Consider the following 57,500-nt stretch of genomic DNA (forward strand, 5'->3'; position numbering starts at 1 on the left):
TATATTTACATTGATCCTCTGATGTACAATTGCACATCAACATCCTGGAGTTTCTTCACTTAACATTGACATTTCAGATGTCAATGCTACAAGCCAGAGGAGACGCATTAAAGCAGCATATTTGGGAACTTTGTTATACTGTAGATCATTTACACTTAATTGACAGCCTATTTTTAGCAAATTATAATTAATGGGCTAGTACTGTCAACTAAATTACCATGCCTGTGTACCCTTATCATACCTCTTTTTTATTCACATATTCTATGAGAATATGTATTGAATAGGAGTTTAAATGGGAATGAATTACCAATGGACATGATCCATATAATGGTGAGAAATGCAATCAAGATAATTAGCTGCATTATTTTCGACTGCTTTTCTCCAGCAGATCTTTTTGCTGAAACCTGTGAAAGAGAAAAACAATATTAAGAGATATGTTACCTATTCAGCTTAATCATTGTGTTGTCTTAGGTGTCAAAATTGACCTGCCTCTATTTTAATAGAAAAGGGTTAGTTTTAGAATTTTCTTTACACTTGGTAAACATGCATAGGTATATCTATTGCATCCATCACATGTTGCCAGACACTTTTCATTTTAAGCCAATTAATAAATGGCAAAAGTAAGTGGATTGCCTTGACATCACTGGCCATGCCCTAGATATAAAGCTTTCATTGTATAGTTTTCTCACAGTTGCTGTAACATTCTAATGGCCCAGTTTTATTTTACTTGGGATATCAAAGCAAGTCGGTCCAGTATTGAATTAGAATACTACATGCAGACACTGTGATATATGGGCTGGTCTAGATATTAACAGACAGTTGTCATACTTACTGCGAAGGCATTTTATCAAGTTTTCTCCGGCGCCATTTTCTTCAGAGAGCAAGATGTCATGTTCATGGTCACCTTTAACCTAGGATCAAAGAGGACATGCTAAATTAAAACAAACTTTAAAGTCTCCTCTTGGATAGCCCATGATTGTAGGAAAATAGAAGTGAAAAATAGAATTGTATCTCGTCAGTGATTTCCCTCATAACCAACCTGTTATCAACCTGGTTCCTCCAGTTTCTTGAGTGCACGTGCCAAGTATCACATGTACAGTAATGACAACAATATTTATTTTGAAAACATACAAACATACACATGCTTACAGAACACTTTTTCAAATATGTGTTACACTATATTTCACAAATAAAGCAACATAAAACATAGTAAGCTTAGTACACTTAATTATTTCACATGGTGTTGTGAATCCTCGCAAGAGATGGCCTAATTTCGCTAACATAACATTTACAGGTTGATTAGAGGTGTCGGCTTCACTCAAGTATGTTTTTTTGTTAACACAGCTGTCAACATTTCCCACATCTGCTCAAAGTGCTACACATGCTAACTGATAGAGCCATTCCTCTTCATCAGCTAAAACAATAAAGGTTATCGACTGACTCCCTTTATGTCCCTTTCACCTCTTCTGGTATGTGCCATGACTCTAAAAAACATTGGGTTAAAAACAACCCAATTTCAACCCAACCACTGGGTAAATAGTGGTCGAGCCCAGCACTGAGTTATATTAGCCCCGAAAATTGGGTTGTTCGGTCAACCCAATGAGTTGGGTTGATAGTCTAACCCAAACATTGGGTTATCGTAACAAAACTGTTAGGTTAAACCTACATAATTGTTGGGTAGGCTATCTTATACAACCCAGGATTTATATTATTTTCACGGTCATTTCTGGGTTATGCTGACCTAATTTATGGGTTATTCTAAGTATCTTATTTTTTCTCCTTAATCCAATCACTATTAATTGATAATAATTCAAATAAATGTTTGCAAATCATTAATGTTACATATAATGTTTTAAAATCCATCCAATGGGCAACAATAGCCATGCAATGAAATAAAACAGTTCGACATTTATTTATTTGGCAGTTTATTTTTTGAACAGATAGCTAGAAAAAGCTTGTGATACTTCCATGAAGGCAGGCAGATTCCATCGTCCGTTTTGGGGATCACCCCTGTGAATCAAAGAAAAAAAAAGAGTGCATTAATCACTGTTATTTACAGAACTTTATATCAAGATTTTCATGAACCATTATCATTGAATGATGTTGACAAACATTAAAAATCCACCAGAAGACAAAATATTAGCGCAACACACTCGGAAACCATGACCACCTATGGAGTTGTTATAATAACTTGTAGTTACACAACAGTAGGAATGGTTTATTATGACCTGAGTGAAGTGATTAGTACTGTAGATGCAATAGTCTGGAAACACAAATATTTCTCCATACCCTTGTTTCTTTTTTCCATACTTATCCAGATCTGGAAATTACTAAAATCAAATTCCATACTTTTCCAGGTTTTCCATACTGCGTAGGAACCCTGAATACCAACAAATGAGACACACTAAATTCATGTAATTCAAGAATTATGTCATATATGAATCCAAAACAACTGGACCTGGTATAAATTATGTCTCATATGCAGTAAATTGTTCACCATTCAAGTCCTATACTTTTACATTGTGCCACACCTTGACAGATTATAATCTAGAGTAGATCATGCTCATAGTTTTTAAGGCTCAACTTCCGAAAAGCCATTTCAAAAGGTAATAGTTCAATAAATGTAGTCCTCTCTTACCGTTTTTGCAAGTCTGTGTTTTAAGTGTACTGGTTTAGAGGCCATGTTGTTGATTTGATCTCTTCTTTCTTACATTCTCTGGAGGAAACGGGGAAATACAAACAAGTCGAATGAGATTCCTGAAACATGTGTGTGTGTGTTGTGTGTGAGAGTGTCTACTGACCTGGGTTGGTGTGTGTGTGCTGTGTGCGTGTGTGTACTGACCCGGGTCAGTGTGTGAGAGTGTGTACTGACCCGGGTGTGTGTTTGTGCGCGTGTGTGTGTGCGTGCGTGCATGTGTCTGTGCGTGTAGTGTGTAGTCTGTAAACAAGGCTCTTCCCTGATCACTGTCTCATGATCTCATTCACACTTGTGAGGGCATCAGAGAGGGCCTAGCCTTCACAGGCTCTTGGAATCAACATCAGACAAACAATGTTTGAGCCTTCATGAGCTTGAGCAGGTAAAGAACTTGAAACATCATGCTCACCTGCCCTCCAACTGCGTATACAGTATATGCCCATCAACAACACCTGAATACTGAGTAAAACATACTGTGGGAGAATGTTACATTTGTGCAGCATACTGAAAACTATTAAATTCGATTTTTTTTCCTGAAAACTATACAATCAGATTTTGTTTTCTTAATACAAGATTGATAACGGCTTGGTTAGATTTTATCAGATATATTCCAATTCCAGTGGTCATATCTGTCATCATATGACCTGCATCATCATGCATGAGCATGAGTCATCACTTGACTCTTGAAGATCCATTATAGTTTTAGTCATTCTTTTTGTTTAAGATTCATTTTCCTTGCTTATAATGCCATTATGTATTATGGTTTCATTACATGTAAAATTATTTCTTATCTCTTTCTTTTTTCTCTTCTGATTTCGATTACTGTTTTATTCATTTTTTAGTTTACTATCTTGTATTGTATTTAGTATGATTAGTCATTGAGTTTTTCCCCAGCTATTATTTGTTCCAGAAAGTGGTAGAGAAGCAACAATAAAATTAAATGTATGATGGTCAACTGAATGTATTGAATAACATTAACATACACAACACAAACCTACACAGTCTCACCCCTAGTCGTCACATATTGAGGCTTGGTCACTGACCCTTGTCGTCAACTGTTGAAGTGGAAGGTACCCCCATTGCGTCGCTACTGGACGATGAAGGCCGCCCCATAGACCTGAACGTAAATCCCTCGTCGTTGTTTTTTTAACGCATAGGGCTGTCCAATTGACTTGAATGTAAAACCCTCACCGTCGCATTCTGCCGCTGCGGTAAACGAAGGAGAGATGTGCTTGCGATTGAGATTTACGGTTTTGAATCAGTCAACCAACGTGTGTTGGAAAATTTTGTTTTTCTTGGCGTTGATGACAAATAACTTGACTAGATACTGGCGCTATCTTGCAATGAAAATGCGTGAGGATTTAGCCTTCTTAGGATACAGGATTTTTATTTTCTTCTTAGTTTTTTTTTAGGCTACCAATTGGCCAGACCCTCAACTTCGGATGTTGACGCAGGGGGTCAACCAACAAGCGATTCGCGCTGTGGGCTTTGTAATACTACTACTACTACTACTACTACTACTACTACTAATAATAATAATAATAATAATAATAATAAATAAGCTACCGGTAGGCCTAGTAGTAGGCTTATGATTTTTACTGTAAAAATGGCATAATTCTTGACGTCGGCCAATCAACGTCAACAGTGATCATCTACATCATGTTGCAACGATCCCAAGCACCATTGCGTTTTTTGACTCCTTCACGTAAGTATTGCACTCAAGCTAAAATTGGACATGTAGCTTTTTGACGATAGGAAATAATCAAATCATGCCATTAAGTTGTCACTGGATGTTGTGTTGTTGTGCTTGGTAGTGTTTAAGCGCACTGCAGGGATTTTATGGTAGCCAGAGACTGGCATAAACCTTGTTGCACCATGTGCTCTTGGGGCTAGCTGAGGCTGGCATAAACCTTGTTGCACCATGTGCTCTTGGGGCTAGCGGAGGCCTATAGCTTGTGCACAGGCATTTCCCCTTTCCATTAGATGTAGGCATCATTTTGCGATAAAGAAAATAAATAAATAAACATAAAAACAAGAAAATAACATTTTTAGGTCAACAGAGCCATCCCTGTTCATTTAATATGGGAGTGTTGGACATAGATCAGTGTTTTTTTAACGGTCCAAGACTAATAATAGGGCATCTGAGAGCATTAGGCCTATATTAATTTAATTTTGTCATTGAATGTGTGTCGTAAAGGCTATTTCTGTGTGGATTGTGGTTTTAGGACAACCTTTATGACTTTTAAATGTGCTGCCTGTTAGAAATCATAATAATCTTTGTCTCTGTGTATTTATATGTATATTTCAGTATGACAAAGCGAAAATTCAGACCTTGTCCTGCTTGCCAGGTGATGAACCAGGCAAACAGGAAATGCTGCAGTGCCTGCTATGTAAGCCTGAGTAAGAGTAAAAAGATGACGGGTCTCAAAGAGCGGCTTAATGATGATTGGGCTGATGGGGTCAGGCAAAACCGCAATGCAGCAAGGGGGGTGTCCTCTGGCCAAATTGCAGTAAGTGAAAATGCTCACACTTCATGAATAGAGTGGTTGTCAAAATGAATTGCAAAGCACGTTTCATTAAAGGTAGGTTACAAGATCCTGGAAAAGTACATGTTTCTTCAGATTTTCCCCGTAGCCCCAACTCCAGAGTAGAGTAAAGACGAGCAGGAGGGATAAATGGCAGTTGAGTTTGATAGAAATATCACCATCCAATCATTTCGATGGGACACTCAAAATCATTGGATGGTGTTTTTCCAGTCCTGTACATTGCACAGGTGACTGCATTTTTTATTTTTGTGTTAGAGCATTTAATTACAGTAATTGCTTACAATTGTAGTGTGAAGAGGATTTTAAGCAATATAGTAAAAAGTGCTCCATGAAAACATCTTGGACCCTACCTTTAACATCCATATTATGGATGTCAATGTAATGTGCTTTGTCAAACTATCAACATCTAACTATCATTTCTAAGTATGTATGTGATTTCTCTAAATTTAAGGTTTGTCAAAGGTGCAGGCATGGACTTAATGCATACCTGTCAACACTCCCGTTTTTCCCGGGTTTCTCCCATATTTCAAGGTCATCTCCCAGCACCCTCCCGTTTTGATATTTCTCCCGGAAAACTCCTGTAATTTGCATGGCCATCAAACTTCATTTTAAAATCATTGATCCATTCAGGTTGGCAGATTGTGTATGAAATACACCCTACACATACACGATCACTTAGTTTCAATTTCAACCGTTTTGTCATAGGCTAAAACCTGGCAACCCAAAACCCAAATAAGGAAGCGGGTGCCGACTGCGCAGCCTGAGTCTCGTCGTAAGCAAGCGGGCTAGTTGAATGGCCTACTCCAGAACTAGCTTTTGTGAAATTGTTGGGAATTTAATTGATTAACACATCACATAAACTGTTATTGAGTGTTGTTGATACACTGAACTTGTGCCCTCGGAACCAAATCTGACAGCAAGCAGCTTTGGAGTTTTGGAAGTAGGCTGCAGGCAGGCAGCCGGTGGATACATAACTGGCATGCATAAGGTAATGGTAAGGTAAAAGCAACGACCGAAATGCAGTGTTGAAACACGTGTATGAAACGTATTAAATATGCAAACACAGATCTGGTATAAACACTGCCCCCCCCCCCAAAAAAAAAAAAAAAAAAAAAATCTCCCGTTTTTTATTTTCAGTCAGAACAAACATACTGGTCAAGAGAAAATCAACAATACATCAATCTTTGCCAGGGGTATGAATAATTTTGTTCTTAACTGTATCTTATGGTGGAAGGGTGCTTGTCATGAGTGGTATTCATGACAGTTAAAATCCAACTACCGTACTCCACAACTGCAGGGAAAGCTCCAAAGCAAAACAAATAAATCAATAAATGAAGTGAAACTGCATTTAATACCTTTACAATATATGTTTTTTTTTATAACATCCCTTTAATTTTATGACCATTTTAGTTGTTCTGATCTTGTTTAGGAATTTTCAACACACCAATGCATAATAACTGCTGTAGCACTGTAATTTCTGCTTGGGAATGAATAAATTACAGTAAGTCATCTATGTAATGGCTGAGATCATTCTGTCTTCGTTTTATTTATTTTTTTATTTTATTTATGAATCTGATCAAGCAATGTGGCATGAGTGAGACTGGGGTTGGTAAAGGATAGTCCCACATAACAGCTGCAGGTCGGCCGTATAGGCACCAGGCTGGAGTCGAGTAAAACGTATTTACCAATGGGTACAATCTTGAGCATAAGCCAATGAATGGCAGAGGACAATGATCGATCTTTTGACCACTTGAGAGAGTAAGGAGTTGAGCTCAGAAACAGAACATGTGTATGACAATGATGAGAAGCATTTATTTTAACCGATTTTAATTCTATATAAATCACATACATCTGTATTGTTTCTTGTTGTTTTCCCTGTTCACTGTTCCCTGTTCAACAGGACAGAACAGAGGATTGAGAAACCATTATTGTTCACCAGTGACACTTACGTACCACCAGGGGGCAGAAGAGCTAATTAGATAATGGACAAGATACAATATCTATAAAAATAGAAATACATAGAGTACATAAAAACAATGGATGAGTTAATTACTGAACAAACAAAGATAATTTAAAATCAAATGAAAATAAAATTAATAACTTTAGCTATTATCCATTAGGTGATAACAAAAAAAAATACCAGACATATTCCAAGTGCATAGGGTACAGTTGCAGTCATGTGACCTGTGTTACAAAGAGGTCTTCTATCCTTGTGTTTGAACATATTTATCTCATTTTGTAGTCTGTCATTTTCCATCTGTAGATCATGTCTCTTCTTCTCCTCATCTTTTCTGATATTATTTTCACTGTCATTTCTCTTCTTTTCCTCATCTTCTCTGATCTTCTTTTCAAGGTCAGTTCTCTTTAGCTCCTCCTCTTGTCGTATACCCTTCACTTTCTCACTCGAGGTATTTGCTGCCTCTTCCCTTATCTGTTTTACGGTTGTGTTTAGTCTTTTCTCTGCCATTACTGTGATGTTCTCAATCTGCTCTTTCATCTCTTGTATGGTTATATTTTGTGTTCTCTCTCTCTCCAAGGCTGCCTTCTCTCTTTCTGCAGACTTGCTCTTACAATCTGTTATATTTTTCTCTGCCTCAGCTGTTATGTTTTGTATGGCTTCAGTGAGGTTTTTCTGAGCCTCCTGCCGTAGTTTGTTCTCCCTCTCCAATGCCTTCATCTCCATTGCTGCAGACTCACGCATACAGACTGTGGAGGTGGAAAACCTTGTTAAAAACATTATTAATGACAATGGTGACACACACACACACACACACACACACACTGTTGACAATATATCAGTCACGCTTTGAGCCTTTTCTAAAACCTTCCACATGAAGAGCATCCTGACCTGTCATATCACAACAGGTTATTTCATGTTGCTAAGCTACCATACATGACCACTCCTGTTGTAGAACTCTGTTGAGTCTCTTGTTGATCAGATGGTGTATGTAAATTAACCCTGATGAGCAGTTCAAAAGGGAATAACTTACCAGTGAACTTGACCCATCCAATGATGAGGATCAAGAAGAGGCTGACAAAAACAACCAAAAATAATGCTTTCCATTTTGTGATGGATCCTAGTGAAGAAGCAACAACAGTATATTGTAAAATATCAACATATAATATAATGTATAGTAAGGCATTCACAACATGGTGAGAGTTAGTGAATTGATGAATTTCATTCAATAATCAGACATATCTACATTGGCTTGATGATCTAGATATGTTCACAGTAAAAGTGAAAAATGAGGAAAACTCACCTAGGTATTTCTTCAAGTTTTGCATGACACCCTTTGGTTCCAGGCGGTTGTATCCCATGTCATCATTCATGTTTACCTTTAGATCTATGAAAGAGGTAATGTTCAATAAAACCCATAATTTCAGGAGGGGCTAACCCCATCACAATGGAAAGGGGCAACAGCTATTCCTGTCCTGAACCGAAAGTCGAAAATTATACTGTATATCCTCAAACCTGGACCCTTCCCAGTTTGGTGGCAGGCCAGGAAGGTCCTCTACCCATTCCCTTGTGAGCATTCAAGACACACTTTAAAGCATCTGACAGGTCAGGCAGTGTCAGTACTAATTTTTCCAAAGCATTTGACAAAGTACACCTCACTGTAGCAATGGAGTGGCTCCCACAGCTAGGTGTCAGACCCGCTTGAATGCCACGGCTGTGCAGCTTTGTTTCCAGCAGAAGACATAGAGTGCCATACCAGGAGTGCCATTCAGACTGGTCAGAACTCAACGGAGGAGTACCTCAGGGTTCTCTTCTTGGCCCTCTGGTCTTCCTTGCCCTCATCAACTGTGCAGCCAGAGACTTCCCAAACAGGTGGAACTTTGTGGATGATTAAAACCTCATCTACAGTATATCTACCAAGCTAATAAGATAACATCCCCCCAAGTGACACTGGACAGTCTGGACTGTTGGGTTCAAAACAGCAAAATGACACTGAATCCAACAAAGTGTAACACTCAAACCTGTCCCTCTTTTCTTAGTCAACAACTACCAGTGACACAATTGAACTTCTTTAATTGAATAAATTGTCAAAAAGACCTGACTAAACTACTGTAAACTGCACTGTCTGAGGAGGCTGAGAAGATCTGGTGTGCCTACATCAGATTTGGGGACGATCTATGTTGGTTTTGTCCACCCCACTCAACAGAATGTCTCTTCAGCTTGGCATGGAAACCTGCATCAGTGTCCAAAAACGAGCCTGCCAGATTATCATTGGTAGAGCATACATCAGTTACAAACATGCACTCTAAGTCCTCTCACTACCAACCCTTAATTATGTAGAGACTTTGACTTCGGTCTGCCAGACAATCAGCACAATTGCAGTCTCTCCAAGACAGAACAAAGAGATATAAAAAGTCTCCCATCCCATTCCTGAAAAAATATTACACCTTGTAACTCATCTTAAACTTCTGTATGTATTCTAAGTTATATAACTAATTTATTTTTCTCTTTTGCTTAAACTGTAAATACTCATGTATTTCAGTTTTCTTGGTAGAACCATGCAAGTATTACATACAATTCAGTGGCGGCTGGTGGTATTTTTTTCTAGTGAAGCAGTTATGAAATTATGAGTGTATGTATTGTAGCCACAGGCTAGAGCAGGTTTTCTTTATTTCCCAGTTCATGAGGCTGCAGATTGTTCTGAATTGTCTTTGACAAAGTTGAGGTTTTAAAATGGGAAGCCAAGACGTTACACATCCATAACATAGGCTAATGTTATCATAACACATCAATGAACTTACAGGATGGCTACGTTGAGAAGCTGCACTTTCTAATGCATAGCCTACTGTAGCCTACAGTTTATCAAGTTTATCCTTACCGTAGCCAAAGTAGCACCCACGAACTGTGTTAATTTCACAGGAAGTCTCTTGGTCTCCCCTCTGCATTCACTCATAGGTCCTCATTTCAAAAAACTGTAAAGAATCCTGTACGTTGCGGTCAGCGATGTTCATCGCCTGAAACTTCCGTCGAAACCATCTTGCTAGGACTTAGCTTCTAGCGAGTCACTAACGTTAGCTGACTGGTGGGGGAGACCCCTAGCTGATGTTAGAAAACACAGAGCTACACACAATAATCCTAAATAAAACGTTCTCTCCTACACAGAAAAAAATCCGATGTATCTTACAAAATGAATGTAAAACAAACTATGCGAATGAATTACACAATTTATAATGAAACTCTAGTAAGGTCACTGAAGGCAACTGAAAAGTGATGGCAAGCTAATGGAGACAGTAATTGGCCAGAGTGTTGCGTCAATCACATTCAACGGCAGGAAGTGTGAAATTCTGTCCAATCGGTCACTGCTTCACGGGTGGGACTTATCTGCCATAAGGATCAATTGAAACTGAAAAAAACCACGAGCCGCCTGGGTTTTCACTCGATTTACATTGAAGTCAATGGGGAAAGATATCTATGGTAGTGAAGCAAAACGAAAAGTTGGTGAAGCAGTCTGATTCACTGTAATTCTCTGTTTCACCGCGGGTGCGATGGCGCTGTTGTCACTCACAGAACTGATTTCAGGAAAACAGCTCGTGTTAGTAACTGTATTTCTGTTTCAAAGGAGTAAAATTGTGATAATTGTAAGATTTTTTTTGTGTTTTGTTTTTTACTTTTTTTTGGTGAAGCAGTGCTTCACCTGTAGTCTTATAGAAGCCTCCTCTGATACAATTTGAAGATGTGAAGACTTAAATCTGCATATGATTGTGATAAAAAATTCCATTTGGTGATTTCCACATAACCAATCTCTAGTCTGGTTCTTCCAGTTTCTAGGGTGTGCCGTGTTGTCAAGTGTCACACGTAACAGGAATGTGTTTGAAATGAAGTGGCGGGAATCAAATCGATTGTTGATGTTACCACTGTTCCACCGTGTCCAGTGTAGAGTAAACATATACATCTATTTATTTTAATATTATTATGTGTTTTGTAATCTTCCATTTTTTCATAATTGTAACCTTTCCACTTTTTTCATGTATCCATTATGTATTATCAAACTTGGATTAAATAAGCTTTCTAATAAAATTCTATGTGTAGGTTAAGTTATCTTTCTAAGGTTAGATAGTTATCTCACACCAAAATACATGTTTTGAATTTTTAGAATGTACAGTGCCTATTTCTCACTAACTTTCACAAAATCCAAGCATAACAAAGGAAAACAAATTATGTTTATCTGCAAATCGGCCGTCTCCGACCATATACTGAGCCAAATAACCTATACTCGCAGAATTATATGAAAGACATAAATCAGTGCCACAAAACCCATTTTCCTTGACAGCAGTCTGTACATAGCAATGGTCTGTTTTACAAAATGATCAGACCTCCATAGGTTGGGAAGGCCCATTCAAGTGAATGGAGCATTCTAAAGCATTACAAAGAGCTGTGTAATAACATACAGTATCATATTTCACTTAGAAGATATGGATCAGTTATGCCACACTTACAACCTTTGTATCTCTTGTTTTGTAAACTATAGATAAAGTTTAAATTGACTCTCAGCCAACTATCGCTATAATTGTACTGTGGTCTCTCCACATACAGTACAGGTAATTGTGATGATGAGAAATTCTGAAACTAATCAGTTTCAAATGTTATGGCACATGATATAATTTTTTAAATTAAGGTACATGGTTTTAAAGACAACAGATGAGAAAAACGTAACTGTTTTTCATAACTGTTTACATAACCCTGTGATCTACTCTGTTAGACACGCCATAATACCATAAAATAATCACCACTGAACTCCTGCACATTAATATTGCCAAATAGTTGACAGTTTATACTGTAAACCAGACAACACAGTATTCAGGGACCATCAACAATAATCTATATATTTAATCCCATCCATTTGCAAACTAATATGTAGAAAAATATGTCATCATCATAAAATCTATTTGCAAAATAATATTTCAATTAACAGAATCCGTATAAAAAAAGCTGTTGACAAACAAAAAAAACCCCAGAATATTATCTTACCTTACTCATCTGTGTCTCAAACAAACTGATTCAGACTCTGTGTTGTGGATTATTTATCTTCAAGTTTCGATTCCTACCTTTCTGGTCGAGGAAACTGGGAACCACAAACAAGATTTGTGGGATTCCTTCTGTGGGTGTGACAGAGGCCGTATCCTTCATATCGGCTCTTCATTTCAAATTGATTTTCAAATCAGATGACAATCTTTGACCTACATAAAACTCCAAACTCCAAAAATGACTCGCAATAAATGTAAAATACATGAGACCTAAATACCCACAAGTCATTCAACTCTGGGACCAATGTTTTGTTTATTTTGTTTTTTGATAATGCTAATGTCTGTGTTTATGATTTATTTATACATTCATTTGTATTCATTATAAATCTGATACAGATCATCTGATAGGTGCAATGGTGTAATGTTGTCAGAAGACAATGAACTCTATCAGCTCTACGGGGAGTGGGCGTTTAGTTCAGTTATGACTACTGATTACCAGTAAGGGGCATACAGTACGTGTAGTATTCAAGTATTGAATCAGATGCAGTGAATCCCTCAGCTAACTTCATGAAGGCGTAGGCCTGTCCCACTGTGAAATTGAGAAGTGTGTGAGGGCTCACTCTCAACCCTGTCTGTGCCCTCTCCATAAGTTGGTTACTATGCAGGACTCAAGGAAATCACCAACACTCCATAGTGTTGTGATGTGACGTCCTAAGGGAGACTGGATACTAGAAAAGAAAAAAACAGTCAGTAAACAGCTTCCACAAACTGAAACAGAAATGTGTTGGCAACATTTTTTTAGTGATGTCAATTTAATGATAGGTCACATAAGGATCACTTTCATTTCCTCAGAAGTCTGGAGAATGTCAGGATGAATGTCAGAATGAAGAGTCTGGAACAGTGGCGGCTGGTGGTATTTTTTTCTATTGAAGCAGTTATGAAATTATGAGTGTATGTATTGTAGCCACAGGCTAGAGCAGGTTTTCTTTATTTCCCAGTTCATGAGGTGTGTTTCCCTTTTGCAGTGGTCTGAGATGGCTGATTTCAGATGCTCTGCCTTTTCTTTTATTGCACGGGTGTGCACTCCAGATGTTTCCTTTTCACTCTTTTTTGTGTTTGTTTTTACTAAAGGGTCTGCCTGTTTCCCATTTCACTTTATTTTAATTATTTTGACAATGTATGTGTGGTTTAGTGACTGCTGTAGCACTACAATTTCCCTTTAGGAATGAATAAAGTAGGCCATATTTCTATTGGCTCAGTTGATTTTGTCTTATTTTTCATTTTTTTATTCATTGCACTCCATAACAAACAAGAGGGAGGAGGCATGACATTATAAATTAAAGGTGCTGTAAGTGATGCTGGGCAACGTCACTTCTGTTGACTTTCAAACAAAACAGAGAGCTAGCTCGCTACTTCCTCCCCCTCCCTCCCGTGCTTCTCCCGTGCAATTGAAACTCTCCTAAACGCGTATCTCGTCTGTGATTTGCTGGAACAGTTTATGTTTTTATGGGCTAGGTTTGCCCTGGTTGTTTTTGTCGCCGTTCTTGGAGCCTGGGCTGTCCACAGAGATCGTGTTTTTTTTACAGTGTATTCAGGACACAGTCAGCTAGCGGATGGTGAGGTGATGTTTGCAGTAAGTGACATAAAATGTTTTAGCCTAAACAAACGTGTGGCATCGCTTAGAGCACCTTTAATGGTAGATTAATGGAGTTTATTTCCTCAAAAAAAAAAAAAAAACTGAGAGATAATCGTGGGGTGAGGGACGAGTAATACCGATAGCCGGATACCCCGAGAGGCTAGAAAATGGGGGTATTTTTCAAATGGTATTTCAGTAAACAAAATACTATTAAATGTTTACTTTTTCATATAACCAGTAATTTATTGAAAATACAACTGTTAACACAGTGGAAAATGTAAAATACCCATGCAATCTTAACTCCTGGTTGGAAATAGGTTTAATTAAGTATGTGCGGTAGATGCATACAGACATTCTCACGCATACCCCCCCCCCCCCCTACACACACACCCCTTCTCATTATTCATTAATGATAAAACATTAAAAAGAGCTTAACACACATTCCTGGATGGGATGCATAGACTCTTCTCCTGGCAACAATGCTTGTCCTTTTGATATTCCTGGCTCCAGGTATTTCCTGTCTCTTGCTTCCCTCTCTCTCTCAAAGTTACACGTGTTTTCACATACCTCATGACACATCTAACACCTGAAGTGTAGAGGTGTACGCACATCTATATTGATTCTACAGGTGCTGGATACTACGGAGCCCCGGATATGTCATGGGGGAAAAAATAATAAGTTGTGGCCACGAAATAGCAATTCGTTCCCACAAAATAATAAGTTGTGGCCACAAAATAGCAATTCGTTCCCACAAAGCACTAATTTCTGGCCACGAAATATTAATTCGTTCCCACGAAATAGTAATTCGTTCCCACGAAATAGGTAATTTGTGGCCACGAAATATTAATTCGTTCCCACGAAATAGTAATTTGTGGCCACGAAATATGTAGGCTATAGTCTAACGTGCACTGGACAGCTGGGTGAGCAAATCGAGCGCCAGTAGAAGCCTGTCCTGTCTTTTCTCATCACTCCCCACCAGCTCTCAATTCTCTGGTTTGCAGTAGGGTAACCGGGACGATTGAAACGGGGGACGAATGAAACATTCCGGTTTTCATTCCGAGTGCAACGATGATAGACAGACATCATTTGGACAAAACATAGAGCATATTAACCTCCGTTGCTCAGCCAAATGCCATCCTGTTAAGTCCTGTTATCACGGAGTTACAGGCGATAAACGATTTCTGATGGACACAAGTTTACTTCATTAGCGTTTTTTTAAATTATTATTAAAGAGTGTTTTTCATTTAAAGGTTTGACTCCATGCTTATTCAGTAGAGCATTTAGTGCTCTCCCCAATCCCAGACGTTCACATTGCATGTTTGTTTGTAATGGATGCAAAACAGCCTATAATGTCTATGGGGGGACGATTGAAACACCTATTTGTCCCGACCAGGCAGTAAACCCCATTTATTCTAAGTCAATGCACACGTATCTGTGTTTATACTATATTATATTCAGGTGAGACATGGAAAAGCAGTTTTAGAAAGATGCAAATATATTTGGGGCTATAGGGGGTCGAGTTTTGCCATGTGGAGACTGACGGCCTGTGGGTCATGAAGGGCACTTATTTGGATGTGTGGTGGCTTTAACCACATAAAAACAGAGTGAAATAACATTTTGTACTATAGAAACATTATATAATTCGAAACATGCATTATTCTAGCTATATTAATGGCATAGTGCATGCTATTTCCATAACCGCGAAATACGCGCATCACCATGACGGCAATTAGTTGTTAACAGACATAAACCAAGACATATAGCCCAGCAGCAATCTATCTAAAATAACACATACTTGAAGTACCATTCATGGTATGTTGCCATATATTGAAGTTGTGGGAAGTGTACATAATTTAAGCTGTATGTTTCATTCATCCCCCATGCTGTTTCATTTGTCCCAGCCAGGAGGGACGAATGAAACATAATGCACGTTCGACTTCTCCTTAAATAACTCTTGAACGGTTTTGTTCAGAGCTGTAAATGCAACTGTATTTGACAGAGGACAGATGTAGGTTGCTAGTGACAAAATATTAACTTTCAGTGTTTTACAATGTCTTTGTAAATTACGTTTCATTAAAAAGTGCTTCATTTGTCCCGGTTCTCCATTAGCCTCGGCGTTGCTCCTGACCGTCCATCTATCTCGGCACAGGTCCTCGGGTCAGCGCACCAAGTATATCAAGTGCCCGATATATGATTTCATCAGCGCGCGGCGTATGCAAATAATAACAAAGAAATGGAACAGTGATGGGTGTGTGGGTAGAAGGCGTGAGATGAGATGAGGATGGGGAAAAAGTGAGAGTGGGGAGGGGGGGGGGGAATGAAGATTCACCTCCAGCTATCTGATGCATGTTTTAATGGAAATGTTGACAGCCGCCTTAAAAAAACGCAAACGAGAGAGACACGTTCAAGTCGTACCTACGCCGGTGCAGCGACCTGGCTCTTAATAGTTGGAGATGCCTCTCGCTAATAATGAATCCCTCCAATGCCAGGCTTTTAAAAATGTCTTTGTATTTCATTCCCAGCCTAAAATAGCACTCTACCATACTATCCCTGTCCATTGTGTGAGCAGCGACTGTTCCTGTTTGAGGAGTTGCGCTTGATTTGCTCATCCAGCTGTCCAGTGCACAGCCTACCTATTTCGTGGCCACAAATTACTATTTCGTGGGAACGAATTAATATTTCGTGGCCACAAATTACCTATTTCGTGGGAACGAATTACTATTTCGTGGGAACGAATTAATATTTCGTGGCCACAAATTAGTACTTTGTGGGAACGAATTGCTATTTTGTGGCCACAACTTATTATTTTGTGGGAACGAATTGCTATTTCGTGGCCACAACTTATTATTTTTTTTCCCCATGACATATCCGGGGCTCCGTAGGATACTATACTAAGTAAAATAAAAGAAGAGATATCCGCACACTGTGTCTAAAGCTCCCAGTTTAATGGTGGGTGATACACAACGTTTCGACCACTCAGGTCTTCGTCAGGTGTAAACCAGGGGGTCGTTTCTAGAAAGCATCGTTTGCTAACTTGCGTCGCAACCTTAGTACGCTCCATCGTTCTTGGATTTGGTGTTTCTAGAAAGGGTAGTTCGAACTCTCAATCGCAAACAAGGACGCAAAGTTTGGTCGTTTGAACTACTGCCCCTAGGCAGTCGCACTTGTGTCGTTCCTTGGTAGTTCCTGTTGGTGTCCGGAGCGCCTAACCAAAAATCACAACCGCCTAACCAAAATTTGCGAAGTGGATGTTTATCTCGTGACTCAATGATTGATCTATCCTGTAGCTTAATTTTGATTAAGACACTGACTCCCCTACTTGGCTCATTCTTGCTATTTATGTTAATTCAAGTATTGCCTTGCTTTTAGTATTATAATCTTCACAGTCCCTTACATCAGCAGTGATAAATAGTGTAGTGGCTAAAGCAGATGACTTATTATCCCAACGTTGTAGGTTCGATTTTCTTATGATGTGAGATTGTCCTCTTGCTTCTCGCTACCTGCAGGTGAACTAGTGTGACATTCAATTGTTTTTGACTGATGTATTGTAGGCCTACCTATGGTCTCTCGATGTAGAGTAAATATATACATAAATATGTATGGTCAAAACCTATTGTTGTGTCTCGTAGGCCTACTCTTAGTCAGAGATGAAAAGAAGACATAGGACGCGAACTCCGGCCGAGCGCTCAGTGCACTGACGCGATGCCGTTAAGCCACGAGACAGTTTATATGCTATGGGATACCCAGACATTTGTCCAGGCTATATATTTTTTCCAACATAGATATTTAACACAAATAATGACTCATATTGGTCTGCTTAAATTAACTGTTTTATATGCTTGCAATAGGTTTAGGTTTTGGCTGATGGCAATGACAATGCCAGCATTAATCACTCGGTTTAGATTAGAAACGTGTCGACATAGGCCGTGACAGAACATTTCTAGGGGGTGGGGTATTATACGTTGCCACTGTTTCCACCAATGATATGTATCGCTGCATCATCAACAACGTTGTTGGAACTACGGTGTTCGAACGTCGGAGGTAGTGAATTGCGACACAGGTACGATGCTTTCTGGAAACAGGTGTAACAGTGTCGTTGTTTGGTCGCAAGTTGCGTCGTACCATGGTGGTTGAGCAACGTCGTTGCTAACTTTTCTAGAAACGACCCCCTGAACAGATGCAGGGTAAGGGTATATATAGCCATTGTAGGGGGCTGGGTGGAGTCCAATTATTCTAACATCCCATCTGAACGTCATACAAAGAAGTGGGTCAGGTCACATAGAAAACGAGTCACACTGATACATATTTAAACAGTTAAAGAACCCTCTCTGTTAGATCAATGCTGCCGCTTCATGGCTCATAGCTAACAGATCTAAAGCCTATAAAACACCTAATTTGCACAGAGAGTAGAGGGATATAAACGTATACATATTCGGTTACCCACATCTGTTTACAAGGGTCATCCCCACACCATCAACAAATCAACCCGTTCTCATCTCAGGGCGTCATATAAGGCCGTTTTTGTCACGTCCTTCGGCGTTTTCTATCCACGCATATAGCACCCTTTCGCGTGTAGGTGCACGCTCATGGCTTTCAACCAACTTCAGCGTAAAACCACCCGTGATGTTATTAGACGCTCTGGGCTTCACTCGTCATTAATTCACCACAATGTTGAACGACTGCACAGACGTAGGTTTTGAGCAACAACGAGTTATGTTTCCTCCATGATGATTGGCTAAAACAGGAGGTCATTAATCGTTTTTGATATAGGAGTTTATTGGCCGTTTTAACACATTTATTGTGCGAGAGAGACGCTCATGGCTTTCTCCAATGCAACCCACGGGCGTTTCACAGGACGCATTCGGATTTGGCCAAATTGCAATACAAGGGCGACATATCCGACGCTTTCAGCAACAGTGCGGACAATTTGGTTTTGTTTTAAATTATCCAGTAGCCTAACCTTAATTTAAACCTGGACGTGTGCTTGGTAGGTCTAACAAAAAAACCCACAATAACAGGTGAAATGCTCGTGCCATCTATTGCCCGCATAGAGGAGTATATTGGCCGTTTTCAATACCTTTACCGTGCGAGAGAGAGATGGCTTTCTCCAATGCAACCCACGTTTCACAGGACGCTTTCGGATTTGGCCTTCAATCCAAGGGCGACATATCTTACGCTTTCAGTAAATGCGCGGACAATTTGCTTTTGTTTCAAATGATCCAGTAACCTTAATTTAAACATGAATGTGTGCTTGTTAGGCTTGGCCAAAAAACACAATAATATGTGACATGCCCATGCCATCTATTGCCTGCATAGAGGATTTGATTGGTAATTTTCAAAACCCTTATCGTGCGAGAGAGACGCTCATGGCTTTCTTCAATGCAACCCACGGGCGTTTCACAGAACGCATTTGGATTTGGCCAAATTGCAATACAAGGGCGACATATCCAACGCTTTCAGCAACAGTGTGGACAATTTGGTTTTGTTTTAAATTATCCTGTAGCCTAACCTTAATTTAAACATGGACGTGTGCTTGGTAGGTCTAACAAAAAAAAAAACACAATAACAGGTGACATGCCCGTGCCATCTATTGCCCGCATAGAGGAGTATATTGGCCGTTTCCAACACCTTTACCGTGCGAGAGAGAGATGGCTTTCTCCAATGCAACCCACGTTTCACAGGACGCTTTCGGATTTGGCCTTCAATCCAAGGGCGACATATCTGACGCTTTCAGTAAAAGCGCGGACAATTTGGTCTTGTTTCAAATTATCCAGTAACCTTAATTTAAACATGAAAGTGTGCTTGTTAGACTTAGCCAAAAAACACAATAATATGTGACATGCCCATGCCATATTGCCTGCATAGAGGATTTGATTGGCCGTTTTCAACACATTATTGTGCGAGAGAGACGCTCATGGCTTTCTTCAATAAAACCCACATATGCGTTTCACAGGACGCATTCGGATTTGGCCTTTCTAAGAGCGACATATCGGACGCTTTCAGTAACAGTGCGGGCAATTTGCTTTTATTTTAAATGATCCATAATCTTAATTCAAATATAAATGTGCGCTTGGTAGGCCTAACCAAAAAAGTCAATAATATGTGACATGCCCATCTAATGCCAGCTTAGAGGAGTTGCCGTTTTTAACACCTGTATCGTGCGAGAGGGACAATGCAACCCACACAGGCGTTTCACATGACGCATTGGGTACGCATTCGCGGCAAAGCCCACCGCGCCGCACATAGCCCATTGGTTTCCTATGGAGAGCGCAAGGTGTAGTTAACGCGTCCGCTATGCATCTCGGGAAGGCGGTGCGGCGGTGCGTCGAGAGGTTATCGCTAGGCGGTTAGCCAATGAAAGTACATCTTCGGTACACAAGTTCTCTCTTTTGCTCTAGTCTTCCGGTCCGCCTGCCAGAAATATTTGTTCCGCCTGCTCCGCGTGTTAGTTTAGTGAAAATATATTAAGCTATGGTGGCGAAGCCATTAAGTTTAGAACAAGTTCGCCACTGCACCCTATCAAAAATACCTTGTTTGCGACTTGAACCAAGACAGAAGGTGCTTTGGAGGAACATGTCAGTGATATGTGTGAGTGTTTCAATAAAAGATGTTAAAATTCCTTGCATTGGTTAACAGTATTACGTACAGCTGCAGGCCAGTTTCATATTATTTTAGGGTCTTCGTGTAGCCAGTACAATTACATTTCTCTGTCCATAATATTGCATTTCTGTAGTAAAGTGCAGTAGTAAGTGCAACGTCCCAGGTAGGCTACTGTATTTTCCTGCATATGATCTGTAAATAATGGAGTTACATTTTGTATTTGAATGTTTACCTAATTTTTTAGACAAACTGAAAAATGACAGCTGTCATCTCACATAGTTTACATTAGTCATAACTTCTCACAAACAGATAGGTTTATGGATGGATTTGATCTATCTATCTATCTATCTATCTATCTATCTATCTATGCGTGTGTGTGTTATCCCTCTCTCAGTCCTTCTGTAAAGCACTGGAGTACCTGAGCTACATTTCTCAAAGTGAACCCTCATACAGAGACCCTACTGAGTACTACGCAGAGGCGCCTGGCGGTATAGCTACAAGGTCAACCTCAGCATAGATGAGTCCAGAATCCACGCCCCTCAGGTGAGTTAGAGTCCACCAGACCATGTTTTTGTAGGCCTACCAACATTGGTCATAACTTCTCACAAACATATATTTTTATGGATGGATTTGATCTATCTATCTATCTGTGTGTGTGTGTCTATCTGTGTGTGTGTGTGTGTGTGTGTGTGTGTGTGTGTGTGTTATCCCTCTCTCAGTCCTTCTGTAAAGCACTGGAGTACCTGAGCTACATTTCTCAAAGTGAATCCTCATACAGAGACCCTACTGAGTACTACGCAGAGGCGCCTGGCGGTACAGCTACTAGGTCAACCTCAGCATAGATGAGTCCAGAATCCACGCCCCTCAGGTGAGTTAGAGTCCACCAGCCTCATGTAGGCCTACCAACATTGTCTTAATTTAAACCCTAGGAAGCCTGTTGTGGTGTGTGTGTGTGTGTGTGTTTGTGTGTGTGTGTGTGTATCTGTCTATGTGTGTGTGTGTGTGTGTGTGTGTGTGTGTGTGTGTGTGTGTGTGTGTGTGTCTGTGTGTGTGTGTTTATATGTGTGTGTGTGTGTGTGTGTGTGTCTATCTGTGTGTGTGTGTGTGTGTGTGTGTGTGTGTGTGTCTATGTATGTGTGGGTGTGTGTGTGTGTGTGTGTGTGTGTGTGTGTGTGTGTGTGTCTGTGTGTGTGTGTTTATATGTGTGTGTGTGTGTGTGTGTGTGTGTCTATCTATCTGTGTGTGTGTCTGTGTGTGTGTGTCTATCTACCTATCTGTGTGTGTGTGTGTGTGTCTGTGTCTGTATGTATCTATCTATCTATCTGTGTGTGTGTGTGTGTGTTTCTGTGTGTGTGTCTGTCTCTCTATCTGTGTGTGTATGTGTGTGTGTTTGTGTGTGTGTGTGTCTGTGTGTGTGAACGTGTGTGTGTATCTATCGATCTGTGTGTGTCTGTGTGTGTGTGTCTGTCTATCTATCTGTGTCTTTCTGTGTCTGTCTGTGTGTGTGTATCTGTATCTATCTATCTGTGTGTGAGTGTGTGTGTCTGTATCTATCTATCTGTGTGTGTGTGTGTGTATCTATCTATCTGTGTGTGTGTGTTTGTCATTATGGTTTAAGCAGACATGTCACCTGAATACATACCAACATTACACAGACATTTTCGATTATGAGGACAGGGTCAGAGTCCTCATTATTCTAACAGCGAAGAAGTGTTTCTAGGACCCAAATATTGCTTTTCCCCAAAATGTCTGTATAGTTCAGAATTATCAATTTGTGTCTCATAGTTCTAACAGCGCAGAAATGTTTCTATAGGTAGAGACAACCCAAAAATTGCCTTTTCCCAAAATGTCTGTATAGTTCACAATTATCGATTTTTGTGTATAATCAGTGTATAAAAGTGCGCTACTGGTGGTGAAAAGTGGTACTATACACCTCATGAATAATTCACACAGCGGAGCTTCTGATTGGCTGACAACCCTCCCCTCAGCATCGGATCAACTCTCACACGCTCGGTTCACACTGACTTGGAGGAAGAGACATGTGCAGGTAACACTGATGATTTAACTAAAATGTAAAGGTTAACTAAAAGACTAGGAGGTGATTTACCAACTTTATTATTATAGCGACGAATGATTAAAGCAATAAAGCATTCGAAAAGTTATTTTATTGTTGTCAAACTGGTTAACCTTAAGGCTAACTAATGATACACAGGGCAACTTTTTGAGCAACGATGTTGTTTGAGCACTTTCCCATTGATATTCATCAACAAAGTTGTATACAGATATCTTAAATCTTCACGCAACTTGTTGTGATCGATCATCTAATCAGCATGTTAGGATCCTGTCATATCATTGCCCGGCAACGTTGCTCAAAAAGCATTAACTTTAGAAATACTAGCAGGATTAGCTATTACCCAGGTGGAGCCAAATGCTAGATACATGCTCAAGTGTTGAGCTAGCACCAGCATTAATTCGCTTATTAGCTCGTGGCCTTGGCTTTATCGTTTATCCAGTGTTTGGGTAACGTTAAGGAACAAACAGTTTATTTTACTTGAATACAATATTATTTGAATCCATATAAAGCACATGAGTGACTGAGATTCAGCACGAGTTGTCATTTAGCAAATGTAGAATCTTGTTAGCTAGTTAGCATACTGTTTAGCAAAAAATAAAATATTAATATGATTACTAGCTTTTTACAAAATGGCCAGACATGTGGTTATTTGAGGTTGATAGACTTGTGACTGATGGATTAACTACCTGACTGTGGACATATTATTGTCAGATTGAATTGTTAGTGTGAAAGGAGGCTAGTGAGTGATAGCAGTGAATTTGATAATTTCGTGGGCACCGTGTTCTTATAACTAGAGATGTACCCCGGAATCCGACGGTTTTCACGTAATTGGCCATGGTAAACAGTGAGTGTGTAGGCGGCCTAAATGTATAGCACTCGAGATAAATGTTCATTCAGGAGTCAAACATCAAACAAAATCTCTCTTCCTGCTGCAGTTATGCTACTTCAATTTCGTTCTTGTTGTGAAGCTACACTAGCCTACTCTACTCCTCATAGCCAAATACCGTGAACTGTCTAGGTGCGTCTGTTTGGCAGACAACATTGATGAGCTCCGCGATTTTAATTCTGTTTCACACTATGCACACCGTCAGCATATATGCAGTCTTTAGACACACCTAATTCACCGGTGTTCATAACTGTAAGCAAAACAGTCTGTGTAGGCGGCCTAATGTCTAGCACTCGCGATTCATTGCGGTAGCGGTAGTGACAGCGGTAGTGACAGATATAATATTGCTTTGTCTGGCATGCTGCAGCTAGCCTCCATGTGCTTGGATGATCCATTAATCGGTATCGGCTCAGAAAATTGAAATTGCAATCGGTGCAACCGCTTATGTTCTGAAGTCGTCATTATCGTAGATGCATATGTGTATATCGAAATCCTCACAAATGTAAATTAGCATCTTATGATGGTTGGAATTTCTCACTTGATGAAAGCTACAGTGTGATTGAGAGAGTGAAAACGTAGCACATCAAAAGTGCATTAGACAACACTGAACTGTCTAAATAATGTGTGTTGTAAACATTATCTTTGGGTTGTTGTAGGAGATGGCAACTCTAAGGTCCCGGAGGAGAGTGGTAAAACCCATCGATGAGGCGAAGTATTTCTCGTCCTTGTCGAAAGATGTGAAATACATCAACTCATACAAAGGTGAGTAATACAGGCTTAAGATATGATCTCATAGGAAATTCAGCATGCACAAAGAGACATACACATGATCTACATACACACACTTGCTTATTCTGGTAAAATCTTCAGGTTGTGTGAGTTCACGGCCAGATGGGCAGATCTTTATACACATTTACTATCCAGTAGCATTGCAAGACTAAACAATAGGACCCATTGACCATGTAAATCTAGTATTAAAACAACAAGAACAATGTAATGGCCCAACTCGAGGGGCGGCAACAAGCATGCATTTAAAAATCTCACTGCACGCAATTGGATAACACTAGACCATGTTCACTCTGAATGATTTCGGACTTCGACACAATCTGATAACACTACGACCAATGTGTACTGTCCTCCAATGCTGCAGTGCTGTCTTCATCAGTTTAGCTGGTTCCCCGAAATGTTGGGGTAAAAGTAACATGCATCATTGCTCTTTGCCAGAGTGTCTCGCAGAGACAATTCCATTGTGCTCTCGCGAGAACTCTGGATTTCCAGTGTAGGGCAAGGTAGCTACACAGTAAAAAAAATAACACAAACAATAAACCACTATTGTGATACAAGAAGATATATAAAAAGGCACAATGCTTAATTCAATCTTAAAGGAACACACCACCATTTTTCTTATCTTAAACGAGTTGATGCATAAATATCTCGTCTTTGCACTCATCAAGTATGGTTACACAAAATAAAACGTAGCGATTTTCTAGGTGGATAAAAAGGATTATTATAATGTACGGCGGAATTGCGCTTGGGAGAACTTCAAGGTCAGCGCAATGATGTCATCACTCCTGAATCATGACGGCACCGTATAGCTAGCAGCAAACAGAAGTTATAGACACTATCTAAATAACACCTTCACCTGACTGCTACACACTGACTGCTATACCTGACTGCTTGACACTAACTGCTATACTGGACTGTTACACACACTGATGACTGTCAATATGTGTTGTACAGTATCTATACGTTGTCCACACAGCACCTACACCTTACTGTTACACACACTGTGGACTGTCAATGTGTGTTGTGAAGACAGCGTCTAGATACTTTACAGCACACAGTGACAGTCATCAGTGTATGAAACAGTCAGGTGTAGGTTTTGTGAGGACAGTGTCTGGATACTTTACAACACACATTGACAGTCATCAGTGTATGTAACAGTCAGGTGTAGGTTTTGTGAGGACAGCGTCTAGATACTTTACAACACACATTGACAGTCATCAGTGTATGTAACAGTCAGGTGTAGGTTTTGTGAGGACAGCGTCTAGATACTTTACAACTGATGACTGTCAATGTGTGTTATAAGGTCCTGTGTCCACCAAATGCGTTTTTTTTGCGCTGGCAGCACCTATTTTTAAATAGAAATCCTCTGAGTTTCACAGTTTACAGCGATGAGCGCCTTCAGAGGAAAAAAAGCCGTTGGTGTAAATGTCTTTTTACTGCAGCGCTCAGAACGCTACAAGTTGAAATCGTTCAATTTTTAGAACAGTGCTGGGCTTGTCAATGTCACTTCTGTCTTCCTAGCCAATTAAAATCGAGGAAGGGGCAGGACATACATTGTCAACACTGTCTGGTGAGTTGCAGGGGAAAACTTCCTTCAGCCCAGTCAAATATAAAAATAAATATAAAAAGTCCACATTAAACAAAGTGTAAACTGTAATTTCCTAGAGGGATGGACTTCACTGAAATCCCACGTGAACTTGTTTTGTCTGTCGAGGTCATTTGATCAGCTGAGTCCTGAATGATTGCTGCCTTTTCCGTTAGCTAGGTGCAACATTCTAGAAATGACGTGCTGACAGACAGTTTTGGCAACCTAGCAACAGTAAAGACTAGAACGAAGTGCTCAGAAAATGAGTTTTTGAGCGCTCTCTGTATAAATAGCTTCTTTAGTGGACACGGACCCTAAAGTATCTACACGCTGTCTTCCTAACAACTTCACCTGACTGCTACACACTGACTACTATACTTGACTGCTACACCTGACTGCTACACACACTGATTACTAGGGGTGGGCGATATATATCGTCTGCGATAATATTGTGATTGCTGTTTTAACAATGTGCAAATTGACATTGTCAAGTATTTAATTGACTTAGGGGGAAAACACTCGAAATCACGCATTGAACCCCCATACATTCACTAAGCCAGGAGGTGTATGCGAGAGAAGCCCTTGGCTGCAGCAGAGCAAGTCACGTGATTGCTAGTGGTCCACGTTGTCATACGCAGGCCTAATGTTTATTTTGTGCTGCTACTTTGTTCAAGTGGCATTGATGAGTTAAAGTCACGGTATTATATGTAAACATTAGGCTAGCCTTTGAGTATTTTAATAGTCAGTTGCAATAGAAATCTTCTTATGTTACCTTTTTGTAAATGGACTAAAGTTCGCTCTTTTAGCAATTATGCTAACCGTTAGCATCTCTATGGGATTTGTCATATACATTAGCCTTAAGCTAATGCATTAGTTTCTATTCTGAAAGGTCTGCTTAGTTTTACAGTGAAACCTAAGTAAAAGTTTGAAAGGAACTTCAGCTTCAGACTTTCTCTTGGGAAACGGTCAGGCCTATCTATCCTCTGTAATGTAGCTGGCTAGACCATGTCATTGCCACACACACAAGTGGGGGCAGAATTGGAAATGTGTCATAGAGTGACAATGCATTGGTTTGGTTAGAAAAGTCACAGGTTAGGTTATTGGTTATTATTCTAATGATGCTATTCATAAATAATGAGCTGTAAAGTAACTTGGACTTTTAAAAACAGTTTTTTAAAGGATATCGACTAATTATCGTTATCGTCAAAATCACCAAAATATCGAGATATTATTTTTTGTCCATATCACCCACCCCTACTGATTACTGTGAATGTGTTTTGTAAAGTATCTACACACAGATACATCCATAGGCGTATGTACACACTAGATCCTATCAGACTTGTAGGTTGGATGTGAACTCAACATGGGCATCATTGTCTTCTCTTCTCTTTCTTGTACTGCAGTACAGAACCCCTTTCACAAAGCTATGTTAATTCATACAGACATTATATTGTAACACACCCATCATTAAATTATTCCTCATAAAAATGCTTGCTTCATGTTTTGCAGATGACTCCAGACACTGAGCAGCAACAAACCTCTTTGGCCAATCTTGCATTAGAGGATTCAACAGAGAAGGTAAATGTCTGTAGGGTGTGTCTGTAGTAAGCACCTACACCTTACTGTTACACACACTGTGGACTGTCAATGTGTGTTGTGAAGACAGCGTCTAGATACTTTACAATACACAGTGACAGTCATCAGTGTATGAAACAGTCAGGTGTAGGTTTTGTGAGGACAGCGTCTAGATACTTTACAACACACATTGACAGACATCAGTGTATATAACAGTCAGGTGTTGGTGCTACATACCTGACTGCTACATTGCTACCCGACTGCTATATTATCCTCAAACACACGTATGCGTAGCTGTCGTGCCACAAACAGCGATTTATGGATGCTAGTTTAATTCGTCAAAAAGGATTTTTTTGCAGACACAACGCTTTACTTTACAGCTAGAGAGATTAAACTTGGCACTCTCCATGTAGGCCATGTGCAAAAGGTCTGACTTGAATTTCAGCCTCCTAGCTCGATGCTACCACCCACAACTCTACCTCTGAAGTGGGAGAGGTCAATTTTTTTGAAGTTTTTCCATTGTGTTTTTTTGTGGGGGTGTCTCAGAGATCCCTCCTTTGGAACATTTCTCGGGGGCCTCAAGGCGGTGCCGTGCATCTTGTTCCTGTCCCTGTAGCATGCAGCATTATCGCACCAGAACGGGGAAACCCTGTACGTTTCAAACCATTTACCTCCTACTGGGAATAATCCACCGACTCCAAACTGAGCCCGGATTGTTTGTAATCTCGCGTTGTTCAACATAGTCTGATTTCATGCTGATCGGAACAACATAAGTGTGTTTTTTGGCTAAAAATTGAAAAATGGCTAAATGTTAATCCGTAGGTTTTGTGAGGACAGCGTCTAGATACTTTACAACACACATTGACAGTCATCAGTGACTGTAACAGTCAGGTGTAGGTTTTGTGAGGACAGCGTTTAGATACTTTACAACACACATTGACAGTCATCAGTGACTGTAACAGTCAGGTGTAGGTTTTGTGAGGACAGCGTCTAGATACTTTACAACACACATTGACAGTCATCAGTGTATATAACAGTCAGGTGTAGGTTTTGTGAGGACAGCGTCTAGATACTTTACAACACACATTGACAGTCATCAGTGTATGTAACAGTCAGGTGTAGGTTTTGTGAGGACAGCGTTTAGATACTTTACAACACACATTGACAGTCATCAGTGACTGTAACAGTCAGGTGTAGGTTTTGTGAGGACAGCGTCTAGATACTTTACAACACACATTGACAGTCATCAGTGTATATAACAGTCATCTACACGCTGTCTTCCTAACAACTTCACCTGACTGCTACACACTGACTGCTATACTTGACTGCTACACCTGACTGCTACACACACTGATTACTAGGGGTGGGCGATATATATCGTCTGCGATAATATCGTGATTGCTGTTTTAACGATGTGCAAATTGACATTATCAAGTATTTAAATTACTTAGGGGGAAAACACTCGAAATCACGCATTGAACCCCCATACATTCACTAAGCCAGGAGGTGTATGCGAGAGAAGCCCTTGGCTGCAGGAGAGCAAGTCACGTGATTGCTAGTGGTCCACGTTGTCATACGCAGGCCTAATGTTTATTTTGTGCTGCTACTTTGTTCAAGTGGCATTGATGAGTTAATGTCACGGTATTATATGTAAACATTAGGCTAGCCTTTGAGTATTTTAATAGTCAGTTGCAAAAGAAATCTTCTTATGTTACCTTTTTGTAAATGGACTAAAGTTCGCTCTAAATATCAACTTTTAGCGATTATGCTAACCGTTAGCATCTCTATGGGATTTGTCATATACATTAGCCTTAAGCTAATGCATTAGTTTCTATTCTGAAAGGTCTGCTTAGTTTTACAGTGAAACCTAAGTAAAAGTTTGAAAGGAACTTCAGCTTCAGACTTTCTCTTGGGAAACGGTCAGGCCTATCTATCCTCTGTAATGTAGCTGGCTAGACCATGTCATTGCCACACACACAAGTGGGGGCAGAATTGGAAATGTGTCATAGAGTGACAATGCATTGGTTTGGTTAGAAAAGTCACAGGTTAGGTTATTGGTTATTATTCTAATGATGCTATTCATAAATAATGAGCTGTAAAGTAACTTGGACTTTTAAAAACAGTTTTTTAAAGGATATCGACTAATTATCGTTATCGTCAAAATCACCAAAATATCGAGATATTATTTTTTGTCCATATCACCCACCCCTACTGATTACTGTGAATGTGTTTTGTAAAGTATCTACACACAGATACATCCATAGGCGTATGTACACACTAGATCCTATCAGACTTGTAGGTTGGATGTGAACTCAACATGGGCATCATTGTCTTCTCTTCTCTTTCTTGTACTGCAGTACAGAACCCCTTTCACAAAGCTATGTTAATTCATACAGACATTATATTGTAACACACCCATCATTAAATTATTCCTCATAAAAATGCTTGCTTCATGTTTTGCAGATGACTCCAGACACTGAGCAGCAACAAACCTCTTTGGCCAATCTTGCATTAGAGGATTCAACAGAGAAGGTAAATGTCTGTAGGGTGTGTCTGTAGTAAGCACCTACACCTTACTGTTACACACACTGTGGACTGTCAATGTGTGTTGTGAAGACAGCGTCTAGATACTTTACAATACACAGTGACAGTCATCAGTGTATGAAACAGTCAGGTGTAGGTTTTGTGAGGACAGCGTCTAGATACTTTACAACACACATTGACAGACATCAGTGTATATAACAGTCAGGTGTTGGTGCTACATACCTGACTGCTACATTGCTACCCGACTGCTATATTATCCTCAAACACACGTATGCGTAGCTGTCGTGCCACAAACAGCGATTTATGGATGCTAGTTTAATTCGTCAAAAAGGATTTTTTTGCAGACACAACGCTTTACTTTACAGCTAGAGAGATTAAACTTGGCACTCTCCATGTAGGCCATGTGCAAAAGGTCTGACTTGAATTTCAGCCTCCTAGCTCGATGCTACCACCCACAACTCTACCTCTGAAGTGGGAGAGGTCAATTTTTTTGAAGTTTTTCCATTGTGTTTTTTTGTGGGGGTGTCTCAGAGATCCCTCCTTTGGAACATTTCTCGGGGGCCTCAAGGCGGTGCCGTGCATCTTGTTCCTGTCCCTGTAGCATGCAGCATTATCGCACCAGAACGGGGAAACCCTGTACGTTTCAAACCATTTACCTCCTACTGGGAATAATCCACCGACTCCAAACTGAGCCCGGATTGTTTGTAATCTCGCGTTGTTCAACATAGTCTGATTTCATGCTGATCGGAACAACATAAGTGTGTTTTTTGGCTAAAAATTGAAAAATGGCTAAATGTTAATCCGTAGGTTTTGTGAGGACAGCGTCTAGATACTTTACAACACACATTGACAGTCATCAGTGACTGTAACAGTCAGGTGTAGGTTTTGTGAGGACAGCGTTTAGATACTTTACAACACACATTGACAGTCATCAGTGACTGTAACAGTCAGGTGTAGGTTTTGTGAGGACAGCGTCTAGATACTTTACAACACACATTGACAGTCATCAGTGTATATAACAGTCAGGTGTAGGTTTTGTGAGGACAGCGTCTAGATACTTTACAACACACATTGACAGTCATCAGTGTATGTAACAGTCAGGTGTAGGTTTTGTGAGGACAGCGTTTAGATACTTTACAACACACATTGACAGTCATCAGTGACTGTAACAGTCAGGTGTAGGTTTTGTGAGGACAGCGTCTAGATACTTTACAACACACATTGACAGTCATCAGTGTATATAACAGTCATCTACACGCTGTCTTCCTAACAACTTCACCTGACTGCTACACACTGACTGCTATACTTGACTGCTACACCTGACTGCTACACACACTGATTACTAGGGGTGGGCGATATATATCGTCTGCGATAATATCGTGATTGCTGTTTTAACGATGTGCAAATTGACATTATCAAGTATTTAAATTACTTAGGGGGAAAACACTCGAAATCACGCATTGAACCCCCATACATTCACTAAGCCAGGAGGTGTATGCGAGAGAAGCCCTTGGCTGCAGCAGAGCAAGTCACGTGATTGCTAGTGGTCCACGTTGTCATACGCAGGCCTAATGTTTATTTTGTGCTGCTACTTTGTTCAAGTGGCATTGATGAGTTAATGTCACGGTATTATATGTAAACATTAGGCTAGCCTTTGAGTATTTTAATAGTCAGTTGCAAAAGAAATCTTCTTATGTTACCTTTTTGTAAATGGACTAAAGTTCGCTCTAAATATCAACTTTTAGCGATTATGCTAACCGTTAGCATCTCTATGGGATTTGTCATATACATTAGCCTTAAGCTAATGCATTAGTTTCTATTCTGAAAGGTCTGCTTAGTTTTACAGTGAAACCTAAGTAAAAGTTTGAAAGGAACTTCAGCTTCAGACTTTCTCTTGGGAAACGGTCAGGCCTATCTATCCTCTGTAATGTAGCTGGCTAGACCATGTCATTGCCACACACACAAGTGGGGGCAGAATTGGAAATGTGTCATAGAGTGACAATGCATTGGTTTGGTTAGAAAAGTCACAGGTTAGGTTATTGGTTATTATTCTAATGATGCTATTCATAAATAATGAGCTGTAAAGTAACTTGGACTTTTAAAAACAGTTTTTTAAAGGATATCGACTAATTATCGTTATCGTCAAAATCACCAAAATATCGAGATATTATTTTTTGTCCATATCACCCACCCCTACTGATTACTGTGAATGTGTTTTGTAAAGTATCTACACACAGATACATCCATAGGCGTATGTACACACTAGATCCTATCAGACTTGTAGGTTGGATGTGAACTCAACATGGGCATCATTGTCTTCTCTTCTCTTTCTTGTACTGCAGTACAGAACCCCTTTCACAAAGCTATGTTAATTCATACAGACATTATATTGTAACACACCCATCATTAAATTATTCCTCATAAAAATGCTTGCTTCATGTTTTGCAGATGACTCCAGACACTGAGCAGCAACAAACCTCTTTGGCCAATCTTGCATTAGAGGATTCAACAGAGAAGGTAAATGTCTGTAGGGTGTGTCTGTAGTAAGCACCTACACCTTACTGTTACACACACTGTGGACTGTCAATGTGTGTTGTGAAGACAGCGTCTAGATACTTTACAACACACATTGACAGTCATCAGTGTATGTAACAGTCAGGTGTTGGTGCTACATACCTGACTGCTACATTGCTACCCGACTGCTATATTATCCTCAAACACACGTATGCGTAGCTGTCGTGCCACAAACAGCGATTTATGGATGCTAGTTTAATTCGTCAAAAAGGAATTTTTTGCAGACACAACGCTTTGCTTTACAGCTAGAGAGATTAAACTTGGCACTCTCCATGTAGGCCATGTGCAAAAGGTCTGACTTGAATTTCAGCCTCCTAGCTCGATGCTACCACCCACAACTCTACCTCTGAAGTGGGAGAGGTCAATTTTTTTGAAGTTTTTCCATTGTGTTTTTTTTTGTGGGTGTCTCAGAGATCCCTCCTTTGGAACATTTCTCGGGGGCCTCAAGGCGGCATCTTGTTCCTGTCCCTCTAGCATGCAGCATTATCGCACCAGAACGGGGAAACCCTGTACGTTTCAAACCATTTACCTCCTACTGGGAATAATCCACCGAATCCAAACTGAGCCCGGATTGTTTGTAATCTCGCGTTGTTCAACATAGTCTGATTTCATGCTGATCGGAACAACATAAGTGTGTTTTTTGGCTAAAAATTGAAAAATGGCTAAATGTTAATCCGTAGGTTTTGTGAGGACAGCGTCTAGATACTTTACAACACACATTGACAGTCATCAGTGACTGTAACAGTCAGGTGTAGGTTTTGTGAGGACAGCGTCTAGATACTTTACAACACACATTGACAGTCATCAGTGTATATAACAGTCAGGTGTAGGTTTTGTGAGGACAGCGTCTAGATACTTTACAACACACATTGACAGTCATCAGTGTATGTAACAGTCAGGTGTAGGTTTTGTGAGGACAGCGTTTAGATACTTTACAACACACATTGACAGTCATCAGTGACTGTAACAGTCAGGTGTAGGTTTTGTGAGGACAGCGTCTAGATACTTTACAACACACATTGACAGTCATCAGTGTATATAACAGTCATCTACACGCTGTCTTCCTAACAACTTCACCTGACTGCTACACACTGACTGCTATACTTGACTGCTACACCTGACTGCTACACACACTGATTACTAGGGGTGGGCGATATATATCGTCTGCGATAATATCGTGATTGCTGTTTTAACGATGTGCAAATTGACATTATCAAGTATTTAAATTACTTAGGGGGAAAACACTCGAAATCACGCATTGAACCCCCATACATTCACTAAGCCAGGAGGTGTATGCGAGAGAAGCCCTTGGCTGCAGCAGAGCAAGTCACGTGATTGCTAGTGGTCCACGTTGTCATACGCAGGCCTAATGTTTATTTTGTGCTGCTACTTTGTTCAAGTGGCATTGATGAGTTAATGTCACGGTATTATATGTAAACATTAGGCTAGCCTTTGAGTATTTTAATAGTCAGTTGCAAAAGAAATCTTCTTATGTTACCTTTTTGTAAATGGACTAAAGTTCGCTCTAAATATCAACTTTTAGCGATTATGCTAACCGTTAGCATCTCTATGGGATTTGTCATATACATTAGCCTTAAGCTAATGCATTAGTTTCTATTCTGAAAGGTCTGCTTAGTTTTACAGTGAAACCTAAGTAAAAGTTTGAAAGGAACTTCAGCTTCAGACTTTCTCTTGGGAAACGGTCAGGCCTATCTATCCTCTGTAATGTAGCTGGCTAGACCATGTAATTGCCACACACACAAGTGGGGGCAGAATTGGAAATGTGTCATAGAGTGACAATGCATTGGTTTGGTTAGAAAAGTCACAGGTTAGGTTATTGGTTATTATTCTAATGATGCTATTCATAAATAATGAGCTGTAAAGTAACTTGGACTTTTAAAAACAGTTTTTTAAAGGATATCGACTAATTATCGTTATCGTCAAAATCACCAAAATATCGAGATATTATTTTTTGTCCATATCACCCACCCCTACTGATTACTGTGAATGTGTTTTGTAAAGTATCTACACACAGATACATCCATAGGCGTATGTACACACTAGATCCTATCAGACTTGTAGGTTGGATGTGAACTCAACATGGGCATCATTGTCTTCTCTTCTCTTTCTTGTACTGCAGTACAGAACCCCTTTCACAAAGCTATGTTAATTCATACAGACATTATATTGTAACACACCCATCATTAAATTATTCCTCATAAAAATGCTTGCTTCATGTTTTGCAGATGACTCCAGACACTGAGCAGCAACAAACCTCTTTGGCCAATCTTGCATTAGAGGATTCAACAGAGAAGGTAAATGTCTGTAGGGTGTGTCTGTAGTAAGCACCTACACCTTACTGTTACACACACTGTGGACTGTCAATGTGTGTTGTGAAGACAGCGTCTAGATACTTTACAACACACATTGACAGTCATCAGTGTATGTAACAGTCAGGTGTTGGTGCTACATACCTGACTGCTACATTGCTACCCGACTGCTATATTATCCTCAAACACACGTATGCGTAGCTGTCGTGCCACAAACAGCGATTTATGGATGCTAGTTTAATTCGTCAAAAAGGAATTTTTTGCAGACACAACGCTTTGCTTTACAGCTAGAGAGATTAAACTTGGCACTCTCCATGTAGGCCATGTGCAAAAGGTCTGACTTGAATTTCAGCCTCCTAGCTCGATGCTACCACCCACAACTCTACCTCTGAAGTGGGAGAGGTCAATTTTTTTGAAGTTTTTCCATTGTGTTTTTTTTTGTGGGTGTCTCAGAGATCCCTCCTTTGGAACATTTCTCGGGGGCCTCAAGGCGGTGCCGTGCATCTTGTTCCTGTCCCTCTAGCATGCAGCATTATCGCACCAGAACGGGGAAACCCTGTACGTTTCAAACCATTTACCTCCTACTGGGAATAATCCACCGACTCCAAACTGAGCCCGGATTGTTTGTAATCTCGCGTTGTTCAACATAGTCTGATTTCATGCTGATCGGAACAACATAAGTGTGTTTTTTGGCTAAAAATTGAAAAATGGCTAAATGTTAATTCGTAGGTTTTGTGAGGACAGCGTCTAGATACTTTACAACACACATTGACAGTCATCAGTGTATGTAACATTCAGGTTTAGGTTTTGTGAGGACAGCGTTTAGATACTTTACAACACACATTGACAGTCATCAGTGACTGTAACAGTCAGGTGTAGGTTTTGTGAGGACAGCGTCTAGATACTTTACAACACACATTGACAGTCATCAGTGTATATAACAGTCAGGTGTAGGTTTTGTGAGGACAGCGTCTAGATACTTTACAACACACATTGACAGTCATCAGTGTATATAACAGTCAGGTGTAGGTTTTGTGAGGACAGCGTCTAGATACTTTACAACACACATTGACAGTCATCAGTGTATGTAACAGTCAGGTGTTGGTGCTACATACCTGACTGCTACATTGCTACCCGACTGCTATATTATCCTCAAACACACGTATGCGTAGCTGTCGTGCCACAAACAGCGAGATATGGATGCTAGTTTAATTCGTCAAAAAGGAATTTTTTGCAGACACGCTTTGCTTTACAGCTAGAGAGATTAAACTTGGCACTCTCCATGTAGGCCATGTGCAAAAGGTCTGACTTGAATTTCAGCCTCCTAGCTCGATGCTACCACCCACAACTCTACCTCTGAAGTGGGAGAGGTCAATTTTTTTGAAGTTTTTCCATTGTGTTTTTTTTTGTGGGTGTCTCAGAGATCCCTCCTTTGGAACATTTCTCGGGGGCCTCAAGGCGGTGCCGTGCATCTTGTTCCTGTCCCTCTAGCATGCAGCATTATCGCACCAGAACGGGGAAACCCTGTACGTTTCAAACCATTTACCTCCTACTGGGAATAATCCACCGACTCCAAACTGAGCCCGGATTGTTTGTAATCTCGCGTTGTTCAACATAGTCTGATTTTATGCTGATCGGAACAACATAAGTGTGTTTTTTGGCTAAAAATTGAAAAATGGCTAAATGTTAATCCGTAGGTTTTGTGAGGACAGCGTCTAGATACTTTACAACACACATTGACAGTCATCAGTGTATGTAACATTCAGGTGTAGGTTTTGTGAGGACAGCGTTTAGATACTTTACAACACACATTGACAGTCATCAGTGACTGTAACAGTCAGGTGTAGGTTTTGTGAGGACAGCGTCTAGATACTTTACAACACACATTGACAGTCATCAGTGACTGTAACAGTCAGGTGTAGGTTTTGTGAGGACAGCGTCTAGATACTTTACAACACACATTGACAGTCATCAGTGTATATAACAGTCATCTACACGCTGTCTTCCTAACAACTTCACCTGACTGCTACACACTGACTGCTATACTTGACTGCTACACCTGACTGCTACACACACTGATTACTAGGGGTGGGCGATATATATCGTCTGCGATAATATCGTGATTGCTGTTTTAACGATGTGCAAATTGACATTATCAAGTATTTAAATTACTTAGGGGGAAAACACTCGAAATCACGCATTGAACCCCCATACATTCACTAAGCCAGGAGGTGTATGCGAGAGAAGCCCTTGGCTGCAGCAGAGCAAGTCACGTGATTGCTAGTGGTCCACGTTGTCATACGCAGGCCTAATGTTTATTTTGTGCTGCTACTTTGTTCAAGTGGCATTGATGAGTTAATGTCACGGTATTATATGTAAACATTAGGCTAGCCTTTGAGTATTTTAATAGTCAGTTGCAAAAGAAATCTTCTTATGTTACCTTTTTGTAAATGGACTAAAGTTCGCTCTAAATATCAACTTTTAGCGATTATGCTAACCGTTAGCATCTCTATGGGATTTGTCATATACATTAGCCTTAAGCTAATGCATTAGTTTCTATTCTGAAAGGTCTGCTTAGTTTTACAGTGAAACCTAAGTAAAAGTTTGAAAGGAACTTCAGCTTCAGACTTTCTCTTGGGAAACGGTCAGGCCTATCTATCCTCTGTAATGTAGCTGGCTAGACCATGTCATTGCCACACACACAAGTGGGGGCAGAATTGGAAATGTGTCATAGAGTGACAATGCATTGGTTTGGTTAGAAAAGTCACAGGTTAGGTTATTGGTTATTATTCTAATGATGCTATTCATAAATAATGAGCTGTAAAGTAACTTGGACTTTTAAAAACAGTTTTTTAAAGGATATCGACTAATTATCGTTATCGTCAAAATCACCAAAATATCGAGATATTATTTTTTGTCCATATCACCCACCCCTACTGATTACTGTGAATGTGTTTTGTAAAGTATCTACACACAGATACATCCATAGGCGTATGTACACACTAAATCCTATCAGACTTGTAGGTTGGATGTGAACTCAACATGGGCATCATTGTCTTCTCTTCTCTTTCTTGTACTGCAGTACAGAACCCCTTTCACAAAGCTATGTTAATTCATACAGACATTATATTGTAACACACCCATCATTAAATTATTCCTCATAAAAATGCTTGCTTCATGTTTTGCAGATGACTCCAGACACTGAGCAGCAACAAACCTCTTTGGCCAATCTTGCATTAGAGGATTCAACAGAGAAGGTAAATGTCTGTAGGGTGTGTCTGTAGTAAGCACCTACACCTTACTGTTACACACACTGTGGACTGTCAATGTGTGTTGTGAAGACAGCGTCTAGATACTTTACAACACACATTGACAGTCATCAGTGTATGTAACAGTCAGGTGTTGGTGCTACATACCTGACTGCTACATTGCTACCCGACTGCTATATTATCCTCAAACACACGTATGCGTAGCTGTCGTGCCACAAACAGCGAGATATGGATGCTAGTTTAATTCGTCAAAAAGGAATTTTTTGCAGACACAACGCTTTGCTTTACAGCTAGAGAGATTAAACTTGGCACTCTCCATGTAGGCCATGTGCAAAAGGTCTGACTTGAATTTCAGCCTCCTAGCTCGATGCTACCACCCACAACTCTACCTCTGAAGTGGGAGAGGTCAATTTTTTTGAAGTTTTTCCATTGTGTTTTTTTTTGTGGGTGTCTCAGAGATCCCTCCTTTGGAACATTTCTCGGGGGCCTGAAGGCGGTGCCGTGCATCTTGTTCCTGTCCCTCTAGCATGCAGCATTATCGCACCAGAACGGGGAAACCCTGTACGTTTCAAACCATTTACCTCCTACTGGAAATAATCCACCGACTCCAAACTGAGCCCGGATTGTTTGTAATCTCGCGTTGTTCAACATAGTCTGATTTCATGCTGATCGGAACAACATAAGTGTGTTTTTTGGCTAAAAATTGAAAAATGGCTAAATGTTAATCCGTAGGTTTTGTGAGGACAGCGTCTAGATACTTTACAACACACATTGACAGTCATCAGTGTATGTAACAGTCAGGTGTAGGTTTTGTGAGGACAGCGTCTAGATACTTTACAACACACATTGACAGTCATCAGTGACTGTAACAGTCAGGTGTAGGTTTTGTGAGGACAGCGTCTAGATACTTTACAACACACATTGACAGTCATCAGTGTATATAACAGTCAGGTGTAGGTTTTGTGAGGACAGCGTCTAGATACTTTACAACACACATTGACAGTCATCAGTGTATGTAACAGTCAGGTGTTGGTGCTACATACCTGACTGCTACATTGCTACCCGACTGCTATATTATCCTCAAACACACGTATGCGTAGCTGTCGTGCCACAAACAGCGATTTATGGATGCTAGTTTAATTCGTCAAAAAGGAATTTTTTGCAGACACAACGCTTTGCTTTACAGCTAGAGAGATTAAACTTGGCACTCTCCATGTAGGCCATGTGCAAAAGGTCTGACTTGAATTTCAGCCTCCTAGCTCGATGCTACCACCCACAACTCTACCTCTGAAGTGGGAGAGGTCAATTTTTTTGAAGTTTTTCCATTGTGTTTTTTTTTGTGGGTGTCTCAGAGATCCCTCCTTTGGAACATTTCTCGGGGGCCTCAAGGCGGTGCCGTGCATCTTGTTCCTGTCCCTCTAGCATGCAGCATTATCGCACCAGAACGGGGAAACCCTGTACGTTTCAAACCATTTACCTCCTACTGGGAATAATCCACCGACTCCAAACTGAGCCCGGATTGTTTGTAATCTCGCGTTGTTCAACATAGTCTGATTTCATGCTGATCGGAACAACATAAGTGTGTTTTTTGGCTAAAAATTGAAAAATGGCTAAATGTTAATCCGTAGGTTTTGTGAGGACAGCGTCTAGATACTTTACAACACACATTGACAGTCATCAGTGTATGTAACATTCAGGTGTAGGTTTTGTGAGGACAGCGTTTAGATACTTTACAACACACATTGACAGTCATCAGTGACTGTAACAGTCAGGTGTAGGTTTTGTGAGGACAGCGTCTAGATACTTTACAACACACATTGACAGTCATCAGTGACTGTAACAGTCAGGTGTAGGTTTTGTGAGGACAGCGTCTAGATACTTTACAACACACATTGACAGTCATCAGTGTATATAACAGTCATCTACACGCTGTCTTCCTAACAACTTCACCTGACTGCTACACACTGACTGCTATACTTGACTGCTACACCTGACTGCTACACACACTGATTACTAGGGGTGGGCGATATATATCGTCTGCGATAATATCGTGATTGCTGTTTTAACGATGTGCAAATTGACATTATCAAGTATTTAAATTACTTAGGGGGAAAACACTCGAAATCACGCATTGAACCCCCATACATTCACTAAGCCAGGAGGTGTATGCGAGAGAAGCCCTTGGCTGCAGCAGAGCAAGTCACGTGATTGCTAGTGGTCCACGTTGTCATACGCAGGCCTAATGTTTATTTTGTGCTGCTACTTTGTTCAAGTGGCATTGATGAGTTAATGTCACGGTATTATATGTAAACATTAGGCTAGCCTTTGAGTATTTTAATAGTCAGTTGCAAAAGAAATCTTCTTATGTTACCTTTTTGTAAATGGACTAAAGTTCGCTCTAAATATCAACTTTTAGCGATTATGCTAACCGTTAGCATCTCTATGGGATTTGTCATATACATTAGCCTTAAGCTAATGCATTAGTTTCTATTCTGAAAGGTCTGCTTAGTTTTACAGTGAAACCTAAGTAAAAGTTTGAAAGGAACTTCAGCTTCAGACTTTCTCTTGGGAAACGGTCAGGCCTATCTATCCTCTGTAATGTAGCTGGCTAGACCATGTCATTGCCACACACACAAGTGGGGGCAGAATTGGAAATGTGTCATAGAGTGACAATGCATTGGTTTGGTTAGAAAAGTCACAGGTTAGGTTATTGGTTATTATTCTAATGATGCTATTCATAAATAATGAGCTGTAAAGTAACTTGGACTTTTAAAAACAGTTTTTTAAAGGATATCGACTAATTATCGTTATCGTCAAAATCACCAAAATATCGAGATATTATTTTTTGTCCATATCACCCACCCCTACTGATTACTGTGAATGTGTTTTGTAAAGTATCTACACACAGATACATCCATAGGCGTATGTACACACTAAATCCTATCAGACTTGTAGGTTGGATGTGAACTCAACATGGGCATCATTGTCTTCTCTTCTCTTTCTTGTACTGCAGTACAGAACCCCTTTCACAAAGCTATGTTAATTCATACAGACATTATATTGTAACACACCCATCATTAAATTATTCCTCATAAAAATGCTTGCTTCATGTTTTGCAGATGACTCCAGACACTGAGCAGCAACAAACCTCTTTGGCCAATCTTGCATTAGAGGATTCAACAGAGAAGGTAAATGTCTGTAGGGTGTGTCTGTAGTAAGCACCTACACTTTACTGTTACACACACTGTGGACTGTCAATGTGTGTTGTGAAGACAGCGTCTAGATACTTTACAACACACATTGACAGTCATCAGTGTATGTAACAGTCAGGTGTTGGTGCTACATACCTGACTGCTACATTGCTACCCGACTGCTATATTATCCTCAAACACACGTATGCGTAGCTGTCGTGCCACAAACAGCGAGATATGGATGCTAGTTTAATTCGTCAAAAAGGAATTTTTTGCAGACACAACGCTTTGCTTTACAGCTAGAGAGATTAAACTTGGCACTCTCCATGTAGGCCATGTGCAAAAGGTCTGACTTGAATTTCAGCCTCCTAGCTCGATGCTACCACCCACAACTCTACCTCTGAAGTGGGAGAGGTCAATTTTTTTGAAGTTTTTCCATTGTGTTTTTTTTTGTGGGTGTCTCAGAGATCCCTCCTTTGGAACATTTCTCGGGGGCCTCAAGGCGGTGCCGTGCATCTTGTTCCTGTCCCTCTAGCATGCAGCATTATCGCACCAGAACGGGGAAACCCTGTACGTTTCAAACCATTTACCTCCTACTGGAAATAATCCACCGACTCCAAACTGAGCCCGGATTGTTTGTAATCTCGCGTTGTTCAACATAGTCTGATTTCATGCTGATCGGAACAACATAAGTGTGTTTTTTGGCTAAAAATTGAAAAATGGCTAAATGTTAATCCGTAGGTTTTGTGAGGACAGCGTCTAGATACTTTACAACACACATTGACAGTCATCAGTGTATGTAACAGTCAGGTGTAGGTTTTGTGAGGACAGCGTCTAGATACTTTACAACACACATTGACAGTCATCAGTGACTGTAACAGTCAGGTGTAGGTTTTGTGAGGACAGCGTCTAGATACTTTACAACACACATTGACAGTCATCAGTGTATATAACAGTCAGGTGTAGGTTTTGTGAGGACAGCGTCTAGATACTTTACAACACACATTGACAGTCATCAGTGTATGTAACAGTCAGGTGTTGGTGCTACATACCTGACTGCTACATTGCTACCCGACTGCTATATTATCCTCAAACACACGTATGCGTAGCTGTCGTGCCACAAACAGCGATTTATGGATGCTAGTTTAATTCGTCAAAAAGGAATTTTTTGCAGACACAACGCTTTGCTTTACAGCTAGAGAGATTAAACTTGGCACTCCCCATGTAGGCCATGTGCAAAAGGTCTGACTTGAATTTCAGCCTCCTAGCTCGATGCTACCACCCACAACTCTACCTCTGAAGTGGGAGAGGTCAATTTTTTTGAAGTTTTTCCATTGTGTTTTTTTTTGTGGGTGTCTCAGAGATCCCTCCTTTGGAACATTTCTCGGGGGCCTCAAGGCGGTGCCGTGCATCTTGTTCCTGTCCCTCTAGCATGCAGCATTATCGCACCAGAACGGGGAAACCCTGTACGTTTCAAACCATTTACCTCCTACTGGGAATAATCCACCGACTCCAAACTGAGCCCGGATTGTTTGTAATCTCGCGTTGTTCAACATAGTCTGATTTCATGCTGATCGGAACAACATAAGTGTGTTTTTTGGCTAAAAATTGAAAAATGGCTAAATGTTAATTCGTAGGTTTTGTGAGGACAGCGTCTAGATACTTTACAACACACATTGACAGTCATCAGTGTATGTAACATTCAGGTTTAGGTTTTGTGAGGACAGCGTTTAGATACTTTACAACACACATTGACAGTCATCAGTGACTGTAACAGTCAGGTGTAGGTTTTGTGAGGACAGCGTCTAGATACTTTACAACACACATTGACAGTCATCAGTGTATATAACAGTCAGGTGTTGGTGCTACATACCTGACTGCTACATTGCTACCCGACTGCTATATTATCCTCAAACACACGTATGCGTAGCTGTCGTGCCACAAACAGCGATTTATGGATGCTAGTTTAATTCGTCAAAAAGGAATTTTTTGCAGACACAACGCTTTGCTTTACAGCTAGAGAGATTAAACTTGGCACTCTCCATGTAGGCCATGTGCAAAAGGTCTGACTTGAATTTCAGCCTCCTAGCTCGATGCTACCACCCACAACTCTACCTCTGAAGTGGGAGAGGTCAATTTTTTTGAAGTTTTTCCATTGTGTTTTTTTTTGTGGGTGTCTCAGAGATCCCTCCTTTGGAACATTTCTCGGGGGCCTCAAGGCGGTGCCGTGCATCTTGTTCCTGTCCCTCTAGCATGCAGCATTATCGCACCAGAACGGGGAAACCCTGTACGTTTCAAACCATTTACCTCCTACTGGAAATAATCCACCGACTCCAAACTGAGCCCGGATTGTTTGTAATCTCACGTTGTTCAACATAGTCTGATTTCATGCTGATCGGAACAACATAAGTGTGTTTTTTGGCTAAAAATTGAAAAATGGCTAAATGTTAATCCGTAGGTTTTGTGAGGACAGCGTCTAGATACTTTACAACACACATTGACAGTCATCAGTGTATGTAACAGTCAGGTGTAGGATTTGTGAGGACAGCGTCTAGATACTTTACAACACACATTGACAGTCATCAGTGACTGTAACAGTCAGGTGTAGTTTTTGTGAGGACAGCGTCTAGATACTTTACAACACACATTGACAGTCATCAGTGTATATAACAGTCAGGTGTAGGTTTTGTGAGGACAGCGTCTAGATACTTTACAACACACATTGACAGTCATCAGTGTATGTAACAGTCAGGTGTTGGTGCTACATACCTGACTGCTACATTGCTACCCGACTGCTATATTATCCTCAAACACACGTATGCGTAGCTGTCGTGCCACAAACAGCGAGATATGGATGCTAGTTTAATTCGTCAAAAAGGAATTTTTTGCAGACACAACGCTTTGCTTTACAGCTAGAGAGATTAAACTTGGCACTCTCCATGTAGGCCATGTGCAAAAGGTCTGACTTGAATTTCAGCCTCCTAGCTCGATGCTACCACCCACAACTCTACCTCTGAAGTGGGAGAGGTCAATTTTTTTGAAGTTTTTCCATTGTGTTTTTTTTTGTGGGTGTCTCAGAGATCCCTCCTTTGGAACATTTCTCGGGGGCCTCAAGGCGGTGCCGTGCATCTTGTTCCTGTCCCTCTAGCATGCAGCATTATCGCACCAGAACGGGGAAACCCTGTACGTTTCAAACCATTTACCTCCTACTGGGAATAATCCACCGACTCCAAACTGAGCCCGGATTGTTTGTAATCTCGCGTTGTTCAACATAGTCTGATTTCATGCTGATCGGAACAACATAAGTGTGTTTTTTGGCTAAAAATTGAAAAATGGCTAAATGTTAATCCGTAGGTTTTGTGAGGACAGCGTCTAGATACTTTACAACACACATTGACAGTCATCAGTGTATGTAACATTCAGGTGTAGGTTTTGTGAGGACAGCGTTTAGATACTTTACAACACACATTGACAGTCATCAGTGACTGTAACAGTCAGGTGTAGGTTTTGTGAGGACAGCGTCTAGATACTTTACAACACACATTGACAGTCATCAGTGACTGTAACAGTCAGGTGTAGGTTTTGTGAGGACAGCGTCTAGATACTTTACAACACACATTGACAGTCATCAGTGTATATAACAGTCATCTACACGCTGTCTTCCTAACAACTTCACCTGACTGCTACACACTGACTGCTATACTTGACTGCTACACCTGACTGCTACACACACTGATTACTAGGGGTGGGCGATATATATCGTCTGCGATAATATCGTGATTGCTGTTTTAACGATGTGCAAATTGACATTATCAAGTATTTAAATTACTTAGGGGGAAAACACTCGAAATCACGCATTGAACCCCCATACATTCACTAAGCCAGGAGGTGTATGCGAGAGAAGCCCTTGGCTGCAGCAGAGCAAGTCACGTGATTGCTAGTGGTCCACGTTGTCATACGCAGGCCTAATGTTTATTTTGTGCTGCTACTTTGTTCAAGTGGCATTGATGAGTTAATGTCACGGTATTATATGTAAACATTAGGCTAGCCTTTGAGTATTTTAATAGTCAGTTGCAAAAGAAATCTTCTTATGTTACCTTTTTGTAAATGGACTAAAGTTCGCTCTAAATATCAACTTTTAGCGATTATGCTAACCGTTAGCATCTCTATGGGATTTGTCATATACATTAGCCTTAAGCTAATGCATTAGTTTCTATTCTGAAAGGTCTGCTTAGTTTTACAGTGAAACCTAAGTAAAAGTTTGAAAGGAACTTCAGCTTCAGACTTTCTCTTGGGAAACGGTCAGGCCTATCTATCCTCTGTAATGTAGCTGGCTAGACCATGTCATTGCCACACACACAAGTGGGGGCAGAATTGGAAATGTGTCATAGAGTGACAATGCATTGGTTTGGTTAGAAAAGTCACAGGTTAGGTTATTGGTTATTATTCTAATGATGCTATTCATAAATAATGAGCTGTAAAGTAACTTGGACTTTTAAAAACAGTTTTTTAAAGGATATCGACTAATTATCGTTATCGTCAAAATCACCAAAATATCGAGATATTATTTTTTGTCCATATCACCCACCCCTACTGATTACTGTGAATGTGTTTTGTAAAGTATCTACACACAGATACATCCATAGGCGTATGTACACACTAAATCCTATCAGACTTGTAGGTTGGATGTGAACTCAACATGGGCATCATTGTCTTCTCTTCTCTTTCTTGTACTGCAGTACAGAACCCCTTTCACAAAGCTATGTTAATTCATACAGACATTATATTGTAACACACCCATCATTAAATTATTCCTCATAAAAATGCTTGCTTCATGTTTTGCAGATGACTCCAGACACTGAGCAGCAACAAACCTCTTTGGCCAATCTTGCATTAGAGGATTCAACAGAGAAGGTAAATGTCTGTAGGGTGTGTCTGTAGTAAGCACCTACACCTTACTGTTACACACACTGTGGACTGTCAATGTGTGTTGTGAAGACAGCGTCTAGATACTTTACAACACACATTGACAGTCATCAGTGTATGTAACAGTCAGGTGTTGGTGCTACATACCTGACTGCTACATTGCTACCCGACTGCTATATTATCCTCAAACACACGTATGCGTAGCTGTCGTGCCACAAACAGCGATTTATGGATGCTAGTTTAATTCGTCAAAAAGGAATTTTTTGCAGACACAACGCTTTGCTTTACAGCTAGAGAGATTAAACTTGGCACTCTCCATGTAGGCCATGTGCAAAAGGTCTGACTTGAATTTCAGCCTCCTAGCTCGATGCTACCACCCACAACTCTACCTCTGAAGTGGGAGAGGTCAATTTTTTTGAAGTTTTTCCATTGTGTTTTTTTTTGTGGGTGTCTCAGAGATCCCTCCTTTGGAACATTTCTCGGGGGCCTCAAGGCGGTGCCGTGCATCTTGTTCCTGTCCCTCTAGCATGCAGCATTATCGCACCAGAACGGGGAAACCCTGTACGTTTCAAACCATTTACCTCCTACTGGGAATAATCCACCGACTCCAAACTGAGCCCGGATTGTTTGTAATCTCGCGTTGTTCAACATAGTCTGATTTCATGCTGATCGGAACAACATAAGTGTGTTTTTTGGCTAAAAATTGAAAAATGGCTAAATGTTAATCCGTAGGTTTTGTGAGGACAGCGTCTAGATACTTTACAACACACATTGACAGTCATCAGTGTATGTAACATTCAGGTGTAGGTTTTGTGAGGACAGCGTTTAGATACTTTACAACACACATTGACAGTCATCAGTGACTGTAACAGTCAGGTGTAGGTTTTGTGAGGACAGCGTCTAGATACTTTACAACACACATTGACAGTCATCAGTGACTGTAACAGTCAGGTGTAGGTTTTGTGAGGACAGCGTCTAGATACTTTACAACACACATTGACAGTCATCAGTGTATATAACAGTCATCTACACGCTGTCTTCCTAACAACTTCACCTGACTGCTACACACTGACTGCTATACTTGACTGCTACACCTGACTGCTACACACACTGATTACTAGGGGTGGGCGATATATATCGTCTGCGATAATATCGTGATTGCTGTTTTAACGATGTGCAAATTGACATTATCAAGTATTTAAATTACTTAGGGGGAAAACACTCGAAATCACGCATTGAACCCCCATACATTCACTAAGCCAGGAGGTGTATGCGAGAGAAGCCCTTGGCTGCAGCAGAGCAAGTCACGTGATTGCTAGTGGTCCACGTTGTCATACGCAGGCCTAATGTTTATTTTGTGCTGCTACTTTGTTCAAGTGGCATTGATGAGTTAATGTCACGGTATTATATGTAAACATTAGGCTAGCCTTTGAGTATTTTAATAGTCAGTTGCAAAAGAAATCTTCTTATGTTACCTTTTTGTAAATGGACTAAAGTTCGCTCTAAATATCAACTTTTAGCGATTATGCTAACCGTTAGCATCTCTATGGGATTTGTCATATACATTAGCCTTAAGCTAATGCATTAGTTTCTATTCTGAAAGGTCTGCTTAGTTTTACAGTGAAACCTAAGTAAAAGTTTGAAAGGAACTTCAGCTTCAGACTTTCTCTTGGGAAACGGTCAGGCCTATCTATCCTCTGTAATGTAGCTGGCTAGACCATGTCATTGCCACACACACAAGTGGGGGCAGAATTGGAAATGTGTCATAGAGTGACAATGCATTGGTTTGGTTAGAAAAGTCACAGGTTAGGTTATTGGTTATTATTCTAATGATGCTATTCATAAATAATGAGCTGTAAAGTAACTTGGACTTTTAAAAACAGTTTTTTAAAGGATATCGACTAATTATCGTTATCGTCAAAATCACCAAAATATCGAGATATTATTTTTTGTCCATATCACCCACCCCTACTGATTACTGTGAATGTGTTTTGTAAAGTATCTACACACAGATACATCCATAGGCGTATGTACACACTAAATCCTATCAGACTTGTAGGTTGGATGTGAACTCAACATGGGCATCATTGTCTTCTCTTCTCTTTCTTGTACTGCAGTACAGAACCCCTTTCACAAAGCTATGTTAATTCATACAGACATTATATTGTAACACACCCATCATTAAATTATTCCTCATAAAAATGCTTGCTTCATGTTTTGCAGATGACTCCAGACACTGAGCAGCAACAAACCTCTTTGGCCAATCTTGCATTAGAGGATTCAACAGAGAAGGTAAATGTCTGTAGGGTGTGTCTGTAGTAAGCACCTACACCTTACTGTTACACACACTGTGGACTGTCAATGTGTGTTGTGAAGACAGCGTCTAGATACTTTACAACACACATTGACAGTCATCAGTGTATGTAACAGTCAGGTGTTGGTGCTACATACCTGACTGCTACATTGCTACCCGACTGCTATATTATCCTCAAACACACGTATGCGTAGCTGTCGTGCCACAAACAGCGATTTATGGATGCTAGTTTAATTCGTCAAAAAGGAATTTTTTGCAGACACAACGCTTTGCTTTACAGCTAGAGAGATTAAACTTGGCACTCTCCATGTAGGCCATGTGCAAAAGGTCTGACTTGAATTTCAGCCTCCTAGCTCGATGCTACCACCCACAACTCTACCTCTGAAGTGGGAGAGGTCAATTTTTTTGAAGTTTTTCCATTGTGTTTTTTTTTGTGGGTGTCTCAGAGATCCCTCCTTTGGAACATTTCTCGGGGGCCTCAAGGCGGTGCCGTGCATCTTGTTCCTGTCCCTCTAGCATGCAGCATTATCGCACCAGAACGGGGAAACCCTGTACGTTTCAAACCATTTACCTCCTACTGGGAATAATCCACCGACTCCAAACTGAGCCCGGATTGTTTGTAATCTCGCGTTGTTCAACATAGTCTGATTTCATGCTGATCGGAACAACATAAGTGTGTTTTTTGGCTAAAAATTGAAAAATGGCTAAATGTTAATTCGTAGGTTTTGTGAGGACAGCGTCTAGATACTTTACAACACACATTGACAGTCATCAGTGTATGTAACATTCAGGTTTAGGTTTTGTGAGGACAGCGTTTAGATACTTTACAACACACATTGACAGTCATCAGTGACTGTAACAGTCAGGTGTAGTTTTTGTGAGGACAGCGTCTAGATACTTTACAACACACATTGACAGTCATCAGTGTATATAACAGTCAGGTGTAGGTTTTGTGAGGACAGCGTCTAGATACTTTACAACACACATTGACAGTCATCAGTGTATATAACAGTCAGGTGTAGGTTTTGTGAGGACAGCGTCTAGATACTTTACAACACACATTGACAGTCATCAGTGTATATAACAGTCAGGTGTAGGTTTTGTGAGGACAGCGTCTAGATACTTTACAACACACATTGACAGTCATCAGTGTATATAACAGTCAGGTGTAGGTTTTGTGAGGACAGCGTCTAGATACTTTACAACACACATTGACAGTCATCAGTGTATGTAACAGTCAGGTGTTGGTGCTACATACCTGACTGCTACATTGCTACCCGACTGCTATATTATCCTCAAACACACGTATGCGTAGCTGTCGTGCCACAAACAGCGATTTATGGATGCTAGTTTAATTCGTCAAAAAGGAATTTTTTGCAGACACAACGCTTTGCTTTACAGCTAGAGAGATTAAACTTGGCACTCTCCATGTAGGCCATGTGCAAAAGGTCTGACTTGAATTTCAGCCTCCTAGCTCGATGCTACCACCCACAACTCTACCTCTGAAGTGGGAGAGGTCAATTTTTTTGAAGTTTTTCCATTGTGTTTTTTTTTGTGGGTGTCTCAGAGATCCCTCCTTTGGAACATTTCTCGGGGGCCTCAAGGCGGTGCCGTGCATCTTGTTCCTGTCCCTCTAGCATGCAGCATTATCGCACCAGAACGGGGAAACCCTGTACGTTTCAAACCATTTACCTCCTACTGGGAATAATCCACCGACTCCAAACTGAGCCCGGATTGTTTGTAATCTCGCGTTGTTCAACATAGTCTGATTTCATGCTGATCGGAACAACATAAGTGTGTTTTTTGGCTAAAAATTGAAAAATGGCTAAATGTTAATTCGTAGGTTTTGTGAGGACAGCGTCTAGATACTTTACAACACACATTGACAGTCATCAGTGTATGTAACATTCAGGTTTAGGTTTTGTGAGGACAGCGTTTAGATACTTTACAACACACATTGACAGTCATCAGTGACTGTAACAGTCAGGTGTAGTTTTTGTGAGGACAGCGTCTAGATACTTTACAACACACATTGACAGTCATCAGTGTATATAACAGTCAGGTGTAGGTTTTGTGAGGACAGCGTCTAGATACTTTACAACACACATTGACAGTCATCAGTGTATATAACAGTCAGGTGTAGGTTTTGTGAGGACAGCGTCTAGATACTTTACAACACACATTGACAGTCATCAGTGTATATAACAGTCAGGTGTAGGTTTTGTGAGGACAGCGTCTAGATACTTTACAACACACATTGACAGTCATCAGTGTATATAACAGTCAGGTGTAGGTTTTGTGAGGACAGCGTCTAGATACTTTACAACACACATTGACAGTCATCAGTGTATGTAACAGTCAGGTGTTGGTGCTACATACCTGACTGCTACATTGCTACCCGACTGCTATATTATCCTCAAACACACGTATGCGTAGCTGTCGTGCCACAAACAGCGATTTATGGATGCTAGTTTAATTCGTCAAAAAGGAATTTTTTGCAGACACAACGCTTTGCTTTACAGCTAGAGAGATTAAACTTGGCACTCTCCATGTAGGCCATGTGCAAAAGGTCTGACTTGAATTTCAGCCTCCTAGCTCGATGCTACCACCCACAACTCTACCTCTGAAGTGGGAGAGGTCAATTTTTTTGAAGTTTTTCCATTGTGTTTTTTTTTGTGGGTGTCTCAGAGATCCCTCCTTTGGAACATTTCTCGGGGGCCTCAAGGCGGTGCCGTGCATCTTGTTCCTGTCCCTCTAGCATGCAGCATTATCGCACCAGAACGGGGAAACCCTGTACGTTTCAAACCATTTACCTCCTACTGGGAATAATCCACCGACTCCAAACTGAGCCCGGATTGTTTGTAATCTCGCGTTGTTCAACATAGTCTGATTTCATGCTGATCGGAACAACATAAGTGTGTTTTTTGGCTAAAAATTGAAAAATGGCTAAATGTTAATTCGTAGGTTTTGTGAGGACAGCGTCTAGATACTTTACAACACACATTGACAGTCATCAGTGTATGTAACATTCAGGTTTAGGTTTTGTGAGGACAGCGTTTAGATACTTTACAACACACATTGACAGTCATCAGTGACTGTAACAGTCAGGTGTAGTTTTTGTGAGGACAGCGTCTAGATACTTTACAACACACATTGACAGTCATCAGTGTATATAACAGTCAGGTGTAGGTTTTGTGAGGACAGCGTCTAGATACTTTACAACACACATTGACAGTCATCAGTGTATATAACAGTCAGGTGTAGGTTTTGTGAGGACAGCGTCTAGATACTTTACAACACACATTGACAGTCATCAGTGTATATAACAGTCAGGTGTAGGTTTTGTGAGGACAGCGTCTAGATACTTTACAACACACATTGACAGTCATCAGTGTATATAACAGTCAGGTGTAGGTTTTGTGAGGACAGCGTCTAGATACTTTACAACACACATTGACAGTCATCAGTGTATGTAACAGTCAGGTGTTGGTGCTACATACCTGACTGCTACATTGCTACCCGACTGCTATATTATCCTCAAACACACGTATGCGTAGCTGTCGTGCCACAAACAGCGATTTATGGATGCTAGTTTAATTCGTCAAAAAGGAATTTTTTGCAGACACAACGCTTTGCTTTACAGCTAGAGAGATTAAACTTGGCACTCTCCATGTAGGCCATGTGCAAAAGGTCTGACTTGAATTTCAGCCTCCTAGCTCGATGCTACCACCCACAACTCTACCTCTGAAGTGGGAGAGGTCAATTTTTTTGAAGTTTTTCCATTGTGTTTTTTTTTGTGGGTGTCTCAGAGATCCCTCCTTTGGAACATTTCTCGGGGGCCTCAAGGCGGTGCCGTGCATCTTGTTCCTGTCCCTCTAGCATGCAGCATTATCGCACCAGAACGGGGAAACCCTGTACGTTTCAAACCATTTACCTCCTACTGGGAATAATCCACCGAATCCAAACTGAGCCCGGATTGTTTGTAATCTCGCGTTGTTCAACATAGTCTGATTTCATGCTGATCGGAACAACATAAGTGTGTTTTTTGGCTAAAAATTGAAAAATGGCTAAATGTTAATCCGTAGGTTTTGTGAGGACAGCGTCTAGATACTTTACAACACATATTGACAGTCATCAGTGTATGTAACAGTCAGGTGTAGGTTTTGTGAGGACAGCGTCTAGATACTTTACAACACACATTGACAGTCATCAGTGACTGTAACAGTCAGGTGTAGGTTTTGTGAGGACAGCGTCTAGATACTTTACAACACACATTGACAGTCATCAGTGTATATAACAGTCAGGTGTAGGTTTTGTGAGGACAGCGTCTAGATACTTTACAACACACATTGACAGTCATCAGTGTATGTAACAGTCAGGTGTTGGTGCTACATACCTGACTGCTACATTGCTACCCGACTGCTATATTATCCTCAAACACACGTATGCGTAGCTGTCGTGCCACAAACAGCGAGATATGGATGCTAGTTTAATTCGTCAAAAAGGAATTTTTTGCAGACACAACGCTTTGCTTTACAGCTAGAGAGATTAAACTTGGCACTCTCCATGTAGGCCATGTGCAAAAGGTCTGACTTGAATTTCAGCCTCCTAGCTCGATGCTACCACCCACAACTCTACCTCTGAAGTGGGAGAGGTCAATTTTTTTGAAGTTTTTCCATTGTGTTTTTTTTTGTGGGTGTCTCAGAGATCCCTCCTTTGGAACATTTCTCGGGGGCCTCAAGGCGGTGCCGTGCATCTTGTTCCTGTCCCTCTAGCATGCAGCATTATCGCACCAGAACGGGGAAACCCTGTACGTTTCAAACCATTTACCTCCTACTGGGAATAATCCACCGACTCCAAACTGAGCCCGGATTGTTTGTAATCTCGCGTTGTTCAACATAGTCTGATTTCATGCTGATCGGAACAACATAAGTGTGTTTTTTGGCTAAAAATTGAAAAATGGCTAAATGTTAATCCGTAGGTTTTGTGAGGACAGCGTCTAGATACTTTACAACACACATTGACAGTCATCAGTGTATGTAACATTCAGGTGTAGGTTTTGTGAGGACAGCGTTTAGATACTTTACAACACACATTGACAGTCATCAGTGACTGTAACAGTCAGGTGTAGGTTTTGTGAGAACAGCGTCTAGATACTTTACAACACACATTGACAGTCATCAGTGACTGTAACAGTCAGGTGTAGGTTTTGTGAGGACAGCGTCTAGATACTTTACAACACACATTGACAGTCATCAGTGTATATAACAGTCATCTACACGCTGTCTTCCTAACAACTTCACCTGACTGCTACACACTGACTGCTATACTTGACTGCTACACCTGACTGCTACACACACTGATTACTAGGGGTGGGCGATATATATCGTCTGCGATAATATCGTGATTGCTGTTTTAACGATGTGCAAATTGACATTATCAAGTATTTAAATTACTTAGGGGGAAAACACTCGAAATCACGCATTGAACCCCCATACATTCACTAAGCCAGGAGGTGTATGCGAGAGAAGCCCTTGGCTGCAGCAGAGCAAGTCACGTGATTGCTAGTGGTCCACGTTGTCATACGCAGGCCTAATGTTTATTTTGTGCTGCTACTTTGTTCAAGTGGCATTGATGAGTTAATGTCACGGTATTATATGTAAACATTAGGCTAGCCTTTGAGTATTTTAATAGTCAGTTGCAAAAGAAATCTTCTTATGTTACCTTTTTGTAAATGGACTAAAGTTCGCTCTAAATATCAACTTTTAGCGATTATGCTAACCGTTAGCATCTCTATGGGATTTGTCATATACATTAGCCTTAAGCTAATGCATTAGTTTCTATTCTGAAAGGTCTGCTTAGTTTTACAGTGAAACCTAAGTAAAAGTTTGAAAGGAACTTCAGCTTCAGACTTTCTCTTGGGAAACGGTCAGGCCTATCTATCCTCTGTAATGTAGCTGGCTAGACCATGTCATTGCCACACACACAAGTGGGGGCAGAATTGGAAATGTGTCATAGAGTGACAATGCATTGGTTTGGTTAGAAAAGTCACAGGTTAGGTTATTGGTTATTATTCTAATGATGCTATTCATAAATAATGAGCTGTAAAGTAACTTGGACTTTTAAAAACAGTTTTTTAAAGGATATCGACTAATTATCGTTATCGTCAAAATCACCAAAATATCGAGATATTATTTTTTGTCCATATCACCCACCCCTACTGATTACTGTGAATGTGTTTTGTAAAGTATCTACACACAGATACATCCATAGGCGTATGTACACACTAAATCCTATCAGACTTGTAGGTTGGATGTGAACTCAACATGGGCATCATTGTCTTCTCTTCTCTTTCTTGTACTGCAGTACAGAACCCCTTTCACAAAGCTATGTTAATTCATACAGACATTATATTGTAACACACCCATCATTAAATTATTCCTCATAAAAATGCTTGCTTCATGTTTTGCAGATGACTCCAGACACTGAGCAGCAACAAACCTCTTTGGCCAATCTTGCATTAGAGGATTCAACAGAGAAGGTAAATGTCTGTAGGGTGTGTCTGTAGTAAGCACCTACACCTTACTGTTACACACACTGTGGACTGTCAATGTGTGTTGTGAAGACAGCGTCTAGATACTTTACAACACACATTGACAGTCATCAGTGTATGTAACAGTCAGGTGTTGGTGCTACATACCTGACTGCTACATTGCTACCCGACTGCTATATTATCCTCAAACACACGTATGCGTAGCTGTCGTGCCACAAACAGCGAGATATGGATGCTAGTTTAATTCGTCAAAAAGGATTTTTTTGCAGACACAACGCTTTGCTTTACAGCTAGAGAGATTAAACTTGGCACTCTCCATGTAGGCCATGTGCAAAAGGTCTGACTTGAATTTCAGCCTCCTAGCTCGATGCTACCACCCACAACTCTACCTCTGAAGTGGGAGAGGTCAATTTTTTTGAAGTTTTTCCATTGTGTTTTTTTTTGTGGGTGTCTCAGAGATCGATCCCTCCTTTGGAACATTTCTCGGGGGCCTCAAGGCGGTGCCGTGCATCTTGTTCCTGTCCCTCTAGCATGCAGCATTATCGCACCAGAACGGGGAAACCCTGTACGTTTCAAACCATTTACCTCCTACTGGGAATAATCCACCGACTCCAAACTGAGCCCGGATTGTTTGTAATCTCGCGTTGTTCAACATAGTCTGATTTCATGCTGATCGGAACAACATAAGTGTGTTTTTTGGCTAAAAATTGAAAAATGGCTAAATGTTAATTCGTAGGTTTTGTGAGGACAGCGTCTAGATACTTTACAACACACATTGACAGTCATCAGTGTATGTAACATTCAGGTTTAGGTTTTGTGAGGACAGCGTTTAGATACTTTACAACACACATTGACAGTCATCAGTGACTGTAACAGTCAGGTGTAGGTTTTGTGAGGACAGCGTCTAGATACTTTACAACACACATTGACAGTCATCAGTGTATATAACAGTCAGGTGTTGGTGCTACATACCTGACTGCTACATTGCTACCCGACTGCTATATTATCCTCAAACACACGTATGCGTAGCTGTCGTGCCACAAACAGCGATTTATGGATGCTAGTTTAATTCGTCAAAAAGGAATTTTTTGCAGACACAACGCTTTGCTTTACAGCTAGAGAGATTAAACTTGGCACTCTCCATGTAGGCCATGTGCAAAAGGTCTGACTTGAATTTCAGCCTCCTAGCTCGATGCTACCACCCACAACTCTACCTCTGAAGTGGGAGAGGTCAATTTTTTTGAAGTTTTTCCATTGTGTTTTTTTTTGTGGGTGTCTCAGAGATCCCTCCTTTGGAACATTTCTCGGGGGCCTCAAGGCGGTGCCGTGCATCTTGTTCCTGTCCCTCTAGCATGCAGCATTATCGCACCAGAACGGGGAAACCCTGTACGTTTCAAACCATTTACCTCCTACTGGAAATAATCCACCGACTCCAAACTGAGCCCGGATTGTTTGTAATCTCACGTTGTTCAACATAGTCTGATTTCATGCTGATCGGAACAACATAAGTGTGTTTTTTGGCTAAAAATTGAAAAATGGCTAAATGTTAATCCGTAGGTTTTGTGAGGACAGCGTCTAGATACTTTACAACACACATTGACAGTCATCAGTGTATGTAACAGTCAGGTGTAGGATTTGTGAGGACAGCGTCTAGATACTTTACAACACACATTGACAGTCATCAGTGACTGTAACAGTCAGGTGTAGTTTTTGTGAGGACAGCGTCTAGATACTTTACAACACACATTGACAGTCATCAGTGTATATAACAGTCAGGTGTAGGTTTTGTGAGGACAGCGTCTAGATACTTTACAACACACATTGACAGTCATCAGTGTATGTCAGGTGTTGTCAGGTGTTGGTGCTACATACCTGACAGGTGTTGGTGCTACATACCTGACTGCTACATTGCTACCCGACTGCTATATTATCCTCAAACACACGTATGCATAGCTGTCAGAGGAAGCTTCATAGGAAAAAAAGCCGTTGGTGTAAATGTCTTTTTACTGCAGCGCTCAGAACGCTACAAGTTGAAATCCGTTCAATTTTTAGAACAGTGCTGGGCTTGTCAATGTCACTTCTGTCTTCCTAGCCAATTAAAATCGAGGAAGGGGCAGGACATACATTGTCAACACTGTCTGGTGAGTTGCAGGGGAAAACTTCCTTCAGCCCAGTCAAATATAAAAATAAATATAAAAAGTCCACATTAAACAAAGTGTAAACTGTAATTTCCTAGAGGGATGGACTTCACTGAAATCCCACTTGAACTTGTTTTGTCTGTCGAGGTCATTTGATCAGCTGAGTCCTGAATGATTGCTGCCTTTTCAGTTAGCTAGGTGACTAGTAAGTTAGCATTGCGCAACGTTCTAGAAATGACGTGCTGACAGACAGTTTTGGCAACCTAGCAACAATAAAGACTAGAACGAAGTGCTCAG

At 40.5% G+C, this 57,500-nt stretch overlaps 1 protein-coding gene and 1 long non-coding RNA gene across 3 annotated transcripts; one reads left to right on the top strand and one right to left on the bottom strand.

Moving 5' to 3' along the window:
* Positions 1–7,098: 7,098 nt before the first annotated feature.
* LOC143128127 (uncharacterized) lies at positions 7,099–12,275 on the bottom strand. Of its 2 annotated transcripts, none has more exons than XM_076289827.1 (4): positions 12,227–12,275; positions 8,502–8,585; positions 8,232–8,318; positions 7,099–7,947 (listed from the first exon to the last, which is right to left on the bottom strand). In XM_076289827.1, the coding sequence occupies exons 2-4, from the start codon at positions 8,569–8,571 to the stop codon at positions 7,358–7,360; spliced, it is 747 nt and encodes a 248-aa protein (XP_076145942.1). In that variant the 5' UTR covers positions 8,572–8,585; positions 12,227–12,275; the 3' UTR covers positions 7,099–7,357. The 2 variants fall into 2 exon arrangements, with proteins under 2 accessions (XP_076145942.1, XP_076145951.1); XM_076289836.1 differs by lacking the exon at positions 12,227–12,275 and adding an exon at positions 9,356–9,447.
* Positions 12,276–22,133: 9,858 nt separating this feature from the next.
* Positions 22,134–29,984, top strand: LOC143123258 (uncharacterized). Its single transcript, XR_012986813.1, has 4 exons — positions 22,134–22,505; positions 24,075–24,180; positions 27,299–27,367; positions 29,828–29,984. It is a non-coding gene; the product is annotated as an uncharacterized LOC143123258 (long non-coding RNA).
* Positions 29,985–57,500: the final 27,516 nt, after the last annotated feature.

This window comes from Alosa pseudoharengus, unplaced genomic scaffold, assembly GCF_046254945.1.
Source record: "Alosa pseudoharengus isolate Yale_2024_CS ecotype anadromous, Long Island Sound unplaced genomic scaffold, YU_APseudo_1.1 YU_APseudo_1.1_scf_1, whole genome shotgun sequence".
In the NCBI taxonomy this organism is placed as follows: Eukaryota; Metazoa; Chordata; class Actinopteri; order Clupeiformes; family Clupeidae; genus Alosa; species Alosa pseudoharengus.

Excerpts from the sequence above, each read along its gene's own strand:
- LOC143128127 (XM_076289827.1), bottom strand. The coding sequence starts at position 8,571 with ATGAATGATGACATGGGATACAACCGCCTGGAACCAAAGGGTGTCATG. Across the intron at positions 8,319-8,501 it reads AAACTTGAAGAAATACCTAG|GATCCATCACAAAATGGAAA; the intron begins GTGAGTTTTCCT and ends CTTCTTCACTAG. Across the intron at positions 7,948-8,231 it reads TGGATGGGTCAAGTTCACTG|TCTGTATGCGTGAGTCTGCA; the intron begins GTAAGTTATTCC and ends CCACCTCCACAG.